Genomic DNA, 69,797 nt, shown 5'->3' on the forward strand with positions numbered 1-69,797 from the left:
TTAGAATATTCAACCGAATTCGATAAGAATCTGGTCTTTTGATTTTTTTTATTGAATCAGTTAGTGTGGTTTAATTTTTATAACTATGCCACCCAACATTCTACCGAAAAAAAACTTTCCACCAAGCAAAATGGTTTGAAAAGAAGGTAATAACCACTACACGACCAACAAGGTTATTCTACCTTAAACCCAGTATACTCCATTTCAAGCTATATACATACCACGCCTATCCAAATTAAATACTTTTAGATTCAAGTTAATATCATTTTACTCATATGCCTAGTGATGGATCTAAAAAATTTTAGTGGTGAAGGTAAAAATAATATAGAAAAATAAAAAAAATTAACGTGTATATTTAATAATTAGATATCCAAAATTTAAAGCATATTAGTTATATTTTTAATAATTTAATTAACACAAAAAATTATATAATTCAAAAATATTTTCATTTCAATATTTTAAAAATATTACATAATATGTTTGTCATTAATATGTAGTGCTTTGTTAGATATTTCGTATCCATTAAATATATATTATATATATCAATTAAATTATTATTATTATTTGTTTTATAATTTTAATAGATTAAATTTATATAAAATAATAACTTTTTTATTGTGTTGATATTTAGTAACATAAATTTTTTTACATATAAATAAAATAAAAAATATTATTTATATACCAAAATTTAGTTATCAAAGTTATAGCTCATTTTTAATAAATAAGAATTTGAATATATATTTTATATATGTGACTAATACACAACTAGAAAATGGATAAATACAGATAGATTTATAAATAGATTTAGTCTTTATTACAGATGAATTTTTGGTTACGGACGAAATTACCGACGAATTTTGACCCTCTGTAAAAGCCCCGTCGGAAATTATTTACCGACAGATTTTTACTAGTTACCGACAGATTTCCCTCTGTAAATTCTCCCTCCATTTCTTGAAGGCGACAAACTTACAGACGAATTTTCCGTCTGTAATTACAGACAGATTTTCAGACGGATTTTCTGTCTATAATTACAGGCGGATTTTCAGACGGATTTTCCGTCTGTAATTACAGACAGATTTTCAGACGAATTTTTTGTCTCTAATTACAGGCAGATTTTTAGACGAATTTTTCGTCTGTAATTACAGACGGATTTTTCGACAGATTTTTTGTCTGTAATTTAAACTTTGGAAAATCATGATTACAGACTGAAAATTCATCTGTAAATCCATCTGTAAAGTAAAATAGACTTTTTTTTACTTTTTCTAATTACAAAATAAACTTGTTTTTATACAAAATAAATATAAATTTAATACAAATTTTTATCTAATTTATATTCGAATATTTACAATATTTCAAAAAATAAACAAATTCATCGTATTAAAAATAAACAATATTTACAATAAATTATTCAATATGAATTGAAGATACAGCTGCAGTAATTTCATTTGTTCTAGGGTCAGCACTTTTTAAAGAAACGCCACAAGGATCTTCTTTAACCAGAAGGGCAAGAACATTGAGTGAGCTCCATGTTTTTGTCACATTGCTGCTTGAATCTCGCAAAGTAACAGCAAAGACAGCATCAAATCTTCCTGCTCCTGGAACTCCAGCCAACAAAACTCCTTCCAAGTTCATCAGTGCAGCATCTAAGTTTTGTTTGTGATTTTGGTTCAATCTGCAGGAATTGCAAGGAAAGAGTAGTGATATTCTACCAGCAGATATAATTTATAATCAATATCATTCAATTAGAAGAAGCCTAATAATAAGTGCCAAATCAATGAAAGGAACTTACAGGAACACCTGCAGCCTCACCCATTAGGCGCATATGATATCTAATCCCAAGCATAGCTTCTTTTGCACCTAGCAATGCTTTAATAACTGCTTCCTTGTTGGGTTCAGAAGCTTGCTCTATCCACTGTGAGAATTGTATTTTCAACATCAACACAAGAAGAAAAGCAAGAACATGAGAGCCTGAAGTGTAGTCTCAAGAACATGATATCACATATGTGCATTAGAAATTCAGTCACACCACTTGAAACTGAAAACCAGACAAATAGTAAAGTAGGATATATAATCTCTTTCAAACCCATCAAAAGTCAACTTAATTCTATAAGTCTAATAGTAAAGATGTCCTATCTCATTAAAATAACTAATAAACAGGAAAGTAGAAATTTAATCTAATGCAAGGTATACCATAAGGCCAAAATGTTCTAGTTATTTAACAGTGAGCATTATCAATCAGTTTACTCTACATCCACAGGAGTAAAAATTCTAATTTTGATGTTACTTCCATTAATTAAACAACCACAAATGATTTGAAAGAAATATCTTTTCTGATCTGAGCTTGCTGCAGCTATCAATCATAGATTTATATGCATCCCATTGTTCCTTTGCTAAAGTCTATCACAGCTATTAATCACATATCTCCAATTTTAGAATTCAGATTCAGAATATAAAATTGCAGAATTGAAGTCTACAACAGCAAAAGATTCAGAATCAGCAAGGAATCTAAAACTTACAGAAGAAGTTCACATCAAAGGAGAAGGAGACTCATCAGATTTCAATTTTACATTTTAACCTCAACAACAAACAAAATCAACAGAGCTGGCAGATCGAGCAATAATTCAGCATTCATTTTTGTCTATTTATGCAGAAAATAAAGAAGAAGCAACAGACCTGGCTGAAGAAGAAGAAGAAGAAGAAGAAGAAGAAGAAGAATAATAATAATAATAATAATAATAATAATAATAATCCCACCTAGTTATGCAGGCAAAAATACAAACAGATAGAGGACATCTATTATATTAGCCAGACATTTCTACCATTATTTACAGGAACTCATACCCTTGATTCTATAGAGATCTAACAAAAAGAAAATTGCACAATTGCCGCAAATTCACTATAAACTGAATTCAAATGGTTCCAGAGCAAATTATAATCAGCTTTCAATTCTAATTGTTCCATTACCACTACTAAGAAAAAGGTTGCAAATTTCACATTCTCCAATTAGAAAAACCAAAACCCAGATTCCAAAATGTGATTTTTATGTATGTGTGCAACAAGAACCAAATAGAAAGCTAACCAGGTATCAGAAATGGCGGCAAACTTGGCGAGCTCGTTGTCCTTCAAGAAAGATGGACCTGAATGAGGATCTTTATCATTAGCTTTGGAACTCTGAGAGGGAGAAGGTGATGGAGCATGGGAGAAGCATCTAGTGTTGGTGAGATGCAGAGTGGAATTAGCAAGGATTACACAGACTAGAAAGGGTTACACAAACTTTTGGAATGCGAAAAAGCCAAAAAAAAAAATGAAGCCAATTCTTGAAGCTACATTCTTTAGCCTACACGAATAAGCAAATAATATTTTAAAGTTTTGGCTAAAAATTAAAGAATGCTAAAAATGAGATAAATTTTGGCTAATTTTTAATATAAATAAAATCAAAACAAATCGGATATTCCAACTGCTTAAGGAGCACTGCAGCTTCAGCTCTCTTTTGTATTGATTCAGAATTTGAAAATAGCTTTCCATGGTTAGAGGGGGAAAAAGTCAAATTGTAGCATCAGTTATCCTTTCCAGTAAAACATTAGAGATTTTAAGTTAACTGTAATCTATATACTTTTAAGTCTTAGCCATGTTTAGAAGGATAGCTAATGTCAGCTAATCCTATTGAATATTATTAGTTAGTAAAATGGTAGTTGGTCACTAAGTACGTTCAGCCAATCCTCACTCGACAGCTCGAAACATATAGCAATTCAACAAGGGCATTATATATGCCAATGTATAAGTTGATAAGGGAGGCAGAGAAACACAAATCAACACTTAAATAAAGCAAATTATAGAGGTATAAAAGATTAAACTAAGTCACAAGAGTAACAAAATAGATAAATGCATCTAAGCTGGCCCCAGGCTTGTTTTGCTTGATTGGCCCAAGTCCAAAGGCTTGGCAAAGGTGAAGGAACAAAACCTGCAAGTTTTTAACTATTGTATCCATTGCTTCCTCAGAGGCTAGCTTGCAATCCTGGAAAGATGAATCTCCATATGCCTAAGACAGAGAAGAACAAACTAAGATATTTCATCAACTATCATAAGCATGTTCCTGGTAAGGAAAAAAACTACTTAAGTATACGCTTAAATAATTAAAATTAGTTACCACAGTGTAAAATATCAAACATTTTAAGAGGGGAAAAAAGGAGACAACAATGACCAAGAAAATATAGTCTGTGAACCCATACAAGCATTTATTGAAGATGACCATGGTAAAAATGTCTTACTTGTAGACAGGACCTAAATTTTATTGAAGATGACCATAGTAAGCATTCATACAAGCACTAATTCAATCAACAGAGTAGCAAACACCTAAATTTTAAATAGAGAAACTATTCCAGTTTTTTAAATACTTTCTCACCTCTCCCTGGAATTAAGTTCATCACCTAAACATAATCTCAAGATAAAATAGAAAATCCATAGCACCAAAATGACAGCCAACAAATAACAGCAACTAATTGTTTCACAACATCTGTGAAACCAAGCAAAATGCAAGGAAAATTCTAAAGCCTCAACTATAGACTATAACCTTTATATGACATACTCGCTCTCTATTAGTCACAAATGTTCCACCTTTCTCAGGATTTTGTGCTGTCTCCTGCACTCCATTCAAGAGAGAACCTATAAAGAGTGATATCTAGTTTTATTTAAACTCCTTATATATCCAAAGCATCCTAATTATACTCAACATAATAAGAGTCATAAACAAATAAACTCTAAAAAGGGAAAAATGATGGAAAAAAAGTTGTTCTCACCGTTGTGCTAGAGCTTTCAAATCTTCATGCAGTATCAATATATAGATGCCTTGATTGTGTACAATAATGAAGAGCAGAAGCAGCATAAACACAGATAATAATGATATACCTTGAAGGCGAAACAGTGGAAGGTTCACAACAGAATCACCATCCAAGAAAGCTGTTCTGTAGCGAGTGTCTTCAATTTCTGTGGCATGCAAGTATTATTAATTAGGTTAAACAGAAATGCATTTCTCTTCATAAAAAACTAACGTATATAAAAAAACAATCTCACTGCAAGGGAGGCAGCACAACTTCTTGTAATACTTGAGTATAATTAACTAGCATGCATACCTGAGTATGAAAGCAACTCTCAACTTGAGGGGAACTGTATCTCCGAAAAAGTCAGCTTCTTCAGCCATCTTCAATAAAGCTATCCTTACAATGTCCCCCAAATACATACCAGAAATCAACTTCTCAAATATCTGTGAACAATAGTGGAAGAATATTACAGAATTACACATTCTGGTTAAAGCTTTAAACCAATGACTATAACGTGATGATCTTGACCTGCTCTCCAGGGTTTAAGCTCTCAGCATCTACAGCTACGTCATATTCTGTTAGAGGAAGATGTGAGGATCGGAAATTACCCCACTCCATGTTTATAACCTGCAGTATTTACATGTAATCAGAGCATGCTTTATACCAGCAAATGGTGACGCTAGCTCTAGTATGATAGTAAAGTAAAGATATTTCTAACATGCAAGACAATGACAATCATAAATAGTATAACCTACTTACCATGTCTCCTGATTTTGGGAGAGGGCCATGCCATTTTGGAATAGCATTTGCACGTTCCACATATGCTGCATTTGTCCCTGTACCAAGGATCACAGCAGCAATGACATCCTGATTGTAGAATCTGCCTCCAGCTAGTGTTCCAATGGTATCATTAACCTAATGCAAAATCACCGAGTTAGTCTGGTGTACAGCCTTATTAGTCCAAACTTTCTATCAAACACAAACTTGAAACCATCATTCTCAAGTCCATATATTAAAAATTATTACTTAATCCTGAAGAGAGGTTAGTGGTACTGACTAGAGCTAAAACTCGCATATCCAAGCCAATTTTTTGCATCGACTTGGTTAGTTCTCCCACGACATCTTCTCCAACCTACAAATCAGAACATAAAGGAAAAAACTATCCGGTTACATGCTAATGAGAGAACAGCTGACTAAAAGAGAAATTGGTATTAAAGAAGTCTATTAGTATTCTAAGGATCATAGGGTTCACCATAAAAGAAGTCTGGAACAACCACATAGTAACTAGAAGCTGCAATCTTGTCTGCAAACTTCCTAAACAACAAAAGATGAACAATGTTATTTAGGACAGGAACACATTGAGATGGAAACAAAGATAATTGACAATAAGAGCAGATTGAATCAGATTAGCCTCCTGCTTCTATTGGTGGTAAAATTTATCAAAACCTTCAGAAATTTTAAGTGAAAGATAGCGAGGCTTTAATCTTAGCAAGTATCCTCAAATAAGAAAAGCTTATACTTTCCCTTCTTGTCAATTTTTATTAAGTCAACTGTCAAACAAGAACACATTCAAATAATTAGGATAAAGCAACAAAATTTGGTTTAATGAGGAGAAATAAGCTACAAGACATGTCCTGAATATTAACTCACCTCCAAATCAACATATGAGGGATTTCTTCCTATTGATTTAAAAAATTTGTCAAGACCACTTGCATTTAGAGCTGCAATTTAAAGAATCAGACTTTATATATCAGTGTAACTATAGCAATGCATAATGGATCTAACAAAGGACCTATTAACTTCTGTCTTATGTCAAATTAGACAGGAGAAAGATAGCACTAGGGTTTAAAAGAAGTTACCAGGGTCACACAAGGGAAGCTGGTCTTTGCCAGAGAAGAAGTTACCAACGGAGTCAACTATCATTCCGAGCTTCGCTTCAAGCTTCGCCATTCAACAACAACCACCGAGTTTTCACCGAGTTGGGCTGAGGTTTTCACGAATCGCTGCAGACATGACCGACAAAAAAATCTCTTTCTTCGCTGATAGTAAAATAATTGATAAACCTACACCAAGCTCAATCAGCATCAACAACAACAAGAAGATAGAAATTGCGAAGAAAAATTGATAAACCTAAAATTGGCACAGAAAAATTGAGCTCTAAGCACTAAAATCACAAAATCAGATTATACTTGAAATTCACTAAGGGAGCAAACGCAACAAGAGCGGCAGCGGAGAGAGCTCTGTGACAACGGCGATGAAGGGAGCAGACGCAACGAGAGCGGCGGAGGGAGCTCTGCAACGATGGCGACCAAGGGAGGAGACGACACGAGAGCGACAGCGGAAGGAGCTCGTGCGACGCAAGGGATGACAGAGAGATCGTGCGATGCGAACGGCGGCAATGGCGAAAGAAGCTCGTGCGACCAGAGAAGAAGCAGCTCGTGAGGAAGAAGCTCGTGTGTGAAGTGTGAATGAATGTGTGTGAATTGTGAATGAAGCTCGAGACATTAGGTTAAGTTAGTTTTAAATCAATATTTTTTTACGGAAAATTTTAAATTACAAACGAAAAATCTGTCTGTAATAATTTAATAAATCCGTCTGTAATAGATTTGCATTTTATTAAATTATTACAGACGGATTTTTCGTCTGTAACCATTTCTCTCGGAAAAAATTTTTTCGACGGAATTATCGACAAATTCTCTTTTCCGTCTGTAATTTATGCTAATCCATTTTTTTTTTCGACAAAAAAATCCCTCTAAAATTTTTTCTGTATTTCTGTGGGATAAAATTTGTCGAAAATATCTGTCTATAATAACTAGTTTTTTAGTAGTGAATATATATATATATATATATATATATATATATATATTACGTAATATATTTAAAATAAAATTTGTATAAAGACAAACACATTATTAAAATGAAGGGAATATATATACACATATATACTTATTAGTTTTTTGTTTCTTCTAAAATTCAATGGAGACAATTGCTCCCATACATTCATATCTGTTGATATATCTATTGATTTAAACATTAAAATTTCTTACAAGTACTTTTACTCATCACCGTCCCAAAAATGTCTAAAGGAGCAACTCTAATTAAGGCGCTTGGATCATTACTCTAGACCCAATCCCCATCTCCTTTTTTCAGGTAAAATATTTTGGAACAAATATATTTGAACATTATCTAATCACATATACATATATATAAACACGCTAACCAAATATATATATATATATATATATATATATACTAAAAAAAAGGTTTGAAAATAAACACGCTAACCAAATATATATCCCATTAACTAAAGCCCATAAATATATCATAGTAGATTATATTGCCTAAAGTGAAGTGCTAAAAACTTTCCAACGGCATAACAAATAAGTTAAAAGGACAACTACTTGGTCAATAACAAAACGATGAAACACTTGAACGATATATTGAATTTAAAATCTATTCTATTATATAAAAATCAGATGTCTGCACTTAATGATAAAGTTGATGTGGTATATTTCAGAGAGTGTTTTTTGATTTAATTATTTTAACTCATTTAATAAAATTTATTGCACTGACTTAATTATATCAACTAATTAATTTGATTAGATATTTAAATATTAATATAATTAATATAATTTATTATAATTTATATTACTTAATTAATTATACTACATTAATTATAATTTGTTATATTAGTGAATTAGTCTTTTCATTTATAAAATCTAAAATAAAATAAATAAATTGTTATTTATTCTAATTAAATTTATTTATATACTATATATGAATTAACGTTAATTTATAAAACATAGGACTTGTGGATTGTGATAAAAACGCAAATCAGAAAAAAAAACGCATACAATTATAGAAGAATTAAATCTTTTTCTCTTTATTTATTTTTAACTATCGTTTTAGATTTTAATTTTTTTTAAAATCAGTGATAGTGAAATTTTATTGATACTAGATAAAATTATAAAAAAATCTACGAAGCAGTATAAATTGTTGCTCTTTCAATTAAATCATACCACATACAAAAATAAATTAAATTAAATAAATTGAATTTGCATTTCTATATAAATCGAATTGAATAAATTCGATTTAGACAAATACGTAGTAAATTGAATTCATAAGATTCGAATTATATGCAACTTCTGAATAATTATAATGATATGGGTATTTTATATAAAAATTAATACAAAAATAATTTAAATTATGTACAATATTTTTTTGTATTTATGAGCTATTAAAAATGAATGAAAAAAATTGTATGAAATTTGAATTTTTTGTATGGGTTTTTATATAAAATATTAATATTATTATAATTATTTATTTTGAAACAAAGTACAACTAAGATTTTACTAATAATTTTAAATAAAATATTTTTATAAAATTTTAAAATTTTTTATTATGAGCACTTTTTGTAATTATTATAAATAATTTTATAAAATTTAAAAATGACTTAAAAGATGTTATGAATAAATCGTCTGACAAAAAAATTGATTACAAAATCAGTCGAATATGTGATTAATCGGTAAACCGTTAGAATTGATTGGTTTTTTTAAAGAATTTTCAGTTTTTTAATAACTCCTCCAAACGGTGCCGTTTTGACTTAAAAAAAACCTAAATCTCCAATGGCTTAAGCCCATAACCCAGTCTCACTCTCACACTCCTCTCCTCTCTGAAATTGACGTGAAATTTTGAAATTGAAAAAAGATCCCTAACTCCCCAAATTGCGAGCTCGCAGCCACCGCAGCGTCAGACTGAGAGAGAGAGAGCGTGCTGAGATAGAAGAAGAAACTATTATAGTTAAAGCAATAGCAGAGGCTGAAGGCCAAGTCAAGCGCATGAAACAATTGACTGAGGATCATAAAAGAAGAATGCTTATAGAACGGATGCAGGGTGAAAGAGATAAATGGCTTGCTACGATCAACACATCCTTTGGTAAATAATAATAATAATAATAATAATAATAATAATAATAATAATAATAATAATAATAATAATAAGATTATTGAGAGTGCTTAAAGAGAATACTTATCATTGGCATTTAGACTCATCACATAATTTTTAGAGAAAATGATAAATAAATTCTTGACTTTTTAATTTAAAATAAATAAAATTTATTAATTAAAAATACAAAAATAATTTTCATATTTTAAAATATGAGATATATAAATCTTTTTGTTCAAAATATATAAAGATAAATAGTATTTATAATTTAAGTACAAAATGACTTTTACTTTTTAAACTAAATTTTGGATGAATTAGACTCACTTGATTAAAGAAAAATTATAATAAAAAATATTTTAAAAAATCATTTTAACAAAAGGACTAAAATAAAAAAAATAATACGATACTAGAAATAAAACTAAGACTTAATTTAAATAGTAGGAACTAAAACAATATTTTATCCATCTTTAAATTTAAACTTTCATATATATATACGCACAGGCACACATGAAAATAAAAATCATTACAACAATATAGATTATTTTTTAGGGTTATAATGTTTAAAAGAAAATTAAAATTTGTCAAAAAAACAAATTTTGACACTATTTTAACTATGAAAATATGTTAATAAAAATTTTGTCAAAAATAGTATTTTTAACATATAAGCGATTGTGAAAAAAATTTAAATCTTATTTTAATAAATATTGGCTGTCAAAAATAATTTATTAGAAATTTTGAGAACATATTTTATGTGATACTTATTAATTGTCAAAAATACTATTTATTTTGACACTTATTGACTATAAAATATTTTCAACAAAAAATTTTAACAAAGAATGAGATGTGATCTTGAAACTAAAGAATAAATTGAGATTTTGAAGATAAAGAATGAGTAGTATAATCCTAAACTGAGAGCAGTGTGATGTCAAAATTAACAGAGCCCAAAGAAGAAAAAAATAGTAGAGTAAATTGAAAACAAATGAGTGTCAAAATTGAGGAGTAATTTTCTACGGTCAAATTTTTCGTCAAGAAAATATAGAAAATTTGACATTTATAATATTTGTCAAAAATATATATTAATTTTGACATTTAATTATGGTGTTAAAAATTAAAGTGTCAAAATAACTCTATTTTCTTGTAGTGTGAGTTATATACCTTCAGCCTGGTAGCTATTTGGTAGTAATTATAATCAACAGGAACCCAGAGAGCGTGTTGCCTTTGTTCTGGAATTCCATCAACTGGAAATACCTCTTCTGGTTGGTACCATATTCTGTTTAGAAGGTTATCAAATGAATCTCCCCAACTTACATTTGACATGAAATCTCCAAATTTTAGGTACCCTACGTTTCTTGTGTAGTCTCCATTTTGTTCCAAGGGTAATGTATTACTAGGCCCTTCTCCATATCTCTGCATATAATAACAATAAGGTTAAATTACTTTTTGTACAGTTATAATTTTACTAAATTTATAATTAAATTTTTATATTTTAAAAGATTTTATTTAGATTCTTACATTAATTTTAAATTTATAAAACATTGTTATTATTTTAAAATGTTTAACTTAACAGAATATATTATACATATTTACTAGCTAGTAGTGTAAGATGAATAAAAATAATTTTATATTATTTACAGTAAAAAAATATAATTATAAAATTAAAATTAGTATAAAAATTCAATTAAAAAATTTTAAAATGTAGAGACTTAATTGTAAATTTAAAAAAATAAATAATATAATAATTTAACCTAAATAATAATAATAATAATAATAATAATAATAATAATAATAATAATAATATACCTGCCAGCTCCAAAGTGTCAAATGAGCCCAAAATTGAGGAATTGCAACATCTCCAATATTCAAGGATGGGTTTGCATTTCCAGCAATGCCGTAATGCACTACTCCTTCTATGTTGAAAATGCTTAAAAGAAGCTGGGTAGTAATTGCTGCATTTATCTGCAATAAATATTGGAATCACTTAAATAAAAGCGTCTAAAACTTCTTTTTAAATTTTTTTAATAATTAAAATTTAACACATATAATTGATTAAACCGTATTATTTTTAAATCGTGAATCAAATTTTATTATAAAAAATGGTGAATCAAATTTTGAACCAATTTAAATTAATATTATTTTTTATAAAAATAACTACAATATTCTTATTATAAAAAATGATTAAAATACTCATATATATATATATATATATATATATATATTTTAAAAAACTCTAAATTCTAACTCTAAAATGGCAGAGAAGTAAAAGGTTAGAATTTAAAATTCTCAAATTAATATACATAATAGGAGTATTTTAGTCATTTTCTATAATAAAAGTATTGTAATCATTTTTTATAAAAAAAAATATTAATTTAGACCAATTTAAAATTTGAGTCACTATTTTCTCGGTCAAATTAATTTGTCTAGCTTAATTTTGATAAAAATAATATGGTTTAATAAATATATATGTTAAATTTTAATTACTAAAAAAATCTTAAAAAAAAGACGTTTTAGACTTCTTTACCTAGTGACTCCCGTAAATATTATATTCAAGTAACGACGATGAAGATGGTAAATTGGAAAAACAAACATACAAAAATTCCAATAATTAACGATTAATAACCAAGTAATAGTGGCCAACTAATATTTTTTTATTTTGAAGTGTTTATACAAAATTTAAATTTTTTATATATTTTTATTATATATTTATTAAAGTAATAAATGTAAATTTTTTTTATTAATAGTAATCTTAATATGTGTTTTAAAGACACATAAATGTATTAGCTAAATTTTTTTATAATATTTATTGTTAGAATATAGTGACCAAAAACTATGATATATCATCCACCCAAAAGTATTTTACAAATGCGATGAATTAAAAAAGAAAAAGAAAACATACCACACTCAATCCAGTCATGACCAATATAACAGGCTTATCGCCAATGGATCCAAAGCGGAATCTCCTTCCTTCATTATTATTTATTATCCATTAATAAAAAAAGAAAATGAAGCTAAATTGGAAATATAAATTGACAAATATTAACTATTAATACAAAAGACCTAATTAAGGAGAATTATATATATTTATGAAGTTTATATTTTCTTTTATTCTTATTTATATTTACCTGCAAAGTCAATAATATTTTCACTCGGAGTGTAGGCTGGATTTTGAAGAAGAGGATTGAGTTCAAAAGAATTTGGTATGACCAAACCTATATAAGGCCCTTCTCCGTTGATTCTTGTGATTTCTTCTTGCAATTGAGAAGTCAGAGCACAACTAACAAATGCATTTTGGGCATTGAATAACATAAATAATGCCCCAAGAAACATGCATAAGCATAACACTCTCCAACCCATCTTAAATTCTTTATTGATCCACAACACTCATAAAAAGAGCACAACATGAGAATTGAACTACTCAATTATCGGTTTTTATAGGGAAGAAAAAGTTTAGTTGAATATAATATAAATTATTTTTTATTGATTGTTTAAAAATTAACCTTTCACGTTGTCATTTAATTAATCGAGTATTTGATTATTTTAATTTAAAAATTATAAAGCTATTATTAGAAATAAGAGACCAAGTTAAAAAAAATATTTTGTGTATTATTTAGTCTGAAGAAAAATACAATGTACAAGAGGTATATATAACTGCTAGAGGAACCAAAATAATAAAAGCATAGAATCCTACAATTAATATACAGATACTCTATATAAATATAAATGATACTAATTGATCTGATTCAATTCTAATTATTCTCTTAACATCCCCCTTCAATCTCAAATGGGAGCTAAGGATACTATCTTGAGTTTGGATAACAGAGTTCGAAAATGAGTCAGATGATGAGCCTTTGTGAAGATATCTGCAGTCTGATCCAGTGTTCCAACAGCAATGAGACGAACAACATAAATAAGGATACGTTTCCGAACAAAGTGACAATCAATCTCAATGTGTTTGGTGCGTTCATGAAACACATCATTATGGGCAATCTGAATAGCATTGCGGTTGTCACAAAAACCATCAGTTAGGGATGACTAAGAAGCACCCAAGTTTGTGAGAAGCCAACAAATCGAAATAACTTTAGCAGCGGTGGCAGCAAGGGCATGGTATTCAGCTTCGGTGCTTGATTGAGCAGTGAATATTTGCTTCTTAGCTCGCCAGAAAATGAGAGAGTCACCAAGAAACAAATAATAACCAGTAGTGGAACAACGATCAGTAGGATCACCAGCCCAATCAGCATCTGAGTACGCCTGAAGGGATAAAGAAGAATGGGCAGAAAAATAAAGGCCATGGAATAGGGTGCCTTTGATGTAGCGAAGAATGCAAAAAACTGCCGCATAGTGAGTAGTACGAGGAGCTGACAAGAACTGGCTAAGAACATGAACCGGATAGGCGATGTTTGGTCGGGTGACAGTTAAATAGACGAGTCCGCCAACTAGCTATCGATAAAGAGTAGGATTATCCAGAACAGTGCCATCCATAGGAGTAAATCGAACATTAGGCTCGAGAGGAGTAGGTTCAGTGCGACTATCTATAATTCCGGCTCGAGTAAGGAGATCTGAAGCATATTTAGCCTGAGAGAGATAGATGTCATCATCGGTGGATATGACTTCTAGACCAAGAAAGTAGCTGAGAAAACCAACATCTTTCATCTCAAAAGTATGCTGAAGGGATCCCTTGAGATCAGAGATACCATCAATGTCATCTCCAGTAATGATCATGTCGTCAACATACAGAAGTAAAAGAACAACTCCACGTTCGCTTTTACGAATGAAGAGAGCATTCTCATGAGGGCTGCAAGTGAAACCAAGATTACATATGTTAGTGCTGAACTTGTCAAACCATTCACGAGGAGCTTGCTTAAGTCCATAGAGTGCCTTGCGAAGGAGACAAACTTTGCTAGAAGGACAAGGATAACCCGGAGGGAGTTTCATATAGACCGTATTTTTTGAATCTCCATTAAGGAATCATTCTTCACGTCTATCTGACTAAGAGACCATTTTTTAACTACAACAATAGTAAGAAGAGCTCGAACAGATGTGAGCCGAGTAACAGGAGCAAAAGTCTCTTCGTAGTCAATACCATATTCTTGCATACAACCCTGAACAACCAATCGTGCCTTATAATGGTCAATAGAACCATTAAAGTGAGTCTTGATCTTGTATACCCATCTGCTTCCCACAACTTCCTGACTAAAAGGAGGATCAACCAAATCCCAAGTGTATGCTTTTTCAAGTGCCTGTATTTCTTCCTACATTACTTGTTGCTAATGTGGATTTGCGGAAGTTTCTCTGAATGACTTAGGTTTATGTTGATGAAAGATAGTAGAAAAACAATGATAATCAAGAAGATGAGGAGGTGGATTTCTTACCCTAGAAGACCGAGTGGGAGGAGGAGGCATGACGGTAGGAGCAGGATCATCGTCCGATCTGGAATCATCGGAAGATAGAGAAGGCGAAAGAACAGGAGGCTGTGGAGGGTCACTCGAGATAGAACCTGTAGAATCATCACTAGGAAAAAGATCAACATTGGGGTCAGTGAAAAAAGATGACTGAGTAGGAGGAATGGACTCAAAGGATGAGAATCGAGAAAACATGTGATGTTCCTAGAAGACAACATGACGAAATATACGAATACGTTTAGAGAGAGGATCCCAACAACGATAACCCTTGTGTTCAGTGCCATAACCTAGGAAACAACACATACGAGCCCGAGGTTCAAGTTTACTATATTCATGAGGCTGAAGAAGAACAAAACATACACAACTGAAAACTCGAAGAGAGCTATAATCTGGGGAGGTATGATAAAGACGCTCAAAGGGAGTAACATTACCAAGAACAGAATAACAATAAGAACAGCTTCACGCCAAATACGCTTAGGACATAAAGAAGAAAGAAGCATTGCACAGACGGAGTCAAGAATGTGACGGTGTTTGTGTTCAGCTCTGCCATTTTGTTGAGACGTACCAGGACAAGAAAATTCAGACAAAGTACCCTGTTCTGCAAGAAAGGTTAAGAGTTTGGAATCACGGTATTCCATAGCATTATCACGTTGGAAAACCTTAATGACCTTGGAAAACTGAGTTTTAATCATAGTAGCAAAGTTGATATAGATCTGAGGTATCTCATGGCGATTAGTCATCAAATAAACCTAAGTAAAACGTTAATAATCATCAATGAAAATGACAAAGTATCGAGTTCCACCCATAGAAGAAGTGGGAGCGGGGCCCCAAACATCAGAGTGAATAAGATCAAAAGGAGAGCAAGCAAGAGAGGAATTATTGTGAAAAGATAAAGCAGGTTGTTTGGCAGTTTGACAAGAAATGCAATCAAAAGATTCATTTGGAACCTAACCCAAAATACCCTAAGACACAAGAGGACGCAATTTTCCTAAAGAAGTGTGGGCAAGGCGTTGATGCCATAAGTGAAGGGTAGAAGGAGAAGAAGCAGCACAGAGATTTAGTACAGGAGGAATATGAAGATTCTCGAGTTCAAACAACCTTCTGACCTTACCTCTAGTCCCGATGATTTGTCCCGTCCGAGAATCCTGTACACGACAACCAGAAATAGAAAAAGTGATATCAAAACCCATATCAACAAGTTGACCAATAGAAATAAGATTAAAGTTTAATTTGGGAATATAATAAGTATCACGAAGATTAAGAGTTGAATGGGATGTAGAACCCTTGTGTGTTGCGTGCAAGAGGGAGCCATTTGCAGTATTGACAGAAAGTCCATTTGTAGTGTTAGACAGGGACGAGAAAATATTACGCAGCGGAGACATGTGATTAAAGCAATCCGAGTCAAAATACCATTTAGAATTACCTGGAGGGGTCGAAAAAGCAGCAGGGGTATTACCAGAAATGGAGAGAAGATGCTGAAGAAGAGACACAATATCAGATAGAGAGACAGGAGACGGGCTGAAAGGTGCAGAGGTGGTAGATTCAGTAGTAGCAGCAACAGCAGAAGCAGGCACAATCATGGAGAAGGTGGGACGAGGATGATACTTGAGTGGATCAAGATGTGGTGGGCGAGTAGGACAGGTAATAATTAATGTCCCGAGAGCTTGCAGTAATGGCAGAACAGATGTGAACAATGGTAGCTAATATGACTTTTCTGGTGGCATGTGCGACATTCAACAGAAGGACTGTGGGAGAAAAGGTGCCCAGAACGGTTACAGTTTTGACAGAATTTACCATTTCTATTTGTGACAGCAAAAGCATCGGAGTTTCCCATAATAGTAGATATAAATATCGAAGAGAGGAGAGAAAACGAGAAAATAGATGGCAAAATCGGATAGAGCTCACCAAAAAATCTTGGAGAGGGTCCCACGGTTTGCCACGTCGGATGACACGTCAACTGCCACGTCAGCAAGAGGGAACACATGGCGCTACGGGATTGGATGAGCAGGACACGTCAGGGCTGACGAGCGGGGTGCCACGTGGGCAGAGGAACGGATCGGGTCGGACGTGCGGGTCAAGAGCTCGGGTCGATCTCGGGTCGGGAAAGTAGTGGTGTGACACGTGGCAGAAGCAGAGCCGTTTATCTGGGGCGCTGATCCAACGGAGCTAGAGGCGTCTGGAAGGAGAACGACTGAACGCGGACAGGCAACTTTGAGTGGCGTGTGGTGGCGCGTTTGGTGGCTTCCGGCGATGATTCCGGTGGCGTTGGAAAGCTTACAACGAGAAGAAGGCAATGGTGGCGGCGGTGACGAACCAAAACGTCGAGAGAGACTCAAAAAGTGAGGGCAAAGTTCTGCCGGAGGAAACAAAATAAATGAGCTAGAAACCAATTATTTCTGAAAAAAAATTAACCTAAATTCTTGATACCATGTTAGAAACAAGAGACCAGACTAAAGAAAGTGTTTTGTGTATTATTCAGTTTAAAAAAAATACAATGTACAAGGAAGTATATAGCTGCTAGAGGAACCAAAGTAATAAAGGCATAGAATTCTACAATTAATATACAAATACGCTATATAAATACAAATAATACTAATTAATCTAATTCGATTCTAGTTATTCTCTTAACAATTATAAATATATAGCTTTTGCTCTATTTTCTCCCTTATTTAATTAGGGTAAGGTAGGTGAGATTATTTACAATCCAATATATTTATCTGCACTCATTATTAATTGATAATCATTATAATTCCCTAAATCATCCTCATCTAAATCAATTAATTTATTAAAATAAACATTTTTAAATAATATTTTTTTTGTCTAGCGCACGGATTCAATATTGACGCCAAATTGCCAATATTTTCATAGTTCCAATATAAAAGTGATAAGTAAACACCATTTTATTTTATTTTTTTGTTTATATTTATATATTTATTCAAAACTTGTAAAAGATAATAACAACAAATATTGTGACAAACGTCAACCGGTATATAAGTCACAATGAATGTTTCACATCAAGAATGATAATAAAACAATCCCAATAAATTTAATAACCAATAATAAACAAAACAAAATAGAATTATATAATTATGACCATAATAACATATGTGCTTGTAAAATGAGTTTAAACTTTTATACATTGGTGAAGAATATTTAAATATTTTATTAATAATGATGCAATAAAATCAAATCAATCGTGTTCTTGGCATACTTTCTCAATTTCTAATATAAAGATGGTTAGTATCGATTCAAAAAGTTAAAAAAATGGTTAGTAGCTAATCAAGTAAGCATTAGTACTGTCTACAGAGAGAGTCAGAATAAAATAACATATTACCTACTCTTTTGTCTCTTTATTTGACATAGTACTAAAAAAATTCTATAATAAAAGAAAATTGATGTGTTCAATTCCACATTTATCTTGAAGCCTAATCATGATTTAATACAATGATCAATTTGAATGTTTAAATTTAAGTGAGAATGAAATTTATTTCAAAAGGCTAATTAAGGAAGAGAATTTTATTATTCTGGATTAATAAACGTGTTTTTTTTAAATCATTTTATTTTGACTTAAATAAAATTTTGGTTCTTCGAAAATCATTTATTTTTTGTTTTGGTTTCTATAACTTTTATTTTTATTTTAACCTAATAAAATTTAAAAATTTTATACATTGTCGTTTTGATAAACTGATGATGACTCACCAATTAGTTAATCAGACGCAAGCTCTTCTTGGGGACAAAGAAAAAGTCTAAGGGAACAAATTTCTCTTTTTACTCCTCATCTGCCATGATATGTTTGTTAGTTGAAGATAAAACCCACACAGATCAAATTATTTGAGGTGTATATCGAAAGAGAATTGAATTTGATTAGATAATATGTGGTTGATAAACAAGGTTTAATTTTAGCCAATTTTTTTTTTCTTTTTGGCAAATGGTCAAAATTGCATCTAGATTTAAATCTTACTAAGAGTATATTAGAGATAAGAAATTGTTAAAAAAAAAACAATATGCATGTTTTGTTCTTTCTGAACATTAAAAAAAAGTAAAAAAATAATTATTAGATTTGAGATGAGATATAGTTTTGAAGGACAAACTGAATAATTTTTATAAGATTTTATTCTTGAACAAAAATTCAATGTTATCAATTGTTTTTTTTTTCTATACTATATATGAGTTTGAATCTTATTGAACTAGATATTAGAAATTGATGAAAAAAGAATAAGATATTTTTTTTTTTGTATTTCATCATAACTAATCAATTAAGTAGCAATTGTAGACCATCAAAAAAAAATATATATTATCAACTATGTTAAGTATGCACTAAAATTAGCTACTAATATAAAATACACATTAAAAATAAGTTAAACAACATATATATTTACACCTAGTAACTAATTTTAATGTACCCAACATTTTTCATTTATTATTTGATTTATATCCTAGCATAAGAAGTACAATCAGAACACTACTCGAAATAGAAATTCATAAAAAGATCATCAATATTGAGATCGAATAAAACAAAATTATATCCAAATCATTAGATCCTTTTCTTTGTTTGAGAATCTCACCTTCTTTTATTCTGTCTCGAACAATAACTAAGACCAATTCAATAATATTTTTTGAATTTCTAGTAAAAATAAAAAAATCCATTTATAATTTTCTATTACTTGAATTAATAGATCATCTAATTAAAAATGATAACAAAATGCATATAAATAAACTATATGCAAATTGTATACTAAGTTTGCTAATATGACAATACATAAGTATTTAACCCGTTATATTAATACTTAATAAAGCAAACTAATGACAAAGATCAAAATAATTTTTTTTTATTTAAAAAAAACAAGTATTTTATAAAATGAAAGGATTAAAGGAATAACAATCTATCTCTGAACTACATATTAGAATATGTAAAAAGAAGTTTCTGCGCAATTAAACCACATTGTAAAAAGCATTGACATTAGATCTAATGTTCGTCTTGTTAAATAATGTCTGAAAATACAAGCTGGTTGGAAATCTGACTCCCTCAGTATTTATCCTTGTGCACAAGTTTATGAAAAATAAAGATTAAAACTAACATGTTTCATTCTAATAACACAAGGAAGGAGAACAATCAAATATCTTGGTATTACAAAAAGTTGGAGTAAATATAATTACAAGAGCCACATGATGCAGTACAAAGTTACCAGTGCAGCATTTTCCTAAGTCTCTGTTATTCCAGGAATTTGCCTCAAACCACCAGCAGCTGTAAGTGCAATTTCTCCATTACCACCTTCAAAGACATTATATTGAAAACTTAAGATGAATAAATATAAACCTTTCCAAATAATGGTGGTAATAACATGCAACCAGACATAATTGTGTTGCATAAAGAGCCGAATAATTAATGTCTTAATGAACAATACAAGATCATCTTTGACGAAGATTTTGATTTTTACCCAAAACCATCTTAGGAATCCTCCACCCCAATTCTTTTCTGAATAAGATGGGGCATTATTAAACTCAATCCTCTGGCCATCCCACTCTATCCAACCTGAGATTCAATATTCATATAAAGTAAATTCAAGACGGCATAAATGTTAAATTTCAAAGCAGAAAGGTTATTCACAGATGACTATCGAACATGATGCTGTCAATCTAGTCTCAGCACAAATATGAAATGTAAATGACATCATTTTCTCTTTTCCTTTACCGAATCACACTGTGGTTCTAGCAACAATTACATCCTTTCATCACTACGATATAGTTGATGTTTAGTATTTTATAGGTAGCAAAAGACTATATATGTCAATCAATTTTATTATCAAATTCCTAAACAAGGGACCAAGTAGGAAGCAAAATAAGTGCCAAAAAAAGAGAGAGAAAGAAATAGGACATTTTGATGCACATGTAAACATGTTTTAATAGTGCATTAAAATTAAATTTAATAATAGACATTTTAGTTATTTAAATAATTTTAACATGGGAGAGACATGTGTAGAAAACTATAAACATTAACAAACCCGAGGGGGAAGCTCCTTGTTTGGAGGTCTCAAATTGTTCTTGGCCACAGAGGTGTTCCCCAGAATCAGTTCATGACCATCTACAACAATCTCAAATTCACATACAACGAACTTAACAAGAGAATAACAGAAAGCAGGAGACTGAGTTTCCTCGGAATGGAGACCTTGAAGTACCATCCCTCAAAGAACTTGTGAGCACTCCTATCGAAATGGTACTTGTTAAGTAAAAACAAAGAAAATTGCAGCAGTAAATAACTGAATTGAAATGACAAAAGAGGGAATGTGGAAAAATCACTAATTTCATTTAATCCCTTGAGCATTCAACCCTCAACCTTACCCTCTTCCATCTCTCTTTACGCCGCCGTCAACAGTTCTCCTCTATCTCTCTGCCTCGACGGCTCTACCTGTTGCCGCTGCGCTATTGACTCAACTAGTCTCCGCCGGAGTATCTCTTTTTGGATTCTCTTCTGCTCTCGCCGGAGCTCGTCGGTGGCTCGCCGAAGCTCATCTTCACTCTGCTTTGCGCCTCTATCTCTCTGCCTCGACCTTCCATTGTTGTCATTGTTCTGCCGTCGCATAAGTTGAGGTAAGCCTCCTCCTTGCCCTTGGTTCTGCCATTAATGTCTTCTGAGTTCTGAGTTTTTTCTGTTTTCTATTGCTATTATCTCCGTTTCTTCTATTTTCTTATGTTCTATCAAATCTGGGTTTGAAGAACCCCTAGTTTTGGATTTTCTGTTTTCTTCTGTTTGGATGTTCAATTTATGAATTCTGTTTTCTATCTTATTGCAATGTGACTAGTGTTGTTTGTTTTTGATAAGTGGTTCACTTTTTGATTAGTTGGGACTTCATTAATTTGCATGAATTATCTTGATTCACTTTTTATAGTCCAGTCCTTGTTCTTGTAAGCTTCTCTTATGAATTGTTCTCTTGCTTATTGTATATTCTATACCTTTGTGTTATAATTGAATTATATCATACATTTGGAACTGGATTTGGAGGGAAGTTTAATTTCATTTCAGATTAAGCACTGCAAACTTGATAAGGTTTCTGTGATTTTTTTTTTGGTTGGTGACTGAGGTTTCTGTGATTTGATGCACTGCATTCAATTCTCTAGTTAACAAATATATATTTCTTTCATTTCATGGGAGCAATCTTGTTTCCAAAGAAGTTATATGGATGGACAGATATGTGGTAAACTTGTCAATGTGGTATTGGTACTGGACTTGACAATCCTTTTGTTATACTAAATTATTTTCGAAGGTCTGCATATGATGTAAAGTATGAATATATACATGTTTTATTATTTATTTTGAAGTTATATGGTTGGTTACGTTATCAAGAATGTCTTTGTGGACCTTTTGTTCTTAATTTGGAATCCTTAACCTTAATAATAAGATCCCAAAAAATGAAGTGAATTGATCATGCATGAACCTCAATAAACTTCCATAAAATGGAATTTGATGAAACAAAACTCTTCATTATTTTTGTTTGAGTTGATGACTTTTTGTTTTCTTTATTAGATGGTTGAAATCTTAAATTACAGTATCTGAATCTCATTACTATACATGTATGGCTAATTTGATGTGACATGGCTAAAGTCTCATTAAGAAAGCATTAATTGATTTATTCGGTGTAAAAATAACCGGTTTTTCTATGTAAAAAATTGATTTTGTGTAAAAACCAGTTTTTCAGTGTAAAAACCGATTTTTTTTTAAGCCAGTTTTTATTTTTATAACCGGTTAAAATCGGTTTTTAAATTTTTAACCAGTTAATAACCGGTTTTGTCATGTAAAACTGGTTTAGTTAATTAACCTAAACTAAATATTTGGTTAACCAAAAATAGGTTTGGTTTTTGGATTAACCATAACCATGTACAACCCTAATTTATTATATTTGCACCTGGTCCTTTTTCTCTGGTGTGGGACGACTAATTTGTCTATATGCACATTGATGATCATGTTAGGCGCTTCAATTGAACTTTTGGTTGGTGGAGTTAACTCAGATTAGATAATATGATATGTTATGGCACTGCAATGCAAGACTTCTGGGAAGGATTACTAATCATGCTGTACTTTTAGCTGTTCTAATTTTATTAGCTCCACACCACCCCTTTTTTTGTCACTTTGTGTCCTTTTTTCTTTGTGTGGCATTTTGATTTGGCAGTGTTATTACGTACTAGGTTGAAGAATTGACTGGACAATTAGTGTGATCAAGGGAATGGGAAGGAAGGAATAAAGAAAGAAACGAAACAAACATTTCTTTCCCGTAGCCCCCGCAGTCCCGCTCGTTGTCATCGACACTCTTCTTTGCTGGGTATAGGCGTCGCGTGTGGAAGCTCCGTCGTAGTCTCCTCTATTTGAGCTCTCTCTCTTTGTTCGCCTGTGTCACCGTCTCCTCTGTCGTTGCCGTCACTCCCCTTCCTCCTCACCGCCGGTAAGCGCTGTGATAATATTGTCTAGTTTTGTTAATAATTTTTGCTGTGTCCCCTTTCTCCTTTGTGGCCCTCTCAATTTTTTAACTTCTACGGTATGCTTTGATTTCCCGTTCTCACATGCATCTCTGAATATTTTCATGATTTGGTTGTAATAAATCAAAATAATTAAATTGGCAATTTCGGTACTTTTCTTTCCTGCCATCATTACTAGCACGATCCAAGCAGCTTCAGAATTAGAATCGTTGGTTTAAGTTTCAGTTGTTTTAAAAGTTGTGGTCACATTTGATTCATCTTAGTTGTTGCTATTTATGTTGATAATAAGCATCATTATTACACCTTTGCTTTTTGCATACAAGGTTCTACTACAGTCAACTTAATGATATGATTTCTGCTGCATTTTATAATGATTTATTTCTCATATTGAAAGTTTAATCCATATATTTTGTTTAAATATGTGTTTTCTATTAGAAGTTGTAAGATATCATTCTCAAGAGCTATTTGTACCTGCTTTAAGGAAATTTTCCTATAATTCTTAAAGGTTTATATGGGATATCTTTGTGGCATCAATGCATTTCCTTGCATCTGATATAAATTATTGTGTTTTGTTTGGAACAGGCATTGGGGTATCTTCAATTAGTGTGTTCTAATTAAACCAGTTGAACCTTAACGGTTCATTGACCGGTTCAATTCTCGCAACCTTGACACTAACACACACTCACCTTCCACCTTCACACTCTCACAGAGCTTCACCCAGACAGTCACTCTCACCTCTCTACCTCACTCACCGCACACACACTCACCTTCCACCTTCACACTCTCACAGAGCTTCACCCAGACAGTCACTCTCACCTCTCTACCTCACTCACCGCACGGTAACTGCCGACCACAACGTCAGCCAACGACAGCGGAGGTCGTCAAACGTCACTCTCTTCGCCGACTCCTGTGCCTCGTCCCTGCACTGTCAGTGTTTGCTCACTCGGTTCAGACCAAAATAGTAAAAAAAAAAAATGCTCAGTCGGGCACTGCCCAAACCCCCTAAACCAAAAACCTCGTTCTCGCTTCCACCTCGAACATTTTCAGCCTGCACCCACTGTCCATCGCCACCCCAACCGGCAGCAGAAGAAGACGCCAATGCCGTAGCCAAACTCGTCCTCCAATCAGACCCCAAAACCCTCTCTGAAGCCCTAGCAAAGCCCACATTCCAATGGTCCCCGCACCTTGTCGACAGGGTTTTGAAGCTTGTGTGGAACCACGGGACCAAAGCCCTCCAATTCTTCAACGCCCTGTTCCACCACCCGACCTACGTCCACTCCCCTTCTTCGTTCGACCACGCTGTTGACATCGCAGCACGCATGCGCGACTATCAGGCCGCGTGGGCTCTTGTGGTTCGCATGCGCTCCCTCCGCATTGGGCCCACTTCCAAGACCCTTGCCATCCTAGCCGAGCGCTATGCCTCCGCTGGAAAAGCCCACCGGGCTGTTAACGTGTTCCTGTCCATGCACCACCACGGCTGCCGCCAGGTATCACTATGACATTGTAGCATAAATCCCGAGTAGTTACTAGTTACTCACGTGATAGTTACTTACTGGTTGTAGTTAGTTGTAAGTTAGTTATGAGTTAGCTAGTGGCAGTTAAAGTAAGCTATGAGGATACGAAAGAAACTCAGATTCACAAGTTAGAGAGTAGAGTACAGAACTCAAGGACCTGGTTGGTTTGTGAAAACATTTTCTGTTTTCAATATTTTGTGTTAAACAAAAAAGCGAGAACTGAGAAAACTTCTTATTTTGTTTTCTATGTTCGGTTTTCCTTTCACAAATCCCTGTAAATAGAAAACATTAGAAATAATATATAACTTGGAGACACAAGCCAAGCAAACCCCAAGTTTTCTTATTCTCTATTTCACACACCTACAATTCAAAGTTGTCTTGTTTCTATTAATTTTTGTTTGATCTCGTGAATTTTAGTTTTTGATGATAAAACCAGGACCTTGCCTCTTTCAACACCATCCTTGACATTTTGTGCAAATCAAGGCGCGTGGAGATGGCTCATAACCTCTTCAAGACATTCAGGAGCAGGTTTAATTGTGACAGTATCACCTATAACATAATCGCCAATGGTTGGTGCTTGATTAAGCGACCCCCTATGGCGTTGCAGGTGTTTAAGGAGATGGTTGAGAGAGGCATCATGCCAACGCTGGTGACATATAACATAATCTTGAAAGGGTATTTTATGACTCGTCAATTGAATGAAGCTTGGGAGTTTTTCTTGGAGATGAAGAGGAGGAAGTGCGAGATTGATGTTGTTACATACACTACTATGATTTATGGGTTCGGGGTTGCGGGAGAGGTTAAGAAATCAAAGAGGATTTTCGATGAAATGGTTGGAGAGGGGGTTGTTCCAAATGTTGCTACTTATAATGCTTTGGTGCATGTTTTGTGCAAGAAGGATAATGTGGAGAATGCTGTCTTAGTTTTTGAAGAGATGGTGGTGAAGGGGTTTGTGCCAAATTCAGTTTCTTACAATGCTGTTATAAGAGGGTTTTGTCATGCTGGTGAGATGGAGAGGGCATTGCGGTTTATGGCTAGAATGGAGAAAGAGGGGTGTCAGCCAAATGTTCAAACATATAATGTGGTGATTCGGTATTTATGTGATGCTGGGGATATTGAGAAAGGTTTGGAGTTGTTTGAGAAGATGGGGGATGGGTCATGCTTGCCGAATCTAGACACGTACAATGTTTTGATTAGCGCAATGTTTGTTAGAAAGAAATCTGAGGATTTGATGGTGGCTGGAAAATTATTGTTAGAGATGATCAATAGAGGGTTTTTACCCCGGAAGTTTACTTTTAATCGTGTGCTAAATGGGCTTGTCCTAACCGGCAATCAAGATTTTGCAAGGGAGATTTTAAGTATGCAGAGCAGGTGTGGTCGTCTTCCTCGTCAGTTGAAATTGTGAGGCCCTTAATGTTAGACTTGAGTTTGGAGAAACATTGAACTCAAAATTTGGGCAATGTATTTGATGATCATGCCATAGAGAGCCTTCATCCACACAAGGTTCATTGATTTTGTTCTCCTTTCAGCTTCTGTTTATTGCATAATATAATTCAGGCTAAGGTGATATTGTCTATATTATGTTAAAAATGTGTTAGTTCTGCATATGCTGTTTTCTATTTTTGGTTGTGGTATAGTGCCTGAATGGAGAAAGAAGGCATGATTAATGCTGTAGCGAAATTGGAGTCAATCACTTTTTGAAATTGATTCCCAAAACTCATCTTTTTGTGACCCGGATTTGTCAATATTTTACTCCTTAATTCTTACTAGTGGTTTTGTGTGTCATTGTTTCGTGAATACAGATAATCCTTCATCCATAATTTTTTATTCTTTTTCCCTTATATGTAGATTCAACTTATATGTAGATACTATGATTTAGGAATGTAACCAAAACTAAGAATGAAACTATTATAAACAAGAGGTAGTATTATTCCGCCAAATTCTTTCTCTTTTAGCTTATACTATTGTTGATACATGAAAACAGGTCATGGAACATTTTGCATCAGAGAATATTGTGTATTTAGAGTTGAGAAGTACTCCCATGGTGATTAAACTTACGCTGACAAAGCTGACCATGAAAAATTGAGTAAACTTACTCTGACAAAGCTGACCATGAAAAATTGATTAAACTCTACTCTCTAGCTTGTGAATCTAGGTATTCTTTCGTATCCTCATAGCTTACTTTAACTGCCACCAGCTAACTCATAACTAACTTACAACTAACTACAACTAGTAAGTAACTATGACGTGAGTAACTAGTAACTACTTGGGATTAATGCTACAATGTAATAGTGATACGTGGTGCATGGACAGGAACACATTAACAGCCTGGTGGGCTTTTCCAGCGGAGGCATAGCACTCGGCTAGGATGGTGAGGGTCTTGGAAGTGGGCCCAATGCGGAGGGAGCACATGCAGACCACAAGGGCCCACGCGGCCTGATAGTCACGCATGCGTGCTGCAATGTCAACAACGTGGTCGAATGAAGAAGGGGAGTGTATGTAGCTCGGGTGGTGGAACAGGGCGTTGAAGAATTGGAGGGCTTTGGGCCCGTGATGCCACAGAAGCTTCAAAACCCTGTCGACAAGGTGCGGGGACCACTGGAAGGTGGGCTTTGCTAGGGTTTTGGGGTCTGATTGGAGGACGAGTTTGGCTACGGTATTGGCGTCTTCTTCTGCTGCCGGTTGGGGTGGCGATGGACAGTGGGTGCAGGCTGAAAATGTTCGAGGTGGAAGCGAGAATAGGGTTTAGAGGGTTTGGGCAGTGCCCGAGTGAGCACAGTGCAGGGACGAGACACAGGAGTTGGCGAAGAGAGTGACGTTTGACGACCTCCGCCATCGTTGGCTGACGTTGTGGTCGGCGGTTACCGTGCGGTGAGTGAGGTAGAAAGGTGAGAGTGAGGTCCAGACTCCTTTTGGGGCTGAACGTGAGGTCCAAACTCCTTTTGGGGCAGTGTCCGACTTCTACTTGTGCTGAGGTGCTGAGTCTTAAGTTAGCAAGGGTTTAAAGTAGGTTTTTAGTAGATTGGGTCTTGAATATACATGAGGATGTCAGTATATTTATAGTAGAATAGATAACCACCTTTTAGTGTAGTTCCACCTTTGATGGTTGATACAGTTCCCTTTTTCTAGGAGAGTTGTTGAACCGAACTCTATGTGGTCGGATAGGTGTAGATGATGCCAGCTCTCTTGGGTGGACTTTTATTTATTTTGGGTCTGGCTATATTTTTGCACTAGGGTATGAACAGTGCCTTTGCTTGAGTCTAAGCTTGACGAGATCAGCCTCAAGCATTTGTAGATCGTGTTGCTAAGTCGGGTATTGGACATGTTTTTGTGAAAATTTTGAAACGTAACGTCTTTTCATAGTCTTTGTACGTTACTTCTGTGGTTACCTTGGTAACCGTGTGTGTCATAAATGAGGAGATATGAAATTACTCCTTTGCCCCTAGCATCTTATAAATACCAAAAATCCTTTCGCTTTTTTCTTTTTTGCTTCTTTTTCTGAGTTGCTTCATCTTCATTTTCTCTCAAAAAGTTCTTCGTAATCCCTCTTCTTCTTTCAAGATTTGTTTTTCTTGAATTCCTTTTTGGGTGTTTTTGTTCGTTTATTGGAGGTTTTGGATCGTACGTGTCTTGCTGTTGTTGTGCATCCTTTCCGCTTCGCATTCCTTCGAGGTTAGTTCCTTTAATCTTTTGAACTTCTCTCTGCGTTCTGGGTGTTGTGCTATTTGATATATCCATATTTTACAATTATTTTTTTAGCTTAAAAAGAGTAGATTTTATCAACTACCTTGCATTTATTCCTTGAAATTGCATGTTTTTGTGAATATTTCTTTAATTGTGCTTAATTGTGAAAACATGTTTGTTATGCTTAAATTTGCCAAATTTAATTCACTTTTCTCCCATTTGATGCCTTGAGGTGTTTACCCCACGTATCAAAATCTCGGCTGAAGCCATTATTCAATTAATATTATTAGCCATTTGAAGTCTCATTGTTAAATGCAGGCATGGTTCTTAGTGATCAAAGAATGACTAGAAGCCGGTCGTCCGAATTGAGGAGGAGGTATACTGAAATGCAAAATGCACAGGCAGCACAAGGTAATCTATGTGCATGGTGCCTCAACATGGTGATGGTATTGACACTATGAAACAAGAAGCAGCAAATTTAAATGGTATTGATTATCGAGTATGAGCTTCCAAACCAGCAGCGATCATTCATGACTCCATCCAACTCATCTTCATCTACCTTCAAGACACTTCAATTTGGTGATGCGGATAAAGTTTTATCTTCTGTAAGCATACTAAAAGACACACTGCAACGCAAGAGAGCTGAGAAGGAAGCCACAGATAAAAGCCTAAATGGAATCTTTTGTCCTCAAGAACCTGTTTTCCACAGAAAATTGGAGTCATCAGAAGCCAGTGAATGTTCAAACTATGTCCAATGGCCAAGTTGATCACGGAGTCCTGCAAATGCTCGAAGGATCGATAAACTTTGTTATGGATAGCTTTGCTAATCAGACAAACCAAATGTATATAGGGACAGCTTCATGAGAACCTTCTCAAAGTGAATCCTCTGCTGCTGCACCTGTTGTCTCCTTTGGTTTAGATGCTTGTGAAGGTCCCAGCAATTAAAATCAAACTCTCGGTGAAAGCTCATGGAAACAAGTGGGAGCGAGTAAAAGTTCAGAGAATTCTCAAAATAAAGTCAAAGGTATAAGTTTTAACAATGATTATCCTAAATAATTTTTCATTTGACTTCCTTCATCATGTTCATTTTGTTTGATATCAAAAATAAACTAAATCAGAACTCAGAATAGAATATTTCTTGATTATTTGGTTTTCAATCAGTATAAAATATTTTTTATATTATTTAGTTTTTTTTTTTAAACAAATTTCCATCTTTTTCCCCATTAAACTACAATTGTGTTTTTGTGGACGTGCAGGTTTCAGAGAGCAGATAATGGATAATCTCAAAGATGACCGTAAGGTATAGCCTACTCTCATATTATAACTTACTTCGATAGAATTATGGTTTCAACAAGAGTTACTATTTATATCATATTTTTCCTTTAAATCTTGTTAAATTGTGCAGAGGAGAAGTCTAGACAGATATGGATCTGTATCGTCAGCAGTCTCAGGTAGCCATTTATTTTTGGATTACCATGTTAATGACTACTTTTTTAGATTCTACTTTCTACAATATCATATGCATTTAGATAATTGTAAATCCATGGATCTTAATATAACAAAATATACTAGTTAGATGCTCGAGGTACTGTTAACGAATAAAGGTAGAGCATATTAAATATTGGAATTAAGATTTACCATGTGAAATTCTAACTTATGCTAAGACAGAGATTTTATGTCCAAATCACAAATCACAATTGCTTAATCATTTTGACATGATTATCTGGATCACATGATGGGAACTATAGGGAAAATGATGAAAAAATTATTTGAGTTGAAATTATGGCTTTTTGTTTGACTCTCTCTTATCTCTCAAACTAAATGGTTGTGCAGAGGAAAAAGTAGACACCACAAAAATGCGCAGGGTGGAACGTTCCTTTGTAGATCAATCCTTAGAAACACATATAATGGAGTTTCGTCCTATTTCGTATTGTATTCGATACCTGTTTCATTTGTAAAGCCATGTTCTTGGGATGCAGAATGGCTGAGGCAAAGGAAAGAAAGTTAACACCATCAGTTCCCTCGGACATGCAAGCTGTCTTGAAGCGGTGCGAGACCCTTGAAAAGGAAGTCTGTCCTTCATGAATAGGTAATCAAAGAAAAACAAAGTTTAGCACCTACTAAGATAGTAAGATGAAACATACATTATAGAATCACTTGAATTTTCATTCTTTATTTTCCTACTAACTGTTAAACTTAGTAAACGAATTGTATATACATGAATTGATATATTGATCATACGCTGCGAATTTTCAGGAAGGATTCTGAACAGACAAAACAGATAGAAGACCTTCAGAAGCAGAACAAGAGTTGGCAGATGAAAAAGAGCGCCTCCTAGAAGAGATTGAAAGAATGTTATCAGAGAATGGAAAAATCTAATGCTTTTGTATCTCACCATAGTTAAGTTATGGGAGTTTAGGCCAACACCTGATAAATAGTGAATCTCTGAAATCAATTTGCGAAATATTCCGTAAATCTCATATTAATTTTGTAACTTGTAAAATCTAACTGTTATTTGAGATTTGAGAAGTGCAGATTAGGATATCATATTGCTAATGAATTTGGTGAACTAGAACATGGATCTAATGCACTTATAAAGCTTAGCATGATTTAGGATTGTAAGAAATGTGCAAATAGTAGGCTATATAACAAGTGTTTGGCCTTGTATTCCATCTAGCATTGATTTTTGCTTCTTGAGTATTCTTTGCTTGAATCAACTTTAGACTAAAAAAAAACACACGAATTCTTAATTGAATTGTGTTATGTTGTATATATAAAATATTAAATATTTCATCAACTAACACCAAGCATAATTAAGAAAAACAAGGGAAATTGATCCTCACAATTTAATTTTCACTTGAAAATGTTAAATATGATATTTAATTACACAATCACCAAACATGTGATAGAGACTCTTATGAGAAATCACACTTAATTTTGTCGCATAAATTAAATTGAAAAGATTCATTTCTTAAAATATGGTAGCTCCATTCAGTTTTCATACAAAAATGATTCCTAACAACTTTTATCAATTCAAGTCATAAACTTGAGTGAACAAGAGTGTAATCCAATTCAACCACGAACTTAGATTTGTTATTTCCGATTACTATGGCGGAACAAGACCTTTCATTCAAATCAAACTATTACATCTTTAATTTTCACTCATACTATGCATAACTATATGAAGCAGCCCGTTACTTTTCATGGGACAAGAATGTCACCTTCTACAATTATAATGTTACAATTAAAGGGCATCGCACTTGTCAAAATTAAGTGCTATGATCTATCTCCACCAAGAAAAAAAAAAAAAAAAAGCTATGATCTATGGATGCTGAAAATATCCATTCGACCAAGCCTCTTCCCATATTCAACAGCTAACCAAGCTACAAAGGATAAGTATGCCAAAAGAAAACACGTACAATATCCATGATGTAAAACACCGATATGTTTTAGATAGTAGTAGTTGTAGGAACCTAAAAAAGGTTATAGAGATCAAAGAAGTTGAGAACCCAGCCATGAGACCGGCTATGGTTTCCCATTTCCAATACTTGTTCCTTATCCTACCGGAAAACCACGAGCGCACCATCTCTGTGGCCCTGATAGAAGATTCATGCATAACACAAATGACAACATCATAAAAATATATTTATAAATTATAGTTTTCAAAAGTACAGGTGTATACGGCTTGCTAACTCAACCATATGGTGATGCAAAAATATCTCTATGAACAGTAACTTTATCTTCAGAATTATAGACTTTACCATGAGAACTGATTTTATATGTCAAAAATTCCTATCTAAGGCAATGCCACACCTATTTATGTGATCATAAAACCTTTTGGCACAAAAATGACAACTATAATGTTACACACTCTCTACAAACACATTTTAATTATGTCTAACAATTTAGATCATAGCAAATAAGCAATAAAATATTTGGTTTGGCATAGAAATAATGTAAAGTACTCACATATTAGAATATAGTTTAATCTTCTCAAGAGCAGACTGCCCATCTGCCTGGCAACTGAAAAGGTTATCTTGATCAAAACGCACTTTAGATACACCAGATGTGTACCAACAATCATAAGTTTCGTTGACCTAAGAGGAGGAAGAGAAAATATAAATGATATTGTAATACTATAGAGCTAACCTAAATCGTGATAATTGTTAACTATTATTATTTATGACACTTCTAAGAAACGTTCACATAATCAAAGATGTTATCGAAGACCACAGGTTGGGATTCCAACCTTAAATTTGTATTGTGCCAACCATGCAGCACCAAAATTAGGCCTGCAATAAAGAGGAAGGGCCTCATTTGGAGCCTCGGCAAATGCAACTTGTATCTGACCTGAAAAGTTATCTTTATACTCCACCTGAAACAGTGTTAAGGAAAATTATTTAAAACCGCCCCCAAAACAATTATCACTTGCTCTTTAATAATCACAATCATCAAACGATAAACCATGGATAAGCTATATGTGCTGCACGTTCACTCGAGCACGTGCACACACGATATAAATATTACTGATTTATTACATCTCAAAAAACAATCATTTGTCACTGAGACAAATATAAATAACCACCAAATGGACGATTGGCAGTAATTCATAATAACCTGGAATACTGAAGCCCAATAGTGATCAAATCTACAGCGATATTTGCTCCTTTCAAAATGATGAAATACATCTTTTGCTTTATAATTTAACAATCCAAGTTCGCATATCTTGGATGACCTAAGATCAACACTTGTAATAAAAAATGGTAACAGCAGACACAATGTGATGAGAACTAAAATATGCCATAAAAATGACATTTCTTCACAAGGCTTCAAACAAAATCACTATTATGAATCAAAATAATACCAGAACTGAAAAAACATAAACCAAAGCAATGATTAGCACAAAAAAAAATATCTATAAGGTGCAACACTAGTTTAAAGCATTTAATTCACTTCCTTTGCAACCAAATTATTATATACTGAAAGAGACAACATACATGAGCACATTTTTCCATGAAGACCACATAAATGATGATATTGTCTACCGTCTACCTAAACTGATAAGGACTATTACGCCCTGATATGCAGACCTCAAAAGTTAGAACGTCAACAGACTCAACATTTCCATGACCCAACACCAACAATAACAAATGCCTTAGTTCTTGCCTTTGCCACTAAGTAACCCAATTGTGATCAAAATGTCTACAATCCAAAACTAGCATTTCCCACAACGAATTCAGACTTTCACTTTCTTATAAAGATAAATAAATAACTAAATGAACAAGTAGAGCAGCTAAGTGAATTCAATATTTTGTTAAATTAAGCATTCACTAAACTCCCTTTTACTTGAACAACTCCCACCTTTCAATACCTTAACCACACTACTTACTGAGCTAAATTCTACAATCCCAAAAAAAACAAGGGAAAAATTTTTTGTTGTTGTTCTAGTTTGAGCAAATGAACATAAGTTTCGGAAGTGATTGAATATAAAAGAAGCAAACCTTTGGAGACAATTTTGCACTGTGATGGGAGAGAAATGGGCCTAGAGATTGAAAAATCGTCGAAAACCACCAACAACAACCCTACCAGAAACAGAATCGAGAAGAGCGCCATCAAGGGGAGTGCAATTGCCAGAGCCAATCGCAGCACGGAAAGCCAAATGGGGATTTTATTGGGAATACGCAGAACGCACCTTATTCCAAATGGGTTTGCTATTATTATCATTTAAAACAATAAAAAACAAGTGGACTCTGTTCAGACCCCTAACATGTCTGTTGCATAATGGATTGCAGTGTGAGAATAGATCTATAATTTCTATTAAAGCAACACTCTGTTCGTGCAGATAATAAAGCATATAAAACATCTCTTGAGGACATGAATAACTTTCTCTAACCTTTAACTATGGATACCATCCATAATAATGACTAGGGAAAAAAAATATTGATTACACAGTCACAGTTTACAAACGCCACAAAATCTAATATAATGTTGGAAAATTGGATACTTACATGAAATAATGGATCGTCATCACAGCAAAACCACCAATAAAATGGGTTCAACATGATGAACATCAGGAATCCAAATGCCAATTTGAATTTATTGTGTCAATCTGATAAGGAGGCCTTCGATATGCTTTTTCGCCTCTTCAATAGCCCATCCATTAACTTGAAATACGCAGATTTATTCAAACTAACTCCTTTCTGCTCTGATTCTTGAAATAGTTTCATTGCCTCTTTGTACTTCCCTTGAGTACAAAAATTACTTATCTGTTCTGAGTAATCCATGTCACCTGAACCAAGCATTTGTGAAGTGTCTTCACTTATCATATTTGGACTTGTCTCTAGGAGTTTTGACATGAATTTCTTTGCTTCCTCAGTTCTCCCAGCATGAGTAAGTGCACCAATGATGGCAGTATAAGTATATCGGTCCGGCCCCAATTTTTTCTTCTCCATCTCAGTCATGAGGTCAAATGCTTCATCAAGTTTCCCTTCTTTGCAAAGGACGGAAATCAACGTGTTGTACGTAACTGCATCAACGGGCTTACCTTTAATAATCCATGTGTTAAATAAATTAAAGGCCTTCTCGAACATACCATGTTTGCAAAGCCCTCGAAGAAGAATGTTACATGTAATAACATCCAGCTTGAATGAGTTCTCAACCATTCTGTTATAGAACAAGAATGCTTTCTCCACTGCTCCCTCCCAGCAGTAACCATGAATAATTATGTTACACGTAGCTTCATTGGGGGCCAAACCTTTATCTAAAAGCTCATTCAATTTATCTACAGCCTGATCAGTTTTTAAAGAATGGCACAACCCCCTAATTATAGTGTTATAAGTGACAACACTAGGAATGATCCCCTTCTCCTTCATCTCATCCCAAAGCTTCAGAGCTTTGTTTGTTTGTTCATTTTTAAAGTATCCCATGATTAGAGTTCCATAGGTTACCTCATCGAGAATATAACCTCGCTTTGCGGCCTTCACAGTCAACTCGTATGCCTCTTTGAGCAGCTTCTCCGTGCACAATTTGTGCACTATAGTGTTCAGAGTAAAAGTATCCATCTTTAAACCTTTCCTCCCCATTTCATCCATCATCTTAAAAGCTTCTCCCAGATTTCCTGCTTTACAATAACCATTGATCATAGTATTATAAGTAAAACAGTCCGGTGAAAACCCACTCTCCACCATCTTTGCCACGACACAGCCGGCTTCATCCATCTTACCTTCCTTACAATACCACTTCACCATTATATTGTGAGTCACCGCGTTCGGCTTGACTCCCTTTCCCTTCATTTCCTCAACCAACTTGAATGCCTCCACACTCCCCCGCCATTGAAAACACCCGTCAACCAAAGTATTGTAGGTAACCTCATCCGGCATCACCCTCAGGCTCTCCATCTCATCCCTTAGGCTAATCGCCTCCTTGACCTTCCCCTCGTCGCACAAACCCCTCATGATTGTATTATAAGTCCAAATATCCGGTACCATGTCGTTCGCTCTCATCAACTCGACAACCTCAGCAGCCTCCTTCAACCACCTCAACTTACAATAGCCATGAACCAAGATATTATAGGTGTTCCTATTTGGGGAAACCCCGCTACCTTTCATCTCTAGCAAAACCTCCCTAACCTTACTCAATTGGCCCTTCCTACACAATGCATCAAGAATAGTATTGTAAGTGATATTATCAGGAGAACAAGCAAAATCAGTCATTTGGTTCATGAAGCTAAGAGCATCATTAAAATTATTATCAAGACAAGAACCATGGATCAAGATGTTGAAGGTGATTGTATTTGGGGTTATACCGAGCTTAAGGGAATCGTTGAAGACTTGTTTGGAGAGGTGAATGGAGTGGGAGGAATGAGGGTGGCGGCGGACGAGGGAGGAGAGGAGGGAGTGGCAGGTGAGGAGGTTGGGTTTAATGCGGAGGCGCTTCATCTTGTTGAAGAGCTGGAAGGCGAGGTCGGGGTGGTCGGAGAGGGCGTAGGCGGAGAGGGAGGTGTCGAGGAGTGGCTGCGGGAGGCGGGGGCGGCGGAGGAGGAGCTGGTGGAGGGAGTGGCAGGGGTGGTCGGAGGAGATGAAGTTGAGGAGGAGGGAGCGGGCGGAGGAGTAGCGGCGGTGGACGAGGAGGCCGGGTAGGAGGGCGAGGAGGGGCTCAGGGGAGGAGGAGAGAGAAGGGTGGGGAGAGTGGCGGAGGATGTGGAAGAAGGAGAGGAGGGTGGCGGAGTGGGTGCGGTGGAGTTGGGCGGAGGAGAGGACGGAAAGCACCGTGGGGAGGGTGAGATTTTGGATTAAGGGTTTGAGCGCGGTGTGGGGGTCACGGTGGCTGGTGAGGATGGTGGTCATCGTTTTCAGCAGCTGAGCTTCCGATGAGGCTGCGGCGGCTGCGTCGGTGGTGGTGGTCATTTTTATCGCATTAGGATTCAGGGTGGTAATCAGCTAAACGGTGAAGGAGCTGCTTCCCTTATTTTATTTATTCAATTTAATTATTTTTTATTTTATTACTTTATATCTTAAATAAATACAGTGTAATTTAACCATCTACATTTTATCAAGTTTTAATTATTAAATCAATTGTTCACCCAAAAAAGTTATTAAATCAATTTATAATTTCTATTTAATTAGGCATTAATTTTTTAGCTTTATTTTGATATAAAATTGTCTCGTAATGTTTGCTGTTATTTCTTGAATAATCATGCCAACAATGTAATATAAACTATGATTATTTTTGCTAACATTATATTATGTAATTAGATATATATATAAAATTATTTTATATTAACAATACATTAAAATTATTTTATTTTTATATTAAATTTTAATAAAAGATTAGCAATAATATTCCACCTCCAATTTCAAATATTTTTAGTTAGAAAACTTAATATTTAACCAATTTTAATTGTCAAATTAGTTTTTAATATTTTATTTTGTTATATATATTAATTTTAGATTAGATTTTGATAAAATGATAAATAAATTAATCTTTATTATTATTGTTATTTAATAAACACATAAAAATTTTAAAATTTTAAAAATTTATTTTTAGAGTAAAATTTTATAACGATTTTTGAGATTCAAACCATTGTCCAGTGTAGTCTTTGAAATCTCAACTTTATCATTATAGTCTTCAAAAATATTAATTTTATCTTCTTCTCCTAATTTTTATGATTAGTTTAGCCGAGACATAGGATAATTTTAGTGAAAGTTTAAACGAAAATATAGATAATGGGGCACCATACATTTGTTTAAAAATATTAGTTTCAGCTGAAATATTACCATTATAATTTTTAAAAATGAACACTTTATAAAATATTAAGTACATATAGAACTCTAATTTAAATTCCAAAAAAGTATAACAACGTGCAATAGAAAAAGAATATACTTTTTGTATAAAAAATAAAGTTTGCTGTGTATATTAGCATTTGTAATTGAAAATTGATCTAATGAGGTTTTTTTCTTTAGCATTAGGGCAAGTTTCTTTGTAAAATGGAGTAGCGGCATCGTATTTTTTGTATCTGCTTCTAAAAGTAGAGAATCTATGACAAGGGTTGTTACTACGAATCAAGTGTAGCCTTCGAAAGAAGCCCGCTATAGTAAGTAGGGGAGGCATTTGCCTCTCTCTTGAAAATCCTCAACCATGGCTGCTAGTGCTAGTCGACTCTGGCTGCCGGTACTACCCGACTCTGGCTCCTCTTCCTTGAGATTAACTAATCAAGTTTTTAGTCCCTGCAATTTACATCGAGAATCCAGAGTTTAGAAACTCTCTTCTCTTATTCTTGATTGTTCAGTATTCATCCCTTGTTGCGCATAGTTTTAGATGACTAAGAATGGCCTGGTAGTCGCGCATGCGTCCTGCAATGTCAACAGTGTAGTCGAACGAAGAAGGGGAGTGGACGTAGGTCGGGTGGCAGGGTGTTGAGAAATTTGAGGGCTTTAGGCCCGTGGTTCCACAAAAGATAAGGTGTAGAGATTATTGAAAGGTGAACTTTGCTAGGGCTTCAAAAAGAGTTTTGGGGTCTGATTGGAGGACAAGTTTGGCTATGGCATTTTGGGGTGGCAATAGACAGTGGGTGCAGGCTGAAAATGTTCAAAATGGAAGCGAGAATGAAATTTTTGGTTCAGGGAGTTTGGACAGTGCTCGAGTGAGCATTTTTTTTACTCTTTTGGTCTGAACCGAGTGAGTAGACATTGTCAGCGCGTGGATGAGGCACAGGAGCCGGTGAAGAGAGTGATATTTGATGACATCCGTCGTCGTTGGCTGACGTTGTGGTTGGTGGTTACTATAAGGTGAGTGAAGTAGAGAGGTGAGAGTGAGTGTCTGGGTGAAGCTCTGTGAAAGTATGAAGGTTGAATATGAGTGTGGGTTAGTGTTAGTGTCATTAAGTTTAGAAAATTGGTTTTTTGTGTATAATATTTTTGACTTATTTTTTGTGATGGTTGTTTTTTTGTAGCATCTGTTTGGTCCAGATATTCCAAAAAGAAAAATAGAGGACTTTATGCCAATCAAAGCTCCAATTTTATGTGAGAGACCAAATCAACTATCTCATCTTTCAACAATTTTTTATCCTATTCTATCCGCACCCCATATATAACACACATATTTTATAAAAATTATGCATATAATGAAGAAGGCGGGAGTTAAACCTACAATCTCTCTCATATAATAACTTAGAATAAGTGAGTAACCATTAAACTAGTTAGTTAATTTAGTAATTTAGGGCATTTATTTATTTATAAAGTTAATATAAAATGAAAATAAATAGGGTGTGGGTAGGGTTAGGGTTGAGAGATTCTCAACCCGCAAGTATGATAGCGTAGAATTTTAAAGAAATTTTCAATTCGTGAGTAAGATTACCTACTCTACCCATTACCAACCCTACACCTGCCATAAAAGTGACAAGTGGAGGAGAATAAACGTATTGCTGGCACTTACATCTTCACCAACACCTACATTTATATGAAACTCATTAACTGTTTTTAGTGGATTCCCATAAAATTCAGTTAATTTTTAGGTGACAAAAAAATATTGTTACTCTTTGACCCTCGGTAAATTTGGCTAATTTTTTTTAAATAAAAAATTGTGTATTTTAGTATCATGGTTAATTGATATGTTTTTTTTATATAAATTTAATTTTTTTTATTTTAAATAATAAATTGGACACTCATATTTGAGAAATATAGGTTAGATTTTCATAGTGTATAAAATAGAAGATCTGATTTATGATGAGATAATTTTTTTTTCGCTCTCAAATAAATTAGAGGGTCTGATTAGTATATTTAAAAACATTTTAACATTAAAATACAAATCTAACCATCAAATTTATATTTTAAAAAAATTAAAGAGTCAGATTTGTAGTATCCACAAAAAAATCACAAATCTAAACCTTCGATCTATAATATTCATAAAAAACACACTAAGTTTTCATATATTGTTAAAAAGTAGTACCAAATTCCAACCCTAAAAATAAAAAACGGGTAAATTCAACTATAACGTAAAATAATAACATTTATAATTTAGCTAAGCCGTGGATTAAAAGAATATCTTAAAAATATAAAATTTGTTAAAAACTTTTAATATATTTAATATATTAAAAATGTTTCAAAAAATTATCTTCTTAATAATTTTTAAGAAACTACTTTCTTTTATAAAATTCTTAAAACTAGAATAAAAGAATATTTTAAAATTTAATATTTAAAATAAATTTTATTTTTATTTTTAATATTTAAAATATTTTATTTTATCCCAAATACCTTATTTCATCTTATTTTTATCTTTAAATTAAAACCAAAACTTTTTCTTCAATAACATCTTCTTTTTTCTCAATTGTTGTTTCTATTTTTCTATCAATTTCACTAACAAATCATTACAATTCTAAAAAAAATTTAGAAATAGTTTTAACTCGAATTAAATTAAAAGAAATAAGACATTTGATAAAAAAACATTTCAGATATTAGTCACTGAACTAAAAGTTAACATAAATATTAGAAATTCAAACAATATTTTACCCCTTTAAAATATTCACAATTGGTTTGGTCCAATAATTCATTCTTAAATCTTTTTTATCAAATAAGGAGCGTTATACTAATTGTTAATTAAATAAATTTTAATTTTTTATTTAGTATATTTTATATCAATACCTCAAATTTAAAATTTATAATTTAATATTTAAGAATCAAGCTCTAGAATTTAAAAAATATTGTACTCCTTACTTTCTTCGAAATGAATTAGCATTCATGCAGATGCAATGAACATGTCCAGTCGTAAATAATATCATTTGTAGACACGAGTATTTAAAAACTGTTTCTTAAAAATAAATATAGACAATAAAATAAACAATCCCATTAGGTAATGAATAAAAATTTAACTAACAATAAACCAACAAGTATTTTTGAACTTAATAATGCTACAAATCCAAGTTTTTTATAAACCAAGTTAAACAATAAGACTTGGAATAATGCTAATCATAACTTATTTTTGTTATGTTAGACTAACTTAGTTAGACTTGATTAACAAAATAACTTAAATGTGTACATTATTCTTTTGAACTGCACTCCATACTAATTAATTATCATTAATTAGTGATTATTTAAATTTTATTTATTAAAAAATACAAAATTAATGATTATTAATTGCAGTTATTTAAAGTTGGCACGTTAGGAGTTGTTTACCTATACGTTTCCTTCGCAATTTGTTTCTATTTTTATCCTAACATTTGTGAACATCTCCGTCTGATTTACCATAAAGATTTATAGAGAGAACCAAAAGGGCCAATGGAACATTCCTTTCCTTATGGCACTGCAATGAACTCTTACAATTGAGAAACATGCTCCAAATGTTGAATGAACAAGGACTACTAATACAAACTCTGATATAATGTACATTTTAGGGGGAATACAATGAACTATGAACTACTTGTAGGAGTCCTTTCATAACTCACAATTGTGCCACTACCAACATTCACCATAATTCTTCATATTTTTCCCTGCAATGCACGAAGCTGGAATGAGAAACCACAGAACATAAGGGGAGATAGGGAGGCTTAAATTTGTTGTACTAAGATGGAGGCAGTTGACATATGACCATGGAATCTTTTTTTTTATTTTTGTTTTGTTGAATCCTTAGGATGTGTTTGATTTGCATGTTCAGTGTTTTCTATTTTCAGGATTTTGTAAAAAAAAAAAAAAACGAAAGAAAAAATGGTAAATGTTCTTTATTTTCACCTCCTGTCTCTTTTCTTTACAAAATTCTGAAAACAGAAAATACTAAAAATGAAACGGAAAATGAAAACGTAAACCAAACACACCTTTAGCTATCAAAGGCAATCCTATTCAAGTACAGCATTCCGCACACACCCACATGCCCATATCATTCATTATGCTGAATCTAGCTTGTTTTGATTAAGAATGAAAACAAGGAAAGGAAATGGAATATTAAAGAATTAAATATTAAACATTATACTTACATTAAATATGCAGATTTTCTGCTTGATTGCTTCTTTATCAAGAATATCACACAAGTGGAAGAATGACATCTAGGTAGTTCTTGATCATCCATTTCTGTGGATAGAAAGAATGAGATGGTTCAAGATCAATATGCCAGACCATAACACTAGAGCAATTGTTCATTAAGCCTTCCATTTGGCTTTCGTCTTCGACCACTTGCTCAATCAATGTGCTAACCTGCATAATGAAAGAGAGGGTGAGCTACAATAAAGGGTACATGAACCTACCATACAAACCTTTATCCATTATTGTCGTTTTTTGGTACATCTTTGAATCAATGTATCTTGACACAATACAATGATCAAATGATGTACCAGAAAGTGACAATGACAAACAAAAGAGAATGGAGGGGAGTTTCAAATAGACCATACACTACATAATAAGGCAGCCAAAGAACAAAAGACACTGACCCGAAAACTTTCCTTAACTGAGTCTAGCTGCCTGATAGGTTCAAGTGTAGGTCTGTGCCACCTCTTTGGATCCCAGAGTATCGTACTATTGAAGGCAAAACCTGGCATCTCAATGTGAAATCTTTTCGATCTCCTATTCGATTCATTGACATGCCATCCGATTACTCGAGCTCCATCACAAACAGGCCCTTGTAAGACAATGCTACCTTTATCCCCTGATAGTTTTGCTACAGTCCATGTTCCGAACCGCCTGCAAATCATTATATAAGGATATGTTCCCAACCAGTGAAAAGAAAAAGCATTGCCAAAATATAAGACATTATAGGAAGCCATAACATGCTACAACAGTCACCAGTGTAAAAGTTCAAGTTTAACACTTCAACAACACACCAAGAGCAAATTCCTTATATTCACATTCTGGCATAATTTTCATATTCATGACCATGTTCTAGAACCATGCCAATGGAGCTAATGTTAATGCGAATGCACTCATCTTAGGACTGCAGTCATACATACACCATAAGAGGATCTATAAGGGGCTTCATATCATTGTGGAACTTTAAGTCTCCTCTATCAAAATAAAGGTAATCTTCAGTATCATACACAAAGATGGGAAAGACACCCTTTCTGAACATGAGTTCATACACTAATCCAAAGACGAGTAGCTTTTTTTTAAGACTAGGATGCAATATATACTGGTACTTGTCTACTGGATAGGCAGAGTCTCCAACTGATTCACTCTCGTAATTGGAGTCTCGACACTCAACAGGAGGTACATTACATTTACATATCAGCAATATTTGACTAAAAGATGCATGATACTAGTTAAGGGAAAGGAAAGGAAAGGAAAAATGTTGAAGCAAACAATTTTAGTAACTGGGAAATGGAAGTACCTTATCTCTCTGATTTGCTGAAAGATCTCGACTGAATAGATGTTATCAACATCTGCAAAGTAAACAATTCCATCAAGCCGGTGAGTTTCAATGTGAGACAGCGCAACATTTCTTTGAAGAATGCCCTGAAGGCTCGTGTCTGTTACATTCGACTTGCAAACGAGATGCCTATACATAATCCCACTACTCCTCAAGATTTCAGCAGTTTCTTCAGATTGGGAAGTCATCTCAACAACAATCCACAACAATGGAGGCGAGACCAATTTCAAAGTCTGCGCCAACCGATGCAAATAATATGCTTGAAACGGATTGGTTACTGTTTGGGTCACAATTATGAGAAGCTTCTGAGACTCCAAATATGGCTCTTCATTGAGTAATTTGTCATTGGAAACATCATTTCTCACTTTATCTATCTGTTCCTGTTCTTTCACAGTTGAATTCAAAGTAGCATTAAATTCCGTGGTCTCATTAATTGATGAAGTCAAATCTATCTTGGTATTTTCAAAAGAGAATGCTTGGTGCTTTGGCATGAGACTAGTGGACAAGTTCCTTGATGCAAGAGGGATGAATCCAATGGAAACACCAATCATGAAGCAAATGAAAAAATGCAAAAGCACTTTCCTCCAGAGCTGGCCCTTTGGCTTTGACCTCTCAAGTGCCCTCAAAGATCTCGGCGAGAAAACGCCGAGCACGAACGCTGAGCTATGAGGACTCGACGAGGACTTAGACAAGGGAGATCCTACTGAACACACTTCTAGATTAGCCACGCCTCCGGCTCGAGGCACTGGAGACAAAGTTCTTCTAATAGATGCCATTAACAGAAACCCAAATCAATGTTTGTCCTTCCCATCCAAACTAGTAATTGTCAAGAACTGTGAGTATTGATCAACAGTTTTTGAGTGAACACGCTTTGGAGCAATATGTGAACAACAAAGCTGGCATAAACAATAGACATTACAAAATTATTAGGTTTAAATCATGTAAACACTCTAAGCAATATTCCAAATTTGAATTAAAAGTTAAAACCCTCATACACATTAGTTTACAACATTCTACAAAAACCCATTCATAATGCAGCTTATTTGGCATACCCAATAACATGTCTCTCTAACCAAACCACTCTTACTAACCAGTAACAGCTCCAAAACTATGAAAATGGCATAAGAACATAGCAAATATCACAAGAACCAGCATTAATGGAAAAAATTGAAGTACCCAGATGATAGAAAAGCTGAGTGGAGCATCATGGTTGTTCCAACTTCGCAAGCAAGTGGCAGTAGAAGAGTGGAGCTATGGTGGTTTTAGATTCCGAGTGTGTCATGTCATGTGAAGCCAAGTGTTGAAGTTTCTGCCGAAACAAGATAAAGTCAATGGTTGGAGGATGAATCCAAAGTAACTTATTAGATTCGGGATTCGTTGCTTTTTGAGATCTAAACTTCAAACAGAAAGTAAAGAAAACGAAGCCTCACAAAGAACAAGATATAAAATAAAGAAAAAAAAAATGGAAAGAGAAAGGAAAAATAATAGAGACAGTGACAGGATCGGGAACAGACATTGATATGTTTCGCTGTTACAAATAACAAACTAAACTAGATGACATAATTAAATAAGAACCTTAAATAAACTCAAACTGATATGATAATAATGATATCATATAGTATAGTATAGTATATTTTTAGGGTGTTTTTCCCAAAAAAAAAAATAGCAAGTTACTCAAATAAATCGATTGGAAACTAAATTTGTTATATTATAATATTTTAATATAGTAGATAAAATTACAATTTTGTTTATATCTATAGAAACCCAGAAATATAGCAGTTTACAATATGTACATAATTCGCTCTGTAGCGAATTATATTAAAATATGTACAAAGTAAAAATTACTACAAAATGTTCGTGGTTTCTAAAAAATTAGGGTATGCATAAATCACCATAAGGTATAGCAGTTTATGTAAAAACTGAATAGAAATGTAAGGATTATGTGTACGTGAAATTATGTTATATATAAATATAAGAATACGATAATAATAAATTGACCATAATAATATTATTATTGTGAATAAATTTATAAATAATTTAAATACAATAATATTAAATAAAAAATAAAAAATTATGATATTATAAAAATTTGTTACATATATTATATAAAAAAATTCAAAACAATCTATCATTTAGATTATTTTATTTAAGCTAATAGTCAATTTTATATTTTAGTTTTGAAATTGAAATTTTTTGTGTAAATTATATATAAGCCTAAATTATGTATAAATGTCAAATATAAGATACAATATACAACAACATACATAAATTTTTACAGTAATTATCTCTACTCTTCGTATATTCTCTCTTTCTCTAAAAAAAATATTATATAAAAATAAATAAATAAATTTTCATCAAAATTTTAAAATTAAAACATACTCTCAATAAAAATAAAAAATATACATATATGTATATGTATGTAAAATATATTATTAGCTGAAAAATTTTGATCCAATATTTCAAAAAAAAAAATTGTTATAAGCAAGGATTTTTTCAATTAAATATAACTTTTTTATAAATAATCACATAAAATAATATTTAAAAATAAATACAAACAAAACATAAGAATACACTTGTTATTCTTAATTAACAAAATCAAATGTTAAAATAAGAATAAATTTATACCTCTAGTAATTTGAAATATATATAACAAAATCATTCAGGAGAAAGAAATATATACACATACAATTAAAATGATAGGAGGACTCGACACTTAGTTGTTATGTTGTTTTTAAAATAGAAAAAAAAAATGATAATTTACATCAGAATATTTTCACCATATTTTATACTGTGGCATCATTAAATATATATGTATAGGTAGCTGAAATAATTGTATTTTTTATTATTATTTTTTTTTGTTAGTTGTATATTTTGATTTTATTTGTATAAATTTAGTATCATATTATTCTTGTTTTTTTTTTGCTTGGATATAGACTAAGATCCACAAGTGGATTCCATGTTATTCTTGTTTTCTATAGATGACCTACCTTCTATTTTTTTATAATTGTCTTTCACTGATACTTATAGAAAATTTACGTATAAAATATGATACTAATTAAATTTATACGTGAATTGTAAAGAAAATAAAGTGTCATTTATACAAAAGTAAAATATAAAATTAATTATTAGTTGAAATAAAATAGTCCAAATGATAGATTGTTTTGATTTTTTTTATAATATATGTAATAAATTTTTATAATATCATAATTTTTTATTTTTCTATTTAATTTATTGTATTTAAATTATTTATAAATTTATTCACAATGATAATATTATATCATGATCTGTTTATCTTCATCGTATTTCTATATCTATATATAACATAATTTTACGTACACATAATTTGTTATATATAACATAATTTTATGTACACATAATTCGTTATAGGATGTAGCAAATTACATTATTCCTGTTTTTCATATAAACCGTTGGACCTTAGCTTGTATGCATGCCCCAGTTTTTTTTTTCAGAAAGGTTTAATTACTCCGCAGATTCCTATAATTTTACCAAAATTTTAATTAGGTCTTTATATTTTTTTTCTTTTCAATTGAGTCTTTATACGTTAAATTTTTTTTCAATTTAGTCCCTGCCGTGGCAAAACCGTTTAAGATAACAGAATATTCTGTTAAAAAATCGAATATTCTCGTAATTAAATTAGAATAATTAATTAACCACGCTTTTTTTTTAAAATACCAAAACTAACCCTTGATATTTTGTCCAAAGTGAGAGAACCTATCCAACCCTAACTTGTTCTCTGAAGTTCCTGTTCGGTGGCGTTTCTCCTTCGTTCATTGGTATCATCGTCCATCTGCATCGTCGTCCGTAGCAGCTGACCATTCGTCGGTTGGTGGTCCTTCGTCGCTTTTGGTCTGCTCTGCGCTGTCCATCTGTCTGCTCAACACAGTTTGTCCGTGGGTTCTGTCGCGTTCCCTCACCGTGCCTCGCCGTTCCCTCTTCATATCCTTCAATCTCCAACTGTATTTGCCTTTCTTTTTTCCTTTTGTTTTAAAATGGTATTTGTTTCCTCAGCTATAATGGACAGAGAGTCATTCAGAGTGAATATTGTTGACACAGAGAATGAGAGGTCAGATTGCAGCGATGAAGATGATTTGGAAGATCGTTTTATTGATGATAATCCTATTCCAGAGGTTTTCCCGCAAATTTCTATTTCTAATGAAGGCACATTCAATGTTCATCCCTCTCCTATCTTGCTTGTGTGTGTTCCGGTTTTATTTGAGACTTTTCCACTTGATCTTGTATAATTTTTCTTGGAAAAGATATTAATTATTGCAATTGTAGAGTACTTTTAATGGAATTTGAAGCATGTTTTGAGGCACTTTTAAATCAAAAGACTTTAAATATAAACAAAGTCAAAATAATATCTTTTTGCCTTTCATTACCTTTACAATTTTTTCAATGTCTTTTGATATTCACAAATGATAGGTAGGTACTTGTTTATGTTTCTGATGATATCAAACCAGAAGGTAAGAAAAACAAACATGGATGGCTTAAAAAGAAGTATCATTTGGTAGAGTCAGATGATGATGGTGATGGTAATAGTATTATTCAAACAGCTTTGGAAATTAACAATATCCTTCAAGATAGCCAGACACAATAGGTGATATCACTAATTCTAAATTATAGTTTGTATGCATGCTTGTTTTCTCTGTTTTAGTGTTTTTTAAGTTTTTTAATTTATTTATGATTTTGTTTCAATGAAACAGGGAAGCAGCTCTATCGGACAAAAAGAAAGATGTTGGAGATGTTAAAAATTTGAAAAAGAAAAAGAAAGAAAAAGAAATCAAGAGTTCCTCTAATGGGCATTCTATAAAACTATATCAAAGTGAGCAAGATAAGCCAAAAATTGAGATGACTCTGGATATTTTAGCAGGGTTTTGTTAATTGATGAATTGATGTATGAAATGGTTTTATTGATTATGAATTTTGTTTATTGTTGATTGTTGTTGATGTGATGATGTTGATTATGAAATTGAATTTTCTTTTTCTCTTGTTTATCATCCTGAATTTGTCGGGATTATTTGTAAGAGTTCCTTCTTCTGAAAACTAAATTATAAATGAATAGGTGACTATTGATACTTTTTTACATGGTTTAATTCAAGAATGTGTAGAAAAAATTCTGGACTGTTGCCTTATATATCTTGTCTTTTGTTGATACTTGAGAAAATATGTATTGCTTGTTCTATCCTAAACATAGAAAAAATTCATGCCTTCAATATACTTGTTTTTGGAATTTTGTCAATCAAATTGGTTCTCTTGTTTGAGGAACTATATAGAAATTAGTTTTTGTAAATCATTTTAGTTATTACTCTATCAATGGTTCTTGTTACCATATGTCATATGGAAGTTCTTTCGTTATGTTGATATGATCATATATGGTTGCATATATTTGCTTTTATATGTAATAAATTACTCTTGTAATTGTGTGATGATTAATCTTTTTTTCTTTTTTCAATTCCGACATTAGTTTGATACTAATTACATGTGGTACTGATTGTTTTCAATAATAGAGGTGTATATGGTGGTGACTGGAGAACCTCCAAAGAGAGCGAGAGGCTGCAACACAAGAACTGATTTTGGTAGAAAGGGATATCTTGTTGGGACACCTGATGAACTCAAGTCTGCTATTTCAGAATCTTTCTCGGTTTGAAAACCGGCAGTATCAATGTTATTGTTTTTTTTTTTTTTTTTTTTTTTTGGTTTCCCACGGTATCCCCCAACCCGGCAGGTCAAGGACTAATCCGTCGCGGTACTGAGCTCCATTTAAGGGTTTGCCGCTGGCCAATTCAATGTTATTGTTGATCAGAGAGTGGGAGGCTGCAACATGATTCCAGCTTATCTGTATTACATTGAAACTACATTCTCTGTGGTTTTCATTCTTAGATTTCAAATTTCATAACACAAATTACATAGTCTTGTGATGGTCTATGGTGTACCATGATATGATAAAAATACAAATTATATTCTATGAATCCACACAAATATAAAATGTTACATGATCATAATGAGTATACTTGAATAATAGAAACTGAATTTTATATATACTTATTACTATTATTTTTGTTTCATTTTAGCCATTCCTTTTTTTTGTATGTTCTTAAGATAAGGTATTTTGGAAGTTAAAAAAAAGAGAAGGTATCTAGTACAATTTGTATATAAATAAGCAAAAGGATGATGGTGACAAAATAAAATGGATTATAGAAATATCTTTTATGTCCTAAAATTATTTGATAGGGATTATAGGAATATCTTTCATTGAATATTTATAGTTTTATCGAATTTTCAATTAGGTCCTTATGATTTTTTCTTTTTAATTAGGTCCCTAAGGGTATACAAGTAATTTTACTATTCACTAACATTTTTTTGACGTTTAACGTTAACATGGACTAAATTAAAAAAAAAAATAATGTATAAGGACCCAATTAAAAGGAAAAAAATTATAGGGACCTAATTGAAAATTCGGTGAAACTATAAGGACCTGCAGAATAATTAAACCTTTCAGAAACTATGACTGGAGTAGTTTTTACTTTGCACACAATTTAACGTAATTTACTACTACATCTTGTAATGAATTACGTGTATATTGTAATAAACCGCTACATTCTATAATAATTTTTATAAATATAAAAAAATTACAATTTTATCTGTTATATTAAAAAATTATAATATGATAAATTTAATTTCCAATCAATTTATTTAAATAACTTATTTATATCTTTAGGTTTTTAGAAGACTAATTAGATCTGAGGTAACTTTGATAAGAAGCAATAGATTAGACTTACTACTATAAATGGATATGAATTGTAATTTACAGTTAAATTACTTGAAAATATATAATATATTATATAGTTATTGCATTTGATGGTGGAACTTATTTCACGATATGAATCACTTAATTACTTTAAAATTAAAAATGGGTTAATTTAATTGTTTTGGATGTAGTGCTCCATTATTAATAGAAACAATTATTAGAATTTAGAAAGTATGAATATTGGATAGGCTGATCAAACCATTTTTATTAAGAAATGATAACGACATTTTTATTTTGATAATTTTTTTATAAATCCATATAAATATAAAATGAAAAGAATTATGTAAGAGTTACATCATAAAAAATAGGATTATCATTATCATTTGTTATAATGAAAATAAATAGATGATTGTAATAGCAAATCTAAACCTAGTAATCCTTAATTCTGGATGTATTGTTAAACTTGTATCTTCAATAATAAATACAACTGTTTATTAATTTTGTTCAATAAACTATAGCATTGTGTATTCTATCAAATTATTTATTTTTAAAATTAATTTGTAACACTTCAAAAATTTATGAGAAAATATTAAATTATTAATTAAATTAAAATATCAATATTCTTATATAAAAAGTACGTGTATCATAACAAATCTCTTGGGTTTTTTCTATTATAAAATAAAAAAATTATTGAAATTTTAATTTCTAAGATATTTTTTTTTGGCATTTAGGACAAGTTCGTTGTAGCGAATTTCAATATTTTAATAAAGTTTGCTGTATCCCTGACGAACTTTAATTGTTATATGAAGTTCACCGTTCTCGGCAAACTTTGAGCCGAATCACATCTATATATATTCAGATTGGCTGAGAACGAAACTCAATACTAGTAGCTCATTCTTCTATTTGATATTGATATTCTAATTTACTCTCTACAATATCTGGATTTCCGTTGTTATCTATTTATATATTATGATGGTGAAATAGTGTGCGATGAAGAAGGTTCTATCGTGTTTAGGTATGTTCAACCAGTAATTACATACATGACACCTGAAATCAATAGTTTAACAACGTTAAGAATTTGCTATTGCATTCTATTGACTAACAACACACGAAAAAGTGAAAAAAATTTACTACAAATATCCGTCTAAAGTAAATATTGCTTTGTTTTACAAAAGGTATATCATAGATTATAGTTGTGATTGTTATTTTTGTATTATTTTTATTAGATCACAATTTTGAGAATATGTTATGTTTTTTGGATGAGGTATCGGTTACATGATGACAAGGACATACGTCTCATGAGGGTGTGACACAATCGTTAGACAGATGTCCATCTGTTAAAATTATCTGTTGGAATTATTTGTTTTTCTAGTTGAGGACATACCCTTTAAGTGGAGTAGTCAGAAGAAATATTAAAAAGGCGATGATTGACCTAAACATGCCACCTGAATGTAGTCAAAAGGGGTCAAACGTTGAACATTCTAATGATTGTATGATACAATCTGACGTTGAAAGTCATGAGGGTTCTGCTATCAGGGACCCAATGATAGATCCATATCAAGTTAGTCCCAATGATAGTGAAGAGGCTGAGGCTGAACTAACAAAAATTCCTGAACCAAGAAGCATCATATACAAGTTCGAAAGTCATTTAATGTACAATTATGATACCACGAATGTTTATCACTTACGTTAAGAATGCCAAGTCCATTGAGGAGATATCTGTAATGTCGATGTCTGTTGTCACCTCTGGCATTATTTGGATGCAACCCCGCCCACTTAAAATATCACGAATGTTTGGACACCACAAAAGTATTTCAGTAACTTATGAAAAAGATGCAAAAAAAAAGAATAATACCTCTCAACCAGGGAAAATCGACGCGTGACAAATTCCTCCGGCTGCAACAGTGGTATATGAGAGAAGCAAACTACGACATCTACCCATGTTCCGCTAACGATAGTATGTGGCCCGATACATCTGGCGATAAGACCATGCCAACATTGCAGAGCCCATGATAATATCCCACATATGTCAATGTCCTCTAAAAGAGGCAACCACCTAATATGCACCCGAGAGTCAGAGACATTCGGAAAAAGAATACCTTCGATCATCTGCATGATATATTCTCTGGTATAACGCAGCAGGCACTCCTCCATCAGGTGCTCCTCCAACTCCCCGCAAATAATATTCTGAAACCAACTAAACTTGACACTCCACTTTGTCTGTAACTATCTATCATCGGGTCCCGAAACAACACCTAGTAGCTGTTGATGACAAAAGTCCTCAATAGACCGTCCTGATGGAACTGCTCTCACCCACCGTTGCAACCACTTACCAGATTTCCAGTAATGTTAAATCCCAACTGGTACGCCACGTCATGCAGGGTGACAGTCATCTCCCCACATGGCAGTTGAAACGTACGGGACTCAGGTCACCATCTCTCAATCAGAGCTGAGACCAATGGCCAATCATGCTCCCACTCTACCATGTATGCAACATGCTCAAATCTTGATTGTCTAAGATGTGACCTAATCTGCTCGGACAAACATCTCAATAAATTTCTTCTAGTATGCAGGATCCGAGGTGCCTACCAAATAAAATAAATCAGTAAAAAAAAAGGATTCAACAAGTAATAACACAAATTCAAATTTTGAACATATAAAAGATGAGTCCCACTAGGAAGACAATGCCATATGTATACAATATGTACAATGGGTTTTTTATCTAGCCCACTTATATTTGAAAATAATAATAAACACCCAGATAACCTAATTGTAATTCCTAAAAGAAATTACCCTCAATTCACTCCTTTTGACAGCGTTATCCTACAACCAGAACACCTCCTCCTCCTTGCTCACCTTCCCCCACACTGCCGCATAGCTGTCCAAATCACAATCTGCAGCAGCGCCTAGAACACGTCTGCGTTGGAGACCCGCTGTTCGCGATCCATTCCCGTTGGTGGCAGCGTCGGGATCGCACGATCGTTCCTCCCTACCAACGCGAGTTGCTGGGGCCCAGCGCCGCGCTTGTTTGCCCTCGGCGGAAGCATGACCGGTGTTCTTTTTGCAGCTGCGTAGCTGTTCCCTGTTTCGCCAACTAACGTGTTCCAAAACCTTTTTGACTATCCAAGGTGAGTGCTTTATTTTCTTCTTTTCATGATTACTCCCTGCAGTTGGTACTTGTTTTATAGAGTGTTTAAGATGTTTATTTTTTTTGAAACTATATGGTAAAAAAGAAATAAATGGAATTTTATTATTTTGGAGCATTAGAAATTAGCTGTTGCTTGAGATGGTTGCAATTGATTTAACAGATTCGCCGCCAAACGTGAATTATTTACTGTGACCAACACAAACAGCAGAACTATATCATCGTCGAGCATCCACGTTAAGTGGGTTAGTTTCTTCCTTTCATGAAATATCATTCACCTTGAAGTTTGTAATGTAGAGAGTGTATGTTGATTATTTGCTTGATTTACATGGTTAAAATGCAGTATATGAAATTTTAGTATGTTCGAGCATGTGAAATTATTTCTTGTTTGATATCGTTGTAATTGATATAACTTTTGAGCGGGAAAGGTGAAATAAGGTTGTTAAGCTAGTTTAAATAACATTTTATTTTTCCGTCCGGTGTGGACATTTGGATGCGATGTCACATAAACCAGCTGATCAGTGGCTTCTTTTTCTTAACCATAATTGGATGGTTACTTTAGTAGGGTAATGGATGTTCGGTAATAATGATCGATTTTTTCCCATGTAATTGGATGGTTACTTTAGTAGGGTAATGGATGTTCGGTAATAATGATCGATTTTTTCCCATGTAATTGGATGGTTACTTTAGTTGGGTTTTGGATGTTGGGTGTTCTTAATAGATTTTTTATGTACTTAATAGTTGCAGTTTCAGTATTTCTTATATACTTAATAGTTGCAGTTTCAGTAAGTTTGAACATGTAGAATAATATGTTGGTTTAGATGGTTGCAATTAATTTAAGTTTAGCGCGGGAAGAGCCGTAAAACTTTGGTAGTCAGGTTTAAAAAGCATAATTTATCAGTATGGACCTCTGCATGCAATGTGACATAAATAAGCTGAACTTTTTTCTTTATTTGACACTATTTATTAGATGGTTACTTTAGCAAGGTATCAGATGGTTGGTTTCCATGGTCAAGCTTTCGTATGCTTTACTAATTTATTTTTGTTTTGGACTCGGTTCCTTTTTTTTCCTTGGTAAGCAACTAAGCACAGCATGTAAGTCCTTTTATTTTGTTTATTTTGCTGGGATGATTGAATGTTCTTGGCATAGAACTCAATAGTTGCAGTTTCAGTCAGTTTGAACATGTAGAATAATAGGTTGGCTACCATGATTAAAAGGTATAAGGCATAATATTTTCTCCCGTAGTGTGAACATCTGTATGTAATGTGACATAAACAAGCTGAGCATTGCCTTTATTTTTCAATGTTTATTAGATGGCTGTTTTATCCCTTGATCATAAATCAATATAACATAGTTGTGTGAATTTAATAAGACTTGTTAATTGTTGTGCTTTTAATTGTATGAGTCAGTCTGTGAGTCCTGTTAAATTCAAGTTGAATGCAACACTTGTATTTTACTAATGGGGATTCTAATCCAATCATTGTTTCTTCGCAAGCACGACTGGTGGAGTATTGTTTGGAGTCAATTTTTGGTTATAGTTGTTGGCTCTTGTATATGAGTACCTTTTGTTGGCATGTAGGAGTGCTCTATGTAGATCTTTTTTTATTACTGTGCTACTCCCTCTATTATGTTAATTGTTTGTTAAACCATTTGGCGTGACCGTTGTTCGAGTTGTTCTTGTTATAATATTGCAATGGCTTATATAGTGTAGTTTTTATGTCTAGCAACTTATTCAAACATGCCATGGTGAACTGGTGATCAGTGTTTAATGTGCGCACTGGAGGGGTTTGTGCATTGTTTCTACTTATTTTTGTAGGGAATATGGTTTGGGTCAAAAGTAGCAGTTGGATTATTTAATTGTTAATTTGTCATGTTATGTTTTTTGTTTCCTTGTTATAAGGTGAAAATAACCTTGCATTGCATTTCAAAGGACCAATTGCATGATCAGGTGTTAGCATACTCACAGCATCTAGTACGAGGACGTTGACGTAACAAGCTGAAGGATTACCACCTGTGGAAAGGGTCAAGGGCAGGAAAAATTAGCATACTCATACTAGATTGTAACTTTTGATATGCTTGTTTTGCTTATACACTGGTTCTAGTCTTGCGAATTTATTTATGTGAAACTAGGAGGATGTAACTATGGACCCTCTTTTATCTTTTGTAATTTTGTGAATATGTTGGTCTTCATTCACTCAGGCATGACATTCTAAAAAATGCATGAAAGTGAATATTCATTTTCTCTGTGAAAGGAACTATCCATATTCTAGCTAAAACGAACATCTGTCTAACTATGTCTTTATTCAGGGATTTATCTTTAGTTTTTCAAAGTGGAACGACTTGAAATTGTTAAGCATTGAGTTCTTGAAAATTGAACTTGAGTCGAGTTTTCATGAAGCGTTCTGAACAGATGTTACAGCGAAAGTGAACATCCATTTTTCCTGTGAAAGTAACCATCTAGATTCTTACTATAACGAACATCCAGTCTTTATCCAGAGATTTATGTTTACTTTTTGAAAGTCAAATGACTTGAATTTGTTAAGCATTAAGTTCTTGAATTTTGACATTGAGCCAAGATTTCATGAAGCGTCCTGAATAGACGCTATAGTGACCACGGTCTGAACATCCAGTTATATGTAAAGATGAACATCCAACATTTGTGAGTAGTGATAATCGTGTAATTAATAAGTGGGATCATATAATCAGAATGAACATCCATTTTGTCTAATAAATTAACCATCCGGATGGATACAATAACGGTGAACATCATTAATATTTAGAAACGAACATCCATTTTTTTTAAATAAACCCATTCTTTTCGGACCAGATAACTGTTTTCGTCTATAGTATCTAATACATGAATTATGTACTGAAAGTCATGTTCAACATAAACTAACTATTGTTAAATGAGCTTAACAAAGACATGAACCCATCAAATTGGTGGGGCTCATTGCGGCCAACATGAGCATCGACCTTTAGAGTCCAAACCTTGCAACCAAGATCCGTTTCTTCACTTCCAACCTCAATAACATCCGACAGTTGCATGGCCTACAATTCAAAAAAAAAATAATAATAAGATAAATCCTTAGTATATATCATTTGCTTAAAACCTCACTAACCAGCACAAACAATGCGACTATAAAAAAGAAATCAAGTCAATCATTCTACCAAGCACATAGACCAAAAAAGAAACCTCACTAACCAGCACAAACAATGTCACTATACATCACATACATGAACATGCAGTAGATACAACTACCAAGCACATAGTCCAGCATCGATTTCAGAGCCAATGTTGACTAGAGTTATTTTTTTTATTCATTTAGTGTTTATCATGTGTGATCATATGTATATTCTAAATTGAACATGCAGGAAGCATATTAAGTCGTCCATCCTTTGATAACTAACTTTTGGCTATTTAATTTTTATTATCAAATAAAATCTTAATGATGATAATAACTTTCATTGTTTTTCATATTCAACAATCTCATTCTTATACATACAATTTATATTAAGTCATATAAATTCATATACCAATATAAGTTAGTCCAAGAAGATCTAGTTTCATTCAGCGTCACATTAATATGCCATGCTTAATTAACACATACAAATTCTTCATACATAAAAGCTTACCATGAACATAAAACCTTCATAAATTTGGTTGAATCATGAATGTTTATGATGCATTTGGATAAGCATTAAACATAAAAATAAACACGCCATTTGTATTGAGTATGAACATCTAATTCACATGAAAATAACCATTCATTATCAATGCATTCAACGAACGTTGCTCACCATATTAGATTTCTCACCCTCGACGACATCATGGTTTGCTACGTGTTCATGTGTATGTGATGAATTCTCATTGCCGCCAGAAGATGGAAGACGACACAGCGGTTCAACCAAATTGGACTCCATTAAAGAACTTTCGCGGAATGATAATATGAAGACAAACCTAATATGTAAAATGTTGAGAAAAACAGGTTGAAAATGTGTAATATGCTCAAAAGAAAGTGAGGTTTTTCACAATTAAGGAGCCTAAGTAACTAATAAAGGAATAAATGCAATTAATGTGCAAACAACTTAGACTAAAGCAATTTAGAGTGAATTGAGGCTGGAAGGCTTGGTTATTGTAATTGTGTATTGAATTTGCAAGAATTAATCAAAATTAGCATAAAGACAATAATCAAAGCAATAATAAAGAAGCCCACTTATTCATGTCAAAGAGTATAAAATAATCACATAAACACAACCCTTTGTTCAAAAAGCAATAATTTTGATGAAAACCAATTTAAATTGCTCAAAAACTTCAAAAAACGAGTGATGATGCATGTGATCATTTATGTTCAAAACCAACATGAATAAACTATTTTATTCAAATCACTCAATAAAACATGGTATGCACTTCTTAAAAATATACCAAACAATTGATAACATATGAATTTTTAACCAAATTGGTATTTTGATAAAAAAAAATCACAAACAAGTGCATAACAAAATTCAAGCTCAAACATCATTAGAAATCACATAAAACTGCACAATTGTAAATTATAATGCTTCATGAGAATAGAATTTAAGTCAAATGCTGGGCATACATAAGAATTAAACAAAAAGATTTCATTTAGGCATTTCATCGAGCATATGGTGTGCATCATGTGTAACCAGAGCATTCAGTTCAATGGAAGCAGCAATCAACCCATAAAATTCAGCCAGCAAACACATTCAATCTAGCAGCAGATATTAACTAGTCCTAAACCTAATCTATATGCAGAAACCGGCATTAAAAGCAATGAAATAAATAAAATAGAAAGAACCGGGGACAAGAAAAGGGGATGGAACCTGTGTTGATGAAGGAGAGAAAGAAGAACAGGGGCAGTGATGGTGTCGCAGCGGCATAGAACTTAGCCGCTGCTTGGTTGCACTCCATTAATGAATTTCGGCTCGGTGGTGTGCATGAAGGAAGACCCTCACTTGAAACACGTTCGTCTTGCGATGTCGACATTTCGAAGAAGGCAAATCGGCTACGTAATGTGCGGACGAGAGGGCGGTGCTGGGCGGTGGACTGTACGATCCGAGAGGGCGGTGGAAATAGAACAACATGACGCAGTGCTTGCCGGTGACCTGTGCTGTGCGGTTGAAACAGATGCAGACGACAGTTCGTTGTTAATGGAGGTCACGCCGTCTTGAAAGAGAGATTCGTAGGTTTGGTTCTATAATTGAGGGTAATCCTAATTTAATTCAAATTTTAAATTAGAAAGAATTCAAAATTAAATAATTACTCATAATTTAATTTTAATTACAATTAAACCCCCATTGTATGCATTGTACAATAAGGCTATTGTCTCCTCATACTTTCCCATAAAAGATATGAGTTATAAAGTGTACCACTCAACCAAATTTACCTGCTATATGGTCAACCTGATCCAGTCTATAAAAAATATCCTCATACCCCAACAATTCTTGCTCCATGAAACTACACTCTAATAGAGTAAGTTAGAATAACTAAATTTAGATTGGCTAAATTTTTATCAGACATATTCAAACTAAATTTAAATAACATAATCAGTTGGACTTAAACAATAATCTAAATAAAATAACTTAATTTAAAATTAATTAAATTATTACCAACCATATTTGACAATAATCAAATAAAAAAAATAGAAGAACAAAATTACCAAAATTAACCATAATTAGTTCAAACGATACAGTAATCAAAATACATTTTTTTTGACTAGCATCTATTTCATAACTACATGATTGTTTTACACATTCTAAACTAACAACACATACATGGTCATGTAAACTAAATGTATCATTTAATTATCAAACTAATTAACATTTAACTAATAACTTAATCTAACTAACGAAACATGTTAAAATAATAAACAACAACAAATTAAACATAAAAATAATAGAAGAATAGAATTATCTAAAACTGATGAATTGAAAAGATAAAAAACTTCATCAATGTCTAAAAAAATAAACTTCACAAGACAAGAGAAGCTGAGAGTGAAAAAGTGAACATGAAATATGAAAAATGAGGTAGTTTTTCACCAATTTTTATACTTAAGCAAGTTCGCCGTGGATGCGGCAAACCTTATTAAAATACTGAGGTTTGCCGGGATACAGTAAACTTGTCCTAGATACTAAAAAAAAATTTGATTTCCAAAAATTTAAGTTTCAATAATTTTTTTTTAAAAAATGTTTTTTTTTATTTTATAATAGAAAAAAAATCCAAATCTCTTTTACATAGTTAAAAAATAATGTATTGTTGTGAATCTTATACTTTCATAAACCTATTCATTTAAGGTTAAAAAAAAAAGAGAAAATTTTCTCTGAAATTTTATTTTGTCTGTAATTTTTAATTTTAACATTATTTTAAATTCTGTAAAGAAAAAAAAAACGAAAGCAATGAAAAGAATTGATAATAATAGCAATTAATTAAATTAAAAAAATTATTAAGTAATTAACATTTTTATATTTATTTTATATTTAAATCTATATTATGATTATTATCCAATTTTTAAATTTTATATTACATCTTAATTAATTTTCAAAAACATCTAAGTAGATGATAGTGGAAATTAAATTTAAAAAATTTGACGGTGTAACTGTACTGTAACATCGTCCTATCTTAAGTTTGATGCAAAAACACTGCGTTTTAGTGAAAGCCGGAAGCTGTATCTACAACGAACGACGCTTGTTGTTAGGCTGCGAAGAAAACGAAAACTAAAAATAAAATAGCGAATCACTTTTGATAGTATCATTCTTTGAGCTCACTCAGATCCGTGTGGTTGTAATCGCCATCTTCGCCATGGCGATTAGGGTTTTTCTCATTGTTCTTCTCTTCCTTTCTTTCACCAATCTGACTTATTCGCTCTACGAAGATCAAGTTGGCCTCATGGATTGGTCAGTTTCCCAAATCACACTCCTATTTTCTACACTCTTCTGGTCAAACCTAATTCATCCTTGCATTCCAACTTACCTCATCTCGCGATTTCATTCGATTCACTTTAATCAATTCGTTCTTGTTAGCTTCGTAATTATCGCACTCAGACCTCGATCTTACACTTAATCCACTTAAGAGTCGATATTATTGATTATTCGTAATTTGGAACTTGTTGTGTTGTTTGATTAATTGTTGATTAATCTGAAGTTGAGCTGATTTGTTGATCAGCTGTCATCTGATTGCACAACCTCGATTGTGTTTGTAGATTGAAGACTCTGATTCTAACGCTTGGTTTGACTTTTATCAGTTTTGAGTGTAAGTTGTTTGCTGAATTTGGTTAGCTACTAATTGCAGGCACCAAAAATACATTGGGAAAGTAAAGCATGCTGTGTTCCACACTCAGAAGACTGGGCGAAAGCGTGTTTTGGTGTCTACTGAAGAGAATGTTGTAGCTTCGCTCGACCTTCGTCATGGAGAGATTTGTGAGTTTGATTTGTTTAACTGCTCGTGTAATCTTGCTGAATTCAATTAATTTCTATTTAGAAGATTTTAAAGTTGTCGATGAAGAAACGAATTAAGATACATTGACCAATATTGAACTAGTAACTTTCGACTTGTTTTGAATCCAGAGTTATTATTTTCTTCTTATTTATAAATATTAGGAATCACCAAGTCCGTGAAATGCTCAGCTCTGTTTTGTTGCATGCAGTTTGGAGGCACGTTCTTGGGACAAATGATGTTATTGATGGACTTGACATTGCCCTGGGAAAATGTATGCTTAAACCCTGATTGTTTGGTATTTAATTCTTATATTAAATTACTTAATGCTATCTAGTTTTGATAGTGCTTTATAATAGTCTAAGCCTAAATTGGTGATCAATCTCATAAGTGTTAGTATAAATGTTTCAGATGTCATTACTCTTTCTTCGGATGGCAGTATATTGAGAGCATGGAACCTTCCTGATGGACAGATGGTTTGGGAGTCTTCCCTTCCGGGCTCGAAGGCATCAAAGTCAATATTACACATCCCAGTAAGTGAATACTTTCCCACTTGCCCCATCCTGGCTAGGCCATACATACCATATTTTTGTTGTTGCACATGTATGAAATATGATTTTTTTTGTCTATCTTATTGATGAATTCAGAAGGTTAAAAGAAAATGGTATCATTTGATAAAGGTTAAAGCATCCTACAGACCAGTGAAAAGAACTTATACATCTTTAATCTCTTTCACTTGTAGCACATAATTGCCATTGACGTCATTGTGTTATGAAACAAATGGCTTCACTTTAAAGTTTAAAATTGACAATAAAAAACTGAGTGGTGGTTGAAAAATGAATAATGCACTGATAACCATCAATTAGCGACCATGATGAAAATTTATTCTTTATTTCACTAGGACTTCTAGAGCTTTGTAACCCCTCAAAACTGGAAAAGCAAGATACTTAGGGTTTATGAGAAAACCCCTTTGTTGTTGATTTGTACTTAAGTTTTTTATTAAAAACACTGAGCAATCAATGGTGGTAACTTCCACTCGAGTTCAATAAAAAAGATCTTTAAGTGATATGTGGCCCACAAAATCTTCATTTCCCATATGTGTTGCAATTTCAAGTGAAAGACCTTATTTGCATCATTCCGTATTTCTGGTCACTGTCATGAACTTGGACTGGCCTTCCCTTCGCCTGCTTTTAAAACTAATTTTAGTGGCAGTTGAGTTTGAAAATCACTTGAATTTTTTATTCACTGCAACTAAATGCAGATTTTTTATTTTGCAGAAAAATCTGAAAGCTGACAAGGATGATTTGATCCTTGTTTATGGTAAAGGGAGCCTCAATGCCGTTTCAGGTGTAGATGGTGAAGTTCTCTGGAAGAAAGATTTTGCTGGTGAAAGGTATGTATGGCAGCACTGGAATCCAATCACCAATCAATTTTCTTTCTAAGCATGAGATAGCATGACAGGTTCATTAATGTTATTATCTTTATAATGTTTGCAGCATTGAGGTTAGCCATATTATTCAATCTTCTGATGTGATCTATGTGGCTGGTTTTGCTGATTCGTCAAAGATTAGTGTGTATGGATTAAATGCTAAGAATGGAGAGTTGTTAGAGAACAACCATGCAGCACTTCCTTTTGGTACTTTTGGGGAATTATTAGCAGTCTCGGGTGATATGTTTGTAGTATTGGATGAAATGAGATCAAAGATAGTAATAGTACACCTGAAGAATGGAGAGATTAGCTACAACCAGAAGCATATTTCAGACCTCACCAAAGATTTAGCTGGTCAGCCAGTAATACTACCATCAAGGCTTCCAGGAATGTTTGCATTAAATACCAATTCCTATGTTCTTTTAATTAAAGTGACAAATCAAGGTGAGCTGGTGCTGGTGGACAAAGTTAATAATGGAGCAGCTGTTAGTGATTCTTTGTCAATTTCAGAGGATGAACATGCTTTTGCATTTGTTCATTATGGAGACAATAAAATCCACCTCTCTGTAAAGAATGTTAATGATTGGAATCATGATTTGCTTAAGGAGAGCATAGTAATAGATCATCAAAGAGGGAAAATTGATAAGATTTTTGTGAACAATTATGTAAGGACAGATAGATCCCATGGGTTTAGAGCATTGATGGTAATGGAGGACCATTCGCTCTTATTAGTACAACAAGGAGAAATTGTTTGGAGTAGAGAGGACGGTCTTGCATCAGTTGTAGATGTAACAACATCAGAACTACCTGTGCAAAAGGAAGGTGTGTCTGTGGCAAAAGTTGAACAGAACCTTTTTGAATGGCTTAAGGTATACACTTGATATGTTCAATTAAGACATCAAACTGGTTAGTTTTTCATTAAAACAATGTTAGAGGAAATCATAAGCATTTCTTTTACTGTAACCAAATGCACATTCTATTCTGCTATCTTTATGATCAAGGATTAGGAGTTTTATGTCAATGTCAATATCATAATCACTTCTGACTTTTTGTGCAATGGCTTTTTATTGAAAGGGACATATGTTGAAGCTCAAAGGAACTCTAATGATTGCCAGTCCTGATGATTTGGCAGCTATTCAGGCACTGAGGTTGAGGAGTTCTGAGAAAAGCAAAATGACTCGTGATCATAATGGTTTCCGGAAGTTGCTTATAGTACTTACAAGGGCGGGCAAAGTGTTTGCTTTGCACACTGGAGATGGACGTGTAGTTTGGTCTATTCTACTTCCTAGTTTACGCAAGTCAGAAGCATGTGAAAATCCAGTTGGTCTTCACATCTATCAGTGGCAAGTTCCACATCATCATGCATTGGATGAGAATCCATCTGTCCTCGTTGTTGGGCAATGTGGACCAAGTTTGTCCACCCCAGCTGTTCTTTCTTTTATTGATGCTTACACAGGGATGGAACTCAAGTCTTTGAGTCCAGCTCATACTGCTGCTCAAGTCATTCCACTTCCTTATACTGATTCAACTGAACAGCGTCTGCATCTAATTATAGATGATAAGCAGCATGCATATTTGTACCCAAGAACTCCTGAAGCTATTGATATTCTGAAGCACGAATTTTCAAATGTGTACTGGTACTCAGTTGATGCTGATAATGGTGTTATAAGAGGTCATGCCCTGAAGAGTAACTGTATTCAGGAAGCAGTGGATGAATATTGCTTTGACTTCAGGGACTTATGGTCAGTTGTATTCCCATCTGAATCAGAAAAGATTATTGCAACTATGACAAGAAAATCAAATGAGGTATGTGCCTTTGCCAATTAGTTTCTTACTAAAGAACTTATCTTTCTTTTGAAAATAACAACGTAGTTGTTCTTAATTTCATTCTGTTAAGTGTTACCTGATTTCATCTCAGGGATATGTTACCCACTTGAAAGTTTGCCTTTATCTTAAGGTGGATTTTATTATTTCACAAATGAACTTTTTGATCATCCAGAATCACTTAAAGGAATGCAGGCAAATCTTAACATTTTCCCCCCTAACATGGCCAAATCATATGCTTTTAGTTATTTTGAACTCGTACAAGTCTCATCACTGTATGCTCATACTAATCTTTCATATATAGAACTGATCGCAAATAATATGAATAGTAAGGGTTTTTCTCAAGCATGCATACATTATTAGTGACCTTTTCATTGGTTGACTCTTACTCTTAATTGTTGCTTTGTTGCATTACTTTCTAAACTTTTTTTTTCTCCCCTCTTGTTTCGTCTAGGTTGTTCATACTCAAGCAAAAGTTATGACTGACTATGATGTCATGTATAAGTATATATCAAAGAATCTACTTTTTGTCGCGAATGCAGCACCAAAGGCCGCAGGGGAAATTGGTACAGTAATCCCAGAGGAGGCATGGCTGGTCATCTATATCCTTGATACCGTAACCGGTCGTATACTGCATCGCATGACTCATCATGGATGCCAGGGTCCTGTTCATGCTGTAAGTTTTTAAAATACATGCTCATTTAATTGGGGCTAGATATGGATTTGTTTTTGTCTTACATGAATATTGATTGTATAGGTATTCAGTGAAAACTGGGTTGTCTACCACTATTTTAATCTTAGAGCACACAGATATGAGATGTCAGTTGTTGAGATCTATGATCAGTCTCGAGCGGTATGTCAGTCAACTTTATTTTCTTTTGACAACCCTTGCTCACTATCTTTTGGTCTATGTTTACTTTTAATTTTGGGTAAATTGTCTTATGTTCGTTCTTATTTGGTATGCTTGAATATGATTCACAGGATAACAAAGATGTTTGGAGGTTTGTTCTTGGGAAGCATAATCTTACATCACCTGTATCTTCTTATTCTCGACCAGAAGTAATAGCAAAATCACAATCATACTTTTTTACCCATTCTGTGAAAGCAATTGAAGTGACTTCAACTGCCAAGGGTATAACCTCTAAGCAGCTTCTTATTGGAACAATTGGTGATCAGGTTTGAATTGTTTGCCCTGCCGAGTTACTCATTTTTCTGTTATTTGAGATCTTGAGCAAAAGGAATAGTATGCTTATTTGCCCCAGTTGTTTTTCCTCTTTTTTCTGATGATATTCTTTTATCAAATAAGAAGAAAAGGAAGAAAAATTCAATGAAATCTAATCGATATTCTGCATTATGATTGTCAACTGGGAATGTTTTTCTTTTGTAGGTTTTGGCCCTTGATAAACGCTTTTTGGATCCCCGGCGCACAGTTAATCCTTCACAAGCTGAAAAAGAAGATGGAATTATTCCTCTCACTGATTCATTGCCAATCATTTCCCAGGTATATTTGTTTGATTAATTTCCTCATTTTAGATCTAGGCCAAAAGTTAAACTTGTCAATTTGTCATTCCTTCTCTTTAAAATGTAGAAATTTGCTATATGTTTGATATGACATTAAAAACTTGTGGACATTGCAAAATTGTGCTTCTGAAGCACAAATTCTCACCATTATGTGATGTTAAATGTTGATAACTTGTCTGCAAGTATACCCACTTCTTTTATCATAGTAAATTAAATATAAATACCCTTTGAAGTTGGACTTGATATGAAATTCTTTCCTGTGCCTGCTCGAATCTTTGCAGTCCTACATTACACATGCGCTTAAAGTGGAAGGTCTCCGAGGCATAGTAACAGTACCGGCCAAGCTGGAGTCTACATCACTCGTCTTTGCATATGGAGTAGATCTATTTTTCACCCAGATTGCTCCTTCAAGGACTTATGATTCACTAACCGAAGATTTCAGTTATGCTCTACTGCTTCTAACAATTGTCGCTCTAGTAGCTGCGATATTTGTTACGTGGGTACTGTCTGAGAGGAAAGATCTGCAAGATAAATGGAGATGATCTACCCTCCATTTTGGCCATAGAATTTCTTTAATTTTGAGGTTGAAGTAGGTTTATTCTCCAGTTTTCAAATGTTAGTTATAACTTGAGCTTTGTAGGTCTGCTGAAAACTTGTAGCTTGAATTGGCAGAGTAATGTAACATTCCACTATGATGCATTGTTTCAGGGTTAATGGAGGATAGTAATTTAAATGATGTAAATCGATGAGTGACAGAGAAACATAGACTTTCGAGACCTGTGCATTGTGAAAGTATTATGGTGGCAGGCTTGAGTTGATAAATTATTTTGTCCTCATTGGCTATTACAACCAAGTTGAAGAAAAATTGTAAATCCTGTAAAATTAGCGAATAATTAGTCAATAAATTAAAGTTTAATAAAGAAAATTAAAAATGCGAATTTTATATTAAACTAGGATAGAGTTCATCAAAATAAGAATTTTGACACCAATTTCAAAGAATTCGATTTAAGATTGGGCCGAACACGGGCTTGTGGACCCAACCGGAGCACGTTGAAACTCAAGGAGGGGAAGAAAGGGTTTCAAACCCTCACTCAAATTTCATTTCTCAATAACTTTTGATCCAGAGCTCCGATTGACGATCCGTTTGCGGCCAAGGGATCGCGTCGTCGAGCTCTACAAAGCCCGGAACCTTGTGAGGTAAGGAAACCACGTTTTCTTCCTCAATTTCTTCACTTTCAGTTTCAAAATCTATGAACAAAGGTATTGAAAAATTGTTAAATTTCGGTGTTTATATTCGAATTAGTTTGAGGAACATGTTCACTCTTGCTTATGCAAAGTTTGGGTAAGGTGAGAAAACCATAGTCTTATCTAAATTCTGAATTTGGGTAATGGATATTGAGTTGGATATATATATGTGTTGCATATTTGTATTAGGTGGTGTGTTGTAATTGGAACTTGGCATTATGGACATTTGGAGGCTTGGTGGAGGATTGGTGCTAAGGCCTTGGTGTTTTTCTGAGTTGTGGGGGCCGTCTATATAGCTTGAGTGGTTGTCTTGGGCAAAATGTGGTGATCGGCCAACGTATGGTTTAAGTTTTGCGTGTATAATATATAATGTCGTGTGAAAACTTAGGCTAGAGAACCATAGGATAAGTTGGAATGCAGGTGTATATTGATGTTTAGTATCTTGTTGATGAACATGTTTGGTTTGATGCTTGTTGGTTGGTTGGTGATAGTAGATGGATTGTTGTTGCATGATTTGAGGTTATAAGTAAGTGAATTTGAAAGTTGTTACTTAAAGTTTTGAATGATGAATTTTGGAAAATGTATGAGTTTTATTGATGGGTATGAAGCATAATTGTGATGGTGGTTGGTGTGTTAACGAAGGATATATTGTGTTGAAAAGTGCAGGTTTGATGATTAATGGCACGGGAATTGTTTTGGTTGAAAATGAGATTTTGGTAAAAATGGAGGTTTGGCATATTTTGGTAAGACTTGATTTTTGATGAATTTTGGTAGCTCATAACTTGCTCCTCAAAATTTTTAATGAAAATGAGATTTGTTTCAAATTAAAGAAGGCTTTATAAGCTTGAGAACGATATAAATTTTGCAGAAAACTGAATTCTGTAGAGGAAGTTATGGATGCCGAAAATCTGGTGCTAAAACTGAAAATTTTAAAGATGCAGCAGAATCAGGATTTCTGGTGTGTGCCCATGCACACTGTTGTGCGCACTCACCCAGCAGTAGCAAAAAACTTTACCTGTGCGTACGCACGCCTTTGTGCGCACAAACGCTTGGTCTTTTTCAGAGAGTGTGCGTACGCACGCCCTTGTGCGCATGTACGCACCAGGATATGCTTTCTGCTGGTGGCGCTCGCATAGGTGAGGCGCACGCATACCAAGTAATTCCTGGTTGGTGTGCACACGCACGCACCCGTGCGCACGCACACGTTCTGTTTTTCACAAGTTGTGCGCACGCACACTTTTACGCGTGCGCACACACCCTGTTTTTCAGCACCTGTGTTTTTATGATGCAAACATGGTTTCAAACCTCTAAACCTCTATTTTTGTCCTGTTAACCATAGATCTTATTAGTAAGCTTAGTGATAAGTTGGAGTTAGAAAATTAAGGTTGCAGGTGAAGTAAAGTTGAAAAGGTGATGATTTAGGTATGAGAAGATAGGTGGCATAAATATATATTTATATATATATCTTTTAAATTATGAAACTGGCTAATGAAAGGAATAAATATTGTACTTGAGCACTCTTTCTCGAAAGTGCAACCCAGGAGATGGTGGAAGGTGAGGATCCCCTTCTCTGTTCCTCCTGGTATTATAAAATCGCCCCTAGCGAGATGGTGGGAGGTTAGGATCCCCTCCTTTGTTCCTCCTGGGCATATGAGAACATACCTCCTGGATAAACGCAAGGTTTGTGGTTTCGCCCCACTTGCTCCAGGTTGGTTAGTATAGAGGCTCCCCGGGTAGATGCAAGGGTTGTGGTTTTGCCCCACTTGCTCTGAGTTACAAGTTATGTATAAAAGTACAATGACATGATGAGTAAGTAATGAATGATTATGAAATGTTAATGAATGATTATGGAATGATTATCTGAGATACGAGTTTCCCTGGGTAACAGAACCCTGGCTTGCCACCACATGTTCCAGGTTGAAACTCGATACTCTGTTGACCCTACGATGTTAGGGTGACCGGGAACGTATAAATTTCTGGGAATGGATATCCTCCGTTGAGTGATATATAAATGAATGAATGATTATACAAATGATGAATGAATGTGAAATCTATGCATAGACTCATGGGGATGCGCAACGAGGGACAATCTAAGGTTTTCGCACTTGTCGGGTTGGATGGATAACCGACAGATGAGCCTCATGAGCCATAGGACAGACATACATCATGTGCATTTGTTTATTTTGTTTGCTATGCATAACTTGGGATTACCTAACTGAATATATATCATGCTACCTGTTATATTTGCTACTTGCACTATCTGTTTCCTACATGTGTGTGAAATTGTTTGGTTGTTGTCACTTCTAAATCATTGATGATGGAGGAGCGGAGGAAGGGTGGATCGGTTTGGTGATAATGTTAGGTTTAAAGTAAGTAAGTTTAGGATACTTTAGGTCACCTACTCCTTTTATGGCTTCTGTTTAGAGTTTAAGTTTTATAACTGTGTATTGAAGTTCTAGGATCGCCTCTGGCATTCTTAGGGCCTTATATATTATATGCATGGCACCTTTACCATGCTGAGAACCTCCGGTTCTCACCCCATACTGTGTTGTTGTTTTCAGATGCAGGTCGAGAGGCTCCTCACTAGTCGTCTGGATTCCTGAAGCGGAGTAGTCCGTGGGTTCTTTTGGTTATTAGTTTATGTATATATGTACTTAGCATTCTCTCCAAGAAACTTGTTTATTTTGTCCCTCATAGAGGTTAAAGGAGAGTTAAGGTTTTATTTATGTATTTTAGGCATTTTGG

At 33.6% G+C, this 69,797-nt stretch overlaps 8 protein-coding genes, 1 long non-coding RNA gene and 1 pseudogene across 51 annotated transcripts; 4 read left to right on the forward strand and 6 right to left on the reverse strand.

Moving 5' to 3' along the window:
* Nucleotides 1-1,301: 1,301 nt before the first annotated feature.
* On the reverse strand, nt 1,302-2,598 carry LOC140175881 (phosphomevalonate kinase, peroxisomal-like; annotated as a pseudogene).
* A 487-nt stretch (nt 2,599-3,085) lies between these two features.
* LOC112716133 (hexokinase-1-like) lies at nt 3,086-7,315 on the reverse strand. 35 transcript variants are annotated; one of them, XM_072205222.1, is made up of 13 exons: nt 7,007-7,308; nt 6,677-6,880; nt 6,468-6,538; nt 6,264-6,367; nt 6,070-6,131; nt 5,875-5,949; nt 5,577-5,732; nt 5,346-5,444; nt 5,130-5,260; nt 4,906-4,983; nt 4,571-4,662; nt 3,962-4,039; nt 3,086-3,208 (listed from the first exon to the last, which is right to left on the reverse strand). In XM_072205222.1, exons 5-10 carry the CDS (start codon nt 6,094-6,096, stop codon nt 4,977-4,979), a joined length of 495 nt encoding a protein of 164 aa, XP_072061323.1. In that variant the 5' UTR covers nt 6,097-6,131; nt 6,264-6,367; nt 6,468-6,538; nt 6,677-6,880; nt 7,007-7,308; the 3' UTR covers nt 3,086-3,208; nt 3,962-4,039; nt 4,571-4,662; nt 4,906-4,976. The 35 variants fall into 35 exon arrangements, with proteins under 35 accessions (XP_072061323.1, XP_072061310.1, XP_072061322.1 ...); XM_072205209.1 differs by having other exon boundaries at nt 4,797-4,983; XM_072205221.1 differs by having other exon boundaries at nt 4,571-4,639; nt 6,677-7,315.
* A 3,562-nt stretch (nt 7,316-10,877) lies between these two features.
* Nucleotides 10,878-13,151, reverse strand: LOC112717826 (bark storage protein A-like). Its single transcript, XM_025769760.3, has 4 exons — nt 12,881-13,151; nt 12,655-12,722; nt 11,562-11,717; nt 10,878-11,168 (listed from the first exon to the last, which is right to left on the reverse strand). Exons 1-4 carry the CDS (start codon nt 13,110-13,112, stop codon nt 10,878-10,880), a joined length of 747 nt encoding a protein of 248 aa, XP_025625545.2. The 5' UTR covers nt 13,113-13,151.
* A 6,938-nt stretch (nt 13,152-20,089) lies between these two features.
* LOC140175882 (uncharacterized) lies at nt 20,090-21,360 on the reverse strand. The gene is made up of 3 exons (XR_011866827.1): nt 21,160-21,360; nt 20,596-20,690; nt 20,090-20,429 (listed from the first exon to the last, which is right to left on the reverse strand). It is a non-coding gene; the product is annotated as an uncharacterized lncRNA (long non-coding RNA).
* On the forward strand, nt 21,132-27,569 carry LOC140172820 (pentatricopeptide repeat-containing protein At1g74900, mitochondrial-like). 3 transcript variants are annotated; one of them, XR_011866826.1, is made up of 5 exons: nt 21,132-21,745; nt 23,339-23,592; nt 24,209-25,113; nt 25,577-26,643; nt 27,454-27,569. XR_011866826.1 is itself a non-coding variant. In XM_072205227.1 (4 exons), exons 3-4 carry the CDS (start codon nt 24,601-24,603, stop codon nt 26,543-26,545), a joined length of 1,482 nt encoding a protein of 493 aa, XP_072061328.1. In that variant the 5' UTR covers nt 21,132-21,745; nt 23,339-23,592; nt 24,209-24,600; the 3' UTR covers nt 26,546-26,909. The 3 variants fall into 3 exon arrangements, 1 of the variants encoding a protein (XP_072061328.1); XR_011866825.1 differs by lacking the exon at nt 27,454-27,569 and adding an exon at nt 27,125-27,292; XM_072205227.1 differs by lacking the exon at nt 27,454-27,569 and having other exon boundaries at nt 25,577-26,909.
* A 1,575-nt stretch (nt 27,570-29,144) lies between these two features.
* LOC112716137 (protein CYCLOPS) lies at nt 29,145-31,494 on the forward strand. The gene is given in 8 exon segments (XM_025767999.3): nt 29,145-29,235; nt 29,238-29,319; nt 29,321-29,530; nt 29,532-29,848; nt 30,081-30,124; nt 30,230-30,275; nt 30,658-30,913; nt 31,081-31,494. Coding segments are annotated over 7 exon segments (915 nt in total). The 3' UTR covers nt 30,783-30,913; nt 31,081-31,494.
* On the reverse strand, nt 30,411-37,292 carry LOC112716139 (uncharacterized). 3 transcript variants are annotated; one of them, XM_072205225.1, is made up of 6 exons: nt 34,833-37,292; nt 34,326-34,406; nt 33,074-33,199; nt 32,794-32,921; nt 31,066-31,158; nt 30,411-30,896 (listed from the first exon to the last, which is right to left on the reverse strand). In XM_072205225.1, exon 1 carries the CDS (start codon nt 37,227-37,229, stop codon nt 34,929-34,931), a length of 2,301 nt encoding a protein of 766 aa, XP_072061326.1. In that variant the 5' UTR covers nt 37,230-37,292; the 3' UTR covers nt 30,411-30,896; nt 31,066-31,158; nt 32,794-32,921; nt 33,074-33,199; nt 34,326-34,406; nt 34,833-34,928. The 3 variants fall into 3 exon arrangements, with proteins under 3 accessions (XP_072061326.1, XP_072061325.1, XP_072061327.1); XM_072205224.1 differs by lacking the exon at nt 34,326-34,406; XM_072205226.1 differs by lacking the exons at nt 30,411-30,896; nt 31,066-31,158; nt 32,794-32,921; nt 33,074-33,199 and having other exon boundaries at nt 34,326-34,535.
* Nucleotides 37,293-41,553: 4,261 nt separating this feature from the next.
* Nucleotides 41,554-45,220, reverse strand: LOC112716140 (probable beta-1,4-xylosyltransferase IRX9H). 2 transcript variants are annotated; one of them, XR_003160185.3, is made up of 5 exons: nt 44,845-45,220; nt 43,630-44,564; nt 42,737-42,986; nt 42,128-42,503; nt 41,554-41,806 (listed from the first exon to the last, which is right to left on the reverse strand). XR_003160185.3 is itself a non-coding variant. In XM_025768001.3 (5 exons), exons 2-4 carry the CDS (start codon nt 44,442-44,444, stop codon nt 42,333-42,335), a joined length of 1,236 nt encoding a protein of 411 aa, XP_025623786.1. In that variant the 5' UTR covers nt 44,445-44,564; nt 44,845-45,220; the 3' UTR covers nt 41,554-41,806; nt 42,287-42,332. The 2 variants fall into 2 exon arrangements, 1 of the variants encoding a protein (XP_025623786.1); XM_025768001.3 differs by having other exon boundaries at nt 42,287-42,503.
* A 2,154-nt stretch (nt 45,221-47,374) lies between these two features.
* Nucleotides 47,375-49,652, forward strand: LOC112716141 (uncharacterized). 4 transcript variants are annotated; one of them, XR_003160186.3, is made up of 5 exons: nt 47,375-47,645; nt 47,743-47,882; nt 48,112-48,286; nt 48,393-48,511; nt 49,197-49,652. XR_003160186.3 is itself a non-coding variant. In XM_025768006.3 (4 exons), exons 2-4 carry the CDS (start codon nt 47,746-47,748, stop codon nt 49,334-49,336), a joined length of 330 nt encoding a protein of 109 aa, XP_025623791.1. In that variant the 5' UTR covers nt 47,377-47,645; nt 47,743-47,745; the 3' UTR covers nt 49,337-49,652. The 4 variants fall into 4 exon arrangements, 1 of the variants encoding a protein (XP_025623791.1); XR_011866828.1 differs by having other exon boundaries at nt 47,743-48,286; XR_011866829.1 differs by having other exon boundaries at nt 47,376-47,816.
* Nucleotides 49,653-60,207: 10,555 nt separating this feature from the next.
* Nucleotides 60,208-66,629, forward strand: LOC112716143 (uncharacterized). Its single transcript, XM_025768007.3, has 12 exons — nt 60,208-60,495; nt 60,890-61,017; nt 61,245-61,307; nt 61,445-61,566; nt 62,311-62,426; nt 62,530-63,331; nt 63,537-64,268; nt 64,741-64,962; nt 65,044-65,139; nt 65,268-65,462; nt 65,674-65,787; nt 66,089-66,629. Exons 1-12 carry the CDS (start codon nt 60,401-60,403, stop codon nt 66,347-66,349), a joined length of 2,946 nt encoding a protein of 981 aa, XP_025623792.1. The 5' UTR covers nt 60,208-60,400; the 3' UTR covers nt 66,350-66,629.
* Nucleotides 66,630-69,797: the final 3,168 nt, after the last annotated feature.

Source organism: Arachis hypogaea, chromosome 10 (genome assembly GCF_003086295.3).
Source record: "Arachis hypogaea cultivar Tifrunner chromosome 10, arahy.Tifrunner.gnm2.J5K5, whole genome shotgun sequence".
Lineage (NCBI taxonomy): Eukaryota > Viridiplantae > Streptophyta > Magnoliopsida > Fabales > Fabaceae > Arachis > Arachis hypogaea.

Excerpts from the sequence above, each read along its gene's own strand:
- LOC112716133 (XM_025767991.3), bottom strand. The coding sequence starts at position 6,096 with ATGTGGTTGTTCCAGACTTCTTTTATG. Across the intron at positions 5,950-6,069 it reads TGTTCCAGACTTCTTTTATG|GTTGGAGAAGATGTCGTGGG; the intron begins GTGAACCCTATG and ends TCTGATTTGTAG. Across the intron at positions 5,445-5,576 it reads TCCCAAAATCAGGAGACATG|GTTATAAACATGGAGTGGGG; the intron begins GTAAGTAGGTTA and ends TAAATACTGCAG.
- LOC112717826 (XM_025769760.3), bottom strand. The coding sequence starts at position 13,112 with ATGGGTTGGAGAGTGTTATGCTTATGCATGTTTCTTGGGGCATTATTT. Across the intron at positions 11,718-12,654 it reads TCATGACTGGATTGAGTGTG|ATAAATGCAGCAATTACTAC; the intron begins GTATGTTTTCTT and ends TATTTATTGCAG. Across the intron at positions 11,169-11,561 it reads TGACACTTTGGAGCTGGCAG|AGATATGGAGAAGGGCCTAG; the intron begins GTATATTATTAT and ends TATTATATGCAG.
- LOC140172820 (XM_072205227.1), top strand. The coding sequence starts at position 24,601 with ATGCTCAGTCGGGCACTGCCCAAACCCCCTAAACCAAAAACCTCGTTC. Across the intron at positions 25,114-25,576 it reads ACCACCACGGCTGCCGCCAG|GACCTTGCCTCTTTCAACAC; the intron begins GTATCACTATGA and ends TGATAAAACCAG.
- LOC112716139 (XM_072205224.1), bottom strand. The coding sequence starts at position 37,229 with ATGACCACCACCACCGACGCAGCCGCCGCAGCCTCATCGGAAGCTCAG.
- LOC112716140 (XM_025768001.3), bottom strand. The coding sequence starts at position 44,444 with ATGGCATCTATTAGAAGAACTTTGTCTCCAGTGCCTCGAGCCGGAGGC. Across the intron at positions 42,987-43,629 it reads CAGCAAATCAGAGAGATAAG|GCGGTTCGGAACATGGACTG; the intron begins GTACTTCCATTT and ends AATGATTTGCAG. Across the intron at positions 42,504-42,736 it reads CAGTTAAGGAAAGTTTTCGG|GTTAGCACATTGATTGAGCA; the intron begins GTCAGTGTCTTT and ends TTCATTATGCAG.
- LOC112716141 (XM_025768006.3), top strand. The coding sequence starts at position 47,746 with ATGAGAGGTCAGATTGCAGCGATGAAGATGATTTGGAAGATCGTTTTA. Across the intron at positions 47,817-48,392 it reads ATGATAATCCTATTCCAGAG|GGAAGCAGCTCTATCGGACA; the intron begins GTTTTCCCGCAA and ends TCAATGAAACAG. Across the intron at positions 48,512-49,196 it reads TTCTATAAAACTATATCAAA|AGGTGTATATGGTGGTGACT; the intron begins GTGAGCAAGATA and ends TTTCAATAATAG.
- LOC112716143 (XM_025768007.3), top strand. The coding sequence starts at position 60,401 with ATGGCGATTAGGGTTTTTCTCATTGTTCTTCTCTTCCTTTCTTTCACC. Across the intron at positions 61,567-62,310 it reads AGTCAATATTACACATCCCA|AAAAATCTGAAAGCTGACAA; the intron begins GTAAGTGAATAC and ends TTTATTTTGCAG. Across the intron at positions 65,140-65,267 it reads TCTATGATCAGTCTCGAGCG|GATAACAAAGATGTTTGGAG; the intron begins GTATGTCAGTCA and ends TATGATTCACAG.